Genomic DNA, 72,089 nt, shown 5'->3' on the forward strand with positions numbered 1-72,089 from the left:
TGAAGTCTCTCCTGATATGTTTCATCCCTTAGACCTTTCACCATTTTGTTGTCCATCTCTGGATTCATTCTAGGGCAGGTTGGGTAATATGCGGCCGGTTGGGTGGTATAGGGCAGGTTGGGGTGGTATAGGGCAGGCTGCAGTGGTATAAGACAGTTTGAGGAGGTATAGGGCAGGTTGGGGTGATATAGGGCAGGTTGGGGAGGTGAAGGAGATATTAAAGATCCCCGAGGGTTAGCTTCACTAACTGGGGAGTGTTATAGGCAGCCTCCCTCGCACGGCTACATTTCCCGCTCCAATCGCTCCGCTGCAGCTCTGCAAGTGCATACAATATAGTGCACTGTGTAGCAGCGGCCCCGGTGTCACCTTTCTGGCAGGTGTCACCCAGTGCGGGCCGCACCCCACCTTGCCCCCCCATAGCGATGCCACTGCTCCCATTATCACTAGACACGAGCCGGGGAATTCCGAATACAACCAATTCACCCGCAGGAATCTATATAAAGATGGAAATTATTTTGTTACAAATCTCATATATAACACATTTGTGTTTTGATGCCTTCTGTCACATTCTCCATAACATAAAATAAATTAAAAATGGTGCCGGGATGGTGGGAAGTTGGGAACCCTTTATAATGGGGACAGCAAGTGTGTAAAATCGGGAGATACAAGACCCTGTCAGGGCAATTAATTCACCAGCATTAGACAAATACTGAAATGTCACTTTTGGGTGGATTGACCCTTTAAGAACTAGACTATACAGTTGATATATACATTTTTCAGACTATTTTACTAGTTCTAATCTTGATACCCATGTGGACAATTACAACACTGATGCCAAATTTCAGTAAAACAAAAATTCAAATTTATTTCAATTGACTATAATCAGACAAGATACAAAATGATTGTCATATATACATGTGATCCAATTCCAATGCCTTTGGACTGTATGTCATATTTGGTGCCACCTCCGCTGGGCCACATGCCGAGTTGAGTGCCAACCAGTGTTAATTTTGGCAGCAAATGTCAGTTTAGTTTTAATCTTTGTCTTTTGACTAAAATGCCATTTCAGTTTTAGTCGTATTTTAGCCATCTGAATTGTTTTAGTCAACTAAAATAGTGTTATTTTAGTCGACTAAATTACCACTGGTGCCAGTGTCATCAGGTAAGCATTCAAGTGCAGCTAGTCCTTGGGACAAAAGTGAATGGCCCAAAACCAGCCTTGTCTCAGCATCTGGCCAATCAGTAACCGTTGGGTCCGTACCCTTGGTACACCCCGACCTGGGATATATGTTGCCCATATGCGCCACCCTGAGATAAATGTTGCCCATATGCGCCACCCTGAGTTAAATGCTGCCCGTAAGCACCACCCTGAGATAAATGCTGCCCGTAAGCACCACCCTGAGATAAATGCTGCCCGTAAGCACCACCACCCTGAGATAATTGCTGCCCGTAAGCACCACCCTGAGATAAATGCTGCCCGTAAGCATCACCTTGAGATAAATGCTGCCCGTAAGCACCACCCTGAGATAAATGCTGCCCGTAAGCACCACCTTGAGATAATTGCTGCCCATACATGTTTTGAGGTGACATGTAGCTCCCGTGTGGGGGATATATGGGGACGTCAAAGATTCTTGTATTGGGAGGGAAATCTGACAGGGAATTCCTGGCCTCAGAGGGTCTAGGCTGGGTGGACATTTGAAGTCTCACATTGGGAGGGTAGATATCCCTCCGCTCCACACAGGTGGAGCCTGAGTAAGGGGAAGGCATGTAATTACACAGAGATAGTGAGAAGTTGGGGTAAAGCAGCAGAGGGTGTATGCTGGGAGGGGCCACCACATTTGTGTATGATGTTGGAAGGTTCCATAAGATCTCTGGGAAAGTTGAGGCGGGATGGACACTAGGGGGCTGGGTTGGTACTGGGGACTGAGCCTCTGCTTCTGCTCTGGCCGCAGTATTTTCTATTGGAGGATGATGGTTATGAAAAGTGGAAGGTCTGTAGGGCCGTCCATGCAGGATATAAGGAGCCAGGTCATGAGGGTAGGCTTGCTGGCGGGTGACCGATGTGTTCTGCAGCTTCATGGCTTCGGCGGGAATCTGGCTCACATTCACCGTCCAGTAGTTGCCTTTAGCCTTCGGCTTCAGTGGATCTTTCAGGATCTGCAAAAGAGGGAGAAGACATTAGAGGCGTAAGCCAGCACAGCAGATTCACACAAATCTATTACAGGTCAGGGTAACAAAACCCTGTGACCTATTTATAATGATCAGAAAAGTCATTTCTCAGAATCTGCACCTATTTTTGAAAATGTTTTTTTTTTTTCTTGGCTGCAGTATGTAGAGAGCCTTAAGAGCCCATCACTGCCATCACATCTTAGGAGCAACAAGTCCTTACCTTTCGGAAGCAATCCTTGGAGGAGAGGTTATGTCGAATTGAGTCCTTCCAGCCCTGATAATCCCCCTTGAAGAAAGGGAAGAGGATGCTGATCTCATGGAGGATCTGCCAATAAAAAAAAAGTTTAGTTGTAAGTGAATGAACATGACCGTAAACCAAGATACATAATACCTCTTACATTATATAAGTATAACCAGGAGACCTGTACTGAGATACTTAGGAGGACATCACTGTAGACCTCCTGTCCATTTGCGGTATAAGGCTTCCTAAATTAAGCATGTAGAAAGTGATGTTAGGGTATAGACAGAACACTTTGTGCATGCTTGTATTGAATTGGGGAGGCAGCTAGCACTTTCTGAAGTCTAGTGTTGGGAGCCAAATGTATGTATCTATGGGAGAAAGGGACATCAATGTCCTGGGGGGCATTTTAGGGTTACCATTGAGATCCCAGCACAAAACTTGGAAGGCAAAGATGACCTGAAGGCAAAACTTTTTTTTGGACATTGTGGATGGAGTGGAGATTTTTTAATTTTTTATTTTTTGTGTCCCCATTGAGGAAATTTCTCTTTTCCCTTTCCTTCAAGTAAGATGAAACCTCCCCGAAGGGAGGCAAATCCCAAGTTAGACATTTGCCACAGGAACAATTGTCTTCATTGGAAGGCTTCCCCTGTTTTGTTGACAGCCCAATATTTTGGCTTTTCCAATAACTTTCATAATTTGGGGAGGTCTCAGAGTAAATCTCCCCAGCTGGGACACAGACAGCAATAAAGACTAAAATAAAATGCAAAAGCACCCCTCTCTATAAAATCATTTACTATTACAAAACACGGGTTAAGCCCAATAAGAGCAATAATAATGAAGGCCTTAGCTGCACTGTCCTTACATATATTATTCACATATGTTCAATTTATTATATCAATTGTATCAACTGTATTCTCAAAACACAATATGAAAAAAGCAAAAAAAAAAAAAAGGAAGAAAAAAATAAAGTAGAAATATTAAAAAAACACAAATTTGAAAAAAAAAGCACACACAAATGAAATTACATGAACAAAAAATACAAACAATACAAATTTAAAATTTAAATTTATTACAATCCTATGTTTTTTTCTGAATGTTTATGTGATTCTATTATTTTTTTCTTTATATTTTCTTTCCGTATTTTGGAAAAAAGTTGGTATAATTGAACAGCTGTAAATGATATACGTAAGGACAGCATAAGGCTTATTGCTCCATAAAAAAACAACAAAAATCGGTCCCACTTCATCAAAAAAAAAAAAAGTTTGGGCTTTAGATCATTTTTTATTTATATATAAAATTTGAGGAGGAAAATAAAACAATTTTTTTTTCTGTAATTCAGCCTGTAGTCATAAGAGTTTTATATGCTGCAAATATAACAGGCAGCCAGGGGCCTACATTAAAAATAAAAAGATAACTAAAAAAATAAAACATTGACAATTCACCCAACTTCTTGAACTTCTATTTTTGATAAACATTGGTATAATTTTTTCAGCCTTCATAGGCCTAACAGAAACGAATAATTTTGCGATGAAAATAAAGAATATCCCTCTGACAAATCCTTTATCTGAGCTAGTCTCAGTGTCACCCCCTCCCTCAGCCCTTAGCTGCCCTAAAGCCCCAAGAAGCCCCATAATGGAAGGTTGGTTACCTGGGACAATTTCAGCATCCTCTTGGGGGAAGTCTGGATGACCAGGGCGATCATGGCCAAGTAGGAGAAGGGTGGTTTGGCGTAGCGTTGATAATTCTTCTTCTTGCTCTTTCTGCTCTTCTTGCTGAGCTCGTCAGTGGTGTCGGGCTTTTTGGGGCCTCCGTTGGCCTCCCCAGGACAGCTCTCTACGTTGGCCAGGATCCTGTCTATGCTGTGTGGCTCAGGGACTTGCTTGTAGAGGGGGTCCCAGGAATATTGTGGGCAATCCATGGCTTGTCAGGCGTGTTGTGAGTATGGGGGCAGCCAGGTATACATAGTGCTGGGATCCCCACCCTGGGCTTTATAATGTAAATGCACCTGTAACCATAAGAGGCGACACCTCCCTTACTGCAGAGGGCCCCTCACCATCCATTCAATTAAGTTTCTAGGAAGTTTCCGGGCTGAGATGTTGGGGGGGGGCATTGTTATGTATATGTTGTGTTGACTATAAACTGATGGAGCATATATCATATGCTTATGGGGTGAATATTACATTCATATACTAAGATTATCTCTTGTATACACAGTTTTTTTTTTTTTTACCTATGGATATAGATTTATTTTTATATATTTTTATGTCACATGTATAATTTAGATTTTTTGTACTAATTCAAAAATATATTTATTTTATCTTTTAATTTTCCTACATTTTGCATAAAATTTTAGACACGTTTACCAATCTCAGAATGGCTTTTGTTAGGGTACATCGGGCATCAATAGCTTAATACTGCTTTTTATCCATCAGAACCACTCAAAGTGTCCAAACTTGAATTTGATGGTTTTATTATTCTAAATATTCTTACGACTTACTTTTGGCTGTCAAAATAGTTTTATTTTATGTCTGATTTTTTTTTTAATAACTTTATCCAGTTAACATTTACGAGTACATTGAATTTTAGAAGTTATTTTTATTTATTACACAGAAAGATGTATTTGCTGAGGGATCTTATCTAAGGAGCACATACTGTGTTAAATTACTACTGATTTTTTTTTTAGCTTAAATTTACATTTTTTTTTCTGTTTGTTTATTTCTTAATTGAAATCAGCGTTTTAAATTTGCTGCACGTTGGTGTCCCTGTTATTCCAGATGGTTTTCAGCATTTTTTCCTTAAAGCGGTAGTAAACCCGCTGAATTTTTTTTTTCTTTCCCTACACCTGTAAGGGTAAAGGCATAATGAGCTAGTATGCACCACATACTAGCTCATTATGAGATACTTACCTTAGAACGAGGCGCCGGCATCTCACCCGGTCCACGCCGAGGGAGCTGACAATTCCCATCGGCGTGTCTTCCGGGTATCGCGGCTCCGGCGCTGTGAGTGGCCGGAGCCGCGATGTCGTCACTCCCGCGCGCATGCTTCTTTCCAGAAAGGTCTGGAGTTTGCCGGGCTTTCAGCCAAGAATCCCCTGTGCGCATGTGCCGCTGCAGTCAGCGGCTCATTGCGAGGGGAATATCTCCTAAACCGTACAGGTTTAGAAGATTTTTTTTTTACCTACAGGTAAGCCTTATTATAGGCCTACCTGTAGGTAAAAGTTTTAAAAATAGGTATACAACCGCTTTAATAGTGGCCATTTTCTAGGCATTCGCTCTGTTTAAGAAACTTGTAGAAGCAAATTGAAGGGGATTATATTTAATATAAATAATATAAATACCTATATGATATTATGTCATATTATATCTATATAAGTAGAAGAATTTCGTTATGTTAAGATGATAGATCTGAGCAATTTGCAGGAAAAAATGTTTTTGATAAAAAAACACACTCAGTAGGACTCCACATAACATGGGAGGTCTATAACTGATAATAGATTTTCAAACATGCATCTCAAAAATGCTTGGGGCAAAAAAATCTATACTAAAAAAAAATAAAAATATAGATATACTGTAAATATAAATGAAAAAAGTGGTGCCGACTTGATGGAGCACTTGGTCTTTTTTTTTTTTCTGTCCTCACTCTATGTGTCTGTGTGTCTAGATGTAATATTAAATGGGTAAAAACTATGAATACATATGAATTGATTATTTATTAATAATCAATTAATAATGATGAGTTAATGACTTATTAAATGTTGGTGGGGGTTGATGGGGTCAGTATTGAGGCTTCTTTATTGCTCTTGCTGTTTGCAGAACTTTTTTTTTTTAACCACTTGCCGACCGCCTAACGCACATATACGGCGGCAGAATGGCACGGGCAGGCAGAATCACGTACCTGTACGTGATCTGCCTCCCGCGGGCGGGGGGTCCAATCGGACCCCCCCCCGGTGCCAGCGGCGGTCGGCATTTGACTGGGAGCGTCGGGAGGCGAGGGGGAGACCATCCGATCGTGGCCCCCCCCTCGCGATCGCTCCCAGCCAATCGGAATCCTCCCCTGCCTGTGTGTAGTTTCACACAGGCAGAGGATGTGATGTCATCTCTCCTCGGCTTGGCAGTTTCCGTCCCAGCGCCGAGGAGAGAAGACATGTAAGTGCACAACACACACACACACACAGTAGAACATGCCAGGCATACTTTACACCCCCGATCCCCCCCCGATCGCCCCCCGATCCCCCCCCAATCACCCCCCCCCCCCTGTCACAAACTGACAGCAAGCAGTATTTTTTTTTTTTTTTCTGATTACTGCATGGTGTCAGTTTGTGACAGTTACAGTGGTAGGGCAGTTAGTATTACCCCCCTTTAGGTCTAGGATATCCCCCTAACCCCCCCCTAATAAAGTTTTAACCCCTTGATCACCCCCTGTCACCAGTGTCGCTAAGCGATCATTTTTCTGATCGCTGTATTAGTGTCGCTGGTGACGCTAGTTAGGGACCTAAATATTTAGGTTCGCCGTCAGCGTTTTATAGCGACAGGGACCCCCATATACTACCTAATAAATGTTTTAACCCCTTGATGGCCCCCTAGTTAACCCTTTCACCACTGATCACCGTATAACCGTTACGGGTGACGCTGGTTAGTTCGTTTATTTTTTATAGTGTCAGGGCACCCGCCGTTTATTACCGAATAAAGGTTTAGCCCCCTGATCGCCCGGCGGTGATATGCGTCGCCCCAGGCAGCGTCAGATTAGCGCCAGTACCGCTAACACCCACGCACGCAGCATACGCCTCCCTTAGTGGTATAGTATCTGATCGGATCAATATCTGATCCGATCAGATCTATACTAGCGTCCCCAGCAGTTTAGGGTTCCCAAAAACGCAGTGTTAGCGGGATCAGCCCAGATACCTGCTAGCACCTGCGTTTTGCCCCTCCGCCCGGCCCAGCCCACCCAAGTGCAGTATCGATCGATCACTGTCACTTACAAAACACTAAACGCATAACTGCAGCGTTCGCAGAGTCAGGCCTGATCCCTGCGATCGCTAACAGTTTTTTTGGTAGCGTTTTGGTGAACTGGCAAGCACCAGCCCCAGGCAGCGTCAGGTTAGCGCCAGCACCGCTAACACCCACGCACGCACCGTACAGCTCCCTTAGTGGTATAGTATCTGAACAGATCAATATCTGATCCGATCAGATCTATACTAGCGTCCCCAGCAGTTTAGGGTTCCCAAAAACGCAGTGTTAGCGGGATCAGCCCAGATACCTGCTAGCACCTGCGTTTTGCCCCTCCGCCCGGCCCAGCCCAGCTCACCCAAGTGCAGTATCGATCGATCACTGTCACTTACAAAACACTAAACGCATAACCGCAGCGTTCGCAGAGTCAGGCCTGATCCCTGCGATCGCTAACAGTTTTTTTTGTAGCGTTTTGGTGAACTGGCAAGCACCAGCGGCCTAGTACACCCCGGTCGTAGTCAAACCAGCACTGCAGTAACACTTGGTGACGTGGCGAGTCCCATAAGTGCAGTTCAAGCTGGTGAGGTGGCAAGCACAAGTAGTGTCCCGCTGCCACCAAAAAGACAAACACAGGCCCGTCGTGCCCATAGTGCCCTTCCTGCTGCATTCGCCAATCCTAATTGGGAACCCACCGCTTCTGCAGCGCCCGTACTTCCCCCATTCACATCCCCAACCAAATGCAGTCGGCTGCATGAGAGGCATTTTTATGTCCTCCCGAGTACCCCTACCCAACGAACCCCCCCAAAAAAGATGTCGTGTCTGCAGCAAGCGCGGATATAGGCGTGACACCCGCTATTATTGTCCCTCCTGTCCTGACAATCCTGGTCTTTGCATTGGTGAATGTTTTGAACGCTACCATGCACTAGTTGAGTATTAGCGTAGGGTACAGCATTGCACAGACTAGGCACACTTTCACAGGGTCTCCCAAGATGCCATCGCATTTTGAGAGACCCGAACCTGGAACCGGTTACAGTTATAAAAGTTAGTTACAAAAAAAAGTGTAAAAAAAAAAAAAAAAAACACATACAAAAATATAAAATAAAAAAAAAATAGTTGTCGTTTTATTGTTCTCTCTCTCTCTATTCTCTCTCTATTGTTCTGCTCTTTTTTACTGTATTCTATTCTGCAATGTTTTATTGTTATTATGTTTTATCATGTTTGCTTTTCAGATATGCAATTTTTTATACCTTACCGTTTACTGTGCTTTATTGTTAATCATTTTTTTGTCTTCAGGTACGCCATTCACGACTTTGAGTAGTTATACCAGAATGATGCCTGCAGGTTTAGGTATCATCTTGGTATCATTCTTTTCAGCCAGCGATCGGCTTTCATGTAAAAGCAATCCTAGCAGCTAATTAGCCTCTAGACTGCTTTTACAAGCCGTGGGAGGGAATCCCCCCCCCAACGTCTTCCGTGTTTTTCTCTGGCTCTCCTGTCTCGACAGGGAACCTGAGAATGCAGCCGGTGATTCAGCCAGCTGACCATAGAGCTGATCAGAGACCAGAGTGGCTCCAAACATCTCTATGGCCTAAGAAACCGGAAGCTATGAGCATTTTATGACTTAGATTTCGCCGGATGTAAACAGCGCCATTGGGAAATTGGGAAAGCATTTTATCACACCGATCTTGGTGTGGTCAGATGCTTTGAGGGCAGAGGAGAAATCTAGGGTCTAATAGACCCCAATTTTTTCAAAAAAGAGTACCTGTCACTACCTATTGCTATGATAGGGGATATTTACATTCCCTGAGATAACAATAAAAATGATTTAAAAAAAAAAATGAAAGGAACAGTTTAAAAATAAGATAAAAAATAATAATAATAAAGAAAAAAAAAAAAAAAAAAGCACCCCTGTCCCCCCTGCTCTCGCGCTAAGGCGAACGCAAGCGTCGGTCTGGCGTCAAATGTAAACAGCAATTGCACCATGCATGTGAGGTATCACCGCGAACGTCAGATCGAGTGCAGTAATTTTAGCAGTAGACCTCCTCTGTAAATCTAAAGTGGTAACCTGAAAAAGGCTTTTAAAGGCTTTTAAAAATGTATTTAGTTTGTCGCCACTGCACGTTTGTGCGCAATTTTAAAGCATGTCATGTTTGGTATCCATGTACTCGGCCTAAGATCATCTTTTTTATTTCATCAAACATTTGGGCAATATAGTGTGTTTTAGTGCATTAAAATTTAAAAAAGTGTGTTTTTTCCCCAAAAAATGCATTTGAAAAATCGCTGCACAAATACTGTGTGAAAAAAAAAAATGAAACACCCACCATTTTAATCTGTAGGGCATTTGCTTTAAAAAAAATATATAATGTTTGGGGGTTCAAAGTAATTTTCTTGCAAAAAAAAATAATTTTTTTATGTAATCAAAAAGTGTCAGAAAGGGCTTTGTCTTCAAGTGGTTAGAAGAGTGGGTGATGTGTGACATAAGCTTCTAAATGTTGTGCATAAAATGCCAGGACAGTTCAAACCCCCCCAAATGACCCCATTTTGGAAAGTAGACACCCCAAGCTATTTGCTGAGAGGCATGTCGAGTCCATGGAATATTTTATATTGTGACACAAGTTGCGGGAAAGAGACAATTTTTTATTTTTTTTATTTTTTTTTGCGCAAAGTTGTCACTAAATGATATATTGCTCAAACATGCCATGGGAATATGTGAAATTACACCCCAAAATACATTCTGTTGCTTCTCCTGAGTACGGGGATACCACATGTGTGGGACTTTTTGGGAGCCTAGCCGCGTACGGGACCCCGAAATCCAAGCACCGCCTTCAGGCTTTCTAAGGCCGTAAATTTTTGATTTCACTCTTCACTGCCTATCACAGTTTCGGAGGCCATGGAATGCCCAGGTGGCAAAAAAAAACCCCAAATGACCCCATTTTGGAAAGTAGACACCCCAAGCTATTTGCTGAGAGGTATAGTGAGTATTTTGCAGACCTCACTTTTTGTCACAAAGTTTTGAAAATTGAAAAAAGAAAAAAAAAAATTTTTTTTTCTCGTCTTTCTTTATTTTCAAAAACAAATGAGAGCTGCAAAATACTCACCATGCCTCTCAGCAAATAGCTTGGGGTGTCTACTTTCCAAAATGGGGTCATTTGGGGGGGGTTTGTGCCACCTGGGCATTCCATGGCCTCCGAAACTGTGATAGGTAGTGAGGAGTAAAATCAAAAATGTACGCCCTTAGAAATCCTGAAGGCAGTGATTGGTTTTCGGGGCCCCGTACGCGGCTAGGCTCCCAAAAAGTCCCACACATGTGGTATCCCTGTACTCAGGAGAAGCAGCTAAATGTATTTTGGGGTGCAATTCCACATATGCCCATGGCCTGTGTGAGCAATATATCATTTAGTGACAACTTTGTGCAAAAAAAAAAAAAAAAAAATTTGTCACTTTCCCGCAACTTGTGTCAAAATATAAAACATTCCATGGACTCAACATGCCTCAACGCAAATAGCTTGGGGTGTCTACTTTCCAAAATGGGGTCATTTGGGGGGGTTTTATGCCATCTGGGAATTTTATGGCCTTCAAAACTGTGATAGGCAGTGAGGAGTAAAATCAAAAATGTACGCCCTTAGAAATCCTGAAGGCAGTGATTGGTTTTCGGGGCCCCGTACGCGGCTAGGCTCCCAAAAAGTCCCACACATGTGGTATCCCCATACTCAGGAGAAGCAGCTAAATGTATTTTGGGGTGCAATTCCACATATGCCCATGGCCTGTGTGAGCAATATATCATTTAGTGACAACTTTTTGTAATTTTTTTTTTTTTTTTGTCATTATTCAATCACTTGGGACAAAAAAAATGAATATTCAATGGGCTCAACATGCCTCTCAGCAAATTCCTTGGGGTGTCTACTTTCCAAAATGGGGTCATTTGTGGGGGTTTTGTACTGCCCTGCCATTTTAGCACCTCAAGAAACGACATAGGCAGTCATAAATTAAAGGCTGTGTAAATTCCAGAAAATGTACCCTAGTTTGTAGGCGCTATAACTTTTGCGCAAACCAATAAATATACACTTATTGACATTTTTTCTACCAAAGACATGTGGCCGAATACATTTTGGCCTAAATGTATGACTAAAATTGAGTTTATTGGATTTTTTTTAGAACAAAAAGTAGAAAATATCATTTTTTTTCAAAATTTTCGGTCTTTTTCCGTGTATAGCGCAAAAAATAAAAACGGCAGAGGTGATCAAATACCATCAAAAGAAAGCTCTATTTGTGGGAAGAAAAGGACGCAAATTTAGTTTAGGTACAGCATTGCATGACCGCGCAATTAGCAGTTAAAGCGACGCAGTGCCGAATTGTAAAAAGTGCTCTGGTCAGGAAGGGGGTAAAACCTTCCGGGGCTGAAGTGGTTAACTAGATTGACACCCCAACAACGAAACGGCTATTCTAAATCTATGTTAGACATGCTTTGAAATAGATTTTTTTATACTGATGAAAATATGGTGGAAAAACGATATGGTGCAGGGATGCAAATCTGGAGAATTATATACCCAGTAATGTTAAACACATTAGGGGAGATTTAGGCTGGGTTCACATATATGCGAATTGGATGCGTTTTACACCGCATCCAATTTGCACGAGTCGGCGTCGCACTGATTTGAACAAAGTGATCGTTGGCAATAGGATGTGACTTGTCATGCGATTTGACCTGTCAAATCGCATGACAAGTCGCTCTAATGTGAACAGGGGCTGACTGTTGACTGACTCACTACCTCTTCTGAAAGTCTGTTCCAAGTCTTTAAGATTAGTGTAGAACTTTCTTTCATCTGGTTTGAGACCATGTCCCCGTGTTCTTAAACTTGGCTTCATATTGAAAATCCGGCCCCCCTGAACCTTATTCGCCCCCTTTTATAAGTTTAAAGGCTGTCATATCCATCCTTTCCCTTCTTTCTTCCAGACTGTAAGTTCCTGAAGTCTCTCCTGATATGTTTCATCCCTTAGACCTTTCACCATTTTGTTGTCCATCTCTGGATTCATTCTAGGGCAGGTTGGGTAATATGCGGCCGGTTGGGTGGTATAGGGCAGGTTGGGGTGGTATAGGGCAGGTTGGGGTGGTATAGGGCAGGCTGTAGTGGTATAAGACAGTTTGAGGAGGTATAGGGCAGGTTGGGGTGATATAGGGCAGGTTGGGGAGGTATAGGGCAGGTTGGGGAGGTGAAGGAGATATTAAAGATCCCCGAGGGTTAGCTTCACTGACTGGGGAGTGTTATAGGCAGCCTCCCTCGCACGGCTACATTTCCCGCTCCCATCGCTCCGCTGCAGCTCTGCAAGTGCATACAATATAGTGCACTGTGTAGCAGCGGCCCCGGTGTCACCTTTCTGGCAGTTGTCACCCAGTGTGGGCCGCACCCCACCTTGCCCCCCCTTGAGCGATGCCACTGCTCCCATTATCACTAGACACGAGCCGGGGAATTCCGAATACAACCAATTCACCCGCAGGAATCTATATAAAGATGGAAATTATTTTGTTACAAATCTCATATATAAAACATTTGTGTTTTGATGCCTTCTGTCACATTCTCCATAACATAAAATAAATTAAAAATGGTGCCGGGATGGTAATGGGGACAGCAAGTGTGTAAAATCGGGAGATACACGACCCTGTCAGGGCAATTAATTCACCAGCATTAGACAAATACTGAAATGTCACTTTTGGGTGGACTGACCCTTTAAGAACTAGACTATACAGTTGATATATACATTTTTCAGACTATTTTACTAGTTCTAATCGTGATACCCATGTGGACAATTACAACATTGATGCCAAATTTCAGTAAAACAAAAATTCAAATTTATTTCAAGTGAATATAATCAGACAAGATACAAAATGATTGTCATATATACATGTGATCCAATTCCAATGCCTTTGGACTGTATGTCATGTTTGGTGCCACCTCCGCTGGGCCACATGCCGAGTTGAGTGCCAACCAGTGTTAATTTTGGCAGCAAATGTCAGTTTAGTTTTAATCTTTGTCTTTTGACTAAAATGCCATTTCAGTTTTAGTCGTATTTTAGCCATCTGAATTGTTTTAGTCAACTAAAATAGTGTTATTTTAGTCGACTAAATTACCACTGGTGCCAATGTCATCAGGTAAGCCTTCAAGTGCGGCTAGTCCTTGGGACAAAAGTGAACGGCCCAAAACCAGCCTTGTCTCAGCATCTGGCCAATCAGTAACCGTTGGGTCCGTACCCTTGGTACACCCCGACCTGGGATATATGTTGCCCATATGCGCCACCCTGAGATAAATGTTGCCCATATGCGCCACCCTGAGATAAATGTTGCCCATATGCGCCACCCTGAGTTAAATGCTGCCCGTAAGCACCACCCTGAGATAAATGCTGCCCGTAAGCACCACCTTGAGATAATTGCTGCCCATACATGTTTTGAGGTGACATGTAGCTCCCGTGTGGGGGATATATGGGGACGTCAAAGATTCTTGTATTGGGAGGGAAATCTGACAGGGAATTCCTGGCCTCAGAGGGTCTAGGCTGGGTAGACATTTGAAGTCTCACATTGGGAGGGTAGATATCCCTCCGATCCGCACAGGTGGAGCCTGAGTATGGGGAAGGCATGTAATTACACAGAGAGAGTGAGAAGTTGGGGTAAAGCAGCAGAGGTTGTATGCTGGGAGGGGCCACCACATTGGGGGCCACGCATTTTGTGTATGATGTTGGAAGGTTCCATAAGATCTCTGGGAAAGTTGAGGCGGGATGGACACTAGGGGGCTGGGTTGGTACTGGGGACTGAGCCTCTGCTTCTGCTCTGGCCGCAGTATTTTCTATTGGAGGATGATGGTTATGAAAAGTGGAAGGTCTGTAGGGCCGTCCATGCAGGATATAAGGAGCCAGGTCATGAGGGTAGGCTTGCTGGCGGGTGACCGCTGTGTTCTGCAGCTTCATGGCTTCGGCGGGAATCTGGCTCACATTCACCGTCCAGTAGTTGCCTTTAGCCTTCGGCTTCAGTGGATCTTTCAGGATCTGCAAAAGAGGGAGAAGACATTAGAGGCGTAAGCCAGCACAGCAGATTCACACAAATCTATTACAGGTCAGGGTAACAAAACCCTGTGACCTATTTATAATGATCAGAAAAGTCATTTCTCAGAATCTGCACCTGTTTTTGAAAATGTTTTCTTTTTTTTACTTGGCTGCAGTATGTAGAGAGCCTTAAGAGCCCATCACTGCCATCACATCTTAGGAGCAACAAGTCCTTACCTTTCGGAAGCAATCATTGGAGGAGAGGTTATGTCGAATAGAGTCCTTCCAGCCCTGATAATCCCCCTTGAAGAAAGGGAAGAGGATGCTGATCTCATGGAGGATCTGCCAATAAAAAAAAAGTTTAGTTGTAAGTGAATGAACATGACCGTAAACCAAGATACATAATACCTCTTACATTATATAAGTATAACGAGGAGACCTGTACTGAGATACTTAGGAGGACATCACTGTAGACCTCCTGTCCATTTGTGGTATAAGGCTTCCTAAATTAAGCATGTAGAAAGTGATGTTAGGGTATAGACAGAACACTTTGTGCATGCTTGTATTGAATTGGGGAGGCAGCTAGCACTTTCTGAAGTCTGGTGTTGGGAGCCAAATGTATGTATCTATGGTAGAAAGGGACATCAATGTCCTGGGGGGATTTTTGGGTTACCATTGAGATCCCAGCACAAAACTTGGAAGGCAAAGATGACCTGAAGGCAAAACTTTTTTTTGGACATTGTGGATGGAGTGGAGATTTTTTAATTCTTTATTTTTTGTGTCCCCATTGAGGAAATTTCTCTTTTCCCTTTCCTTCAAGTAAGCTGAAAGCAGGAACAATTGTCTTCATTGGAAGGCTTCCCCTGTTTTGTTGACAGCCCAATATTTTGGCTTTTCCAATAACTTTCATAATTTGGGGAGGTCTCAGAGTAAATCTCCCCAGCTGGGACACAGACAGCAATAAAGACTAAAATAAAATGCAAAAGCACCCCTCTCTATAAAATCATTTACTATTACAAAACACGGGTTAAGCCCAATAAGAGCAATAATAATGAAGGCCTTAGCTGCACTGTCCTTACATATATTATTCACATATGTTCAATTTATTATATCAATTGTATCAACTGTATTCTCAAAACACAATATGAAAAAAGCAACAAAAAAAAAAAAAAAGGAAGAAAAAAATAAAGTAGAAATATTAAAAAAACACAAATTTGAAAAAAAAAGCACACACAAATGAAATTACATGAACAAAAAATACAAACAATACAAATTTAAATATTACAATCCTATGTTTTTTTCTGAATGTTTATGTGATTCTATAATTTTTTTCTTTATATTTTCTTTCCGTATTTTGGAAAAAAAGTTGGTATAATTGAACTGCTGTAAATGATATACGTAAGGACAGCATAAGGCTTATTGCTCCATAAAAAAACAACAAAAATCGGTCCCACTTCATCAAAAAAAAAAAAAGTTTGGGCTTTAGATCATTTTTTATTTATATAAAAAATTTGAGGAGGAAAATAAAACAATTTTTTTTTCTGTAATTCAGCCTGTAGTCATAAGAGTTTTATATGCTGCAAATATAACAGGCAGCCAGGGGCCTACATTAAAAATAAAAAGATAACTAAAAAAATAAAACATTGACAATTCACCCAACTTCTTGAACTTCTATTTTTGATAAATACTGGTATAATTTTTTCAGCCTTCATAGGCCTAACAGAAACGAATAATTTTGCGATGAAAATAAAGAATATCCCTCTGACAAATCCTTTATCTGAGCTAGTCTCATTGTCACCCCCTCCCTCTGCCCTTAGCTGCCCTAAAGCCCCAAGAAGCCCCATAATGGAAGGTTGGTTACCTGGGACAATTTCAGCATCCTCTTGGGGGAAGTCTGGAAGACCAGGGCGATCATGGCCAAGTAGGAGTAGGGTGGTTTGGCGTAGCGTTGATAATTCTTCTTCTTGCTCTTTCTGCTCTTCTTGCTGAGCTCGTCAGTGGTGTCGGGCTTTTTGGGGCCTCCGTTGGCCTCCTCAGGACAGCTCTCTACGTTGGCCAGGATCCTGTCTATGCTGTGTGGCTCAGGGACTTGCTTGTAGAGGGGGTCCCAGGAATATTGTGGGCAATCCATGGCTTGTCAGGCGTGTTGTGAGTATGGGGGCAGCCAGGTATACATAGTGCTGGGATCCCCACCCTGGGCTTTATAATGTAAATGCACCTGTAACCATAAGAGGCGACACCTCCCTTACTGCAGAGGGCCCCTCACCATCCATTCAATTAAGTTTCTAGGAAGTTTCCGGGCTGAGATGTTGGGGGGGGGCATTGTTATGTATATGTTGTGTTGACTATAAACTGATGGAGCATATATCATATGCTTATGGGGTGAATATTACATTCATATACTAAGATTATCTCTTGTATACACAGTTTTTTTTTTTTTACCTGTGGATATAGATTTATTTTTATATATTTTTATGTCACATGTATAATTTAGATTTTTTGTACTAATTCAAAAATATATTTATTTTATCTTTTAATTTTCCTACATGTTGCATAAAATTTTAGACACGTTTACCAATCTCAGAATGGCTTTTGTTAGGGTACATCGGACATCAATAGCTTAATACTGCTTTTTATCCATCAGAACCACTCAAAGTGTCCAAACTTGAATTTGATGGTTTTATTATTCTAAATATTCTTACGACTTACTTTTGGCTGTCAAAATAGTTTTATTTTATGTCTGATTTTTTTTTAAATAACTTTATCCAGTTAACATTTATGAGTACATTGAATTTTAGAAGTTATTTTTATTTATTACACAGAAAGATGTATTTGCTGAGGGATCTTATCTAAGGAGCACATACTGTGTTACAACTGATTTTTTTTTCAGCTTAAATTTACATTTTTTTTTTCTGTTTGTTTATTTCTTAATTGAAATCAGCATTTTAAATTTGCTGCACGTTGGTGTCCCTGTTATTCCAGATGGTTTTCAGCATTTTTTCCTTAAAGCGGTAGTAAACCCACTGAATTTTTTTTTCTTTCCCTACACCTGTAAGGGAAAAGGCATAATGAGCTAGTATGCACCACACACTAGCTCATTATGAGATACTTACCTTAGAACGAGGCGCCGGCATCTCACCCGGTCCACGCCGAGGGAGCTAACACTTCCCCTTGGCGTGTCTTCCGGGTATCGCGGCTCCGGCGCTGTGAGTGGGCGCATGCTCCTTTCCGGAAAGGTCCGGAGTTTGCCGGGCTTTCAGCCGAGAATCCCCTGTGCGCATGTGCCGCTCATTGCGAGGGGAATATCTCCTAAACCGTACAGGTTTAGAAGATTTTTTTTTACCTACAGGTAAGCCTTATTATAGGCTTACCTATAGGTAAAAGTTTTAAAAATAGGTATACAACCGCTTTAATAGTGGCCATTTTCTAGGCATTCGCTCTGTTTAAGAAACTTGTAGAAGCAAATTGAAGGGGATTATATTTAATATAAAAAATATAAATACCTATATGATATTATGTCATATTATATCTATATAAGTAGAACAATTTCGTTATGTTAAGATGATAGATCTGAGCAATTTGCAGGGAAAAAATGTTTTTGATAAAAAAACTCAGTAGGAGGTCTATAACTGATAATAGATTTTCAAACATGCATCTCAAAAATGCTTGGGGCAAACAAATCTATACTAAAAAAAATTAAAAATATAGATATACTGTAGATATAAATGAAAAAAGTGGTGCCGACTCGATGGAGCACTTTTTTTTTTTCTGTCCTCACTCTATGTGTCTGTGTGTCTAGATGTAATATTAAATGGGTAAAAACTATGAATACATTTTAATTGATTATTATTAATAATCAATTAATAATGATGAGTAAATGACTTATTAAATGTTGGTGGGGTTGATGGGGTCAGTATTGAAGCTTCCTTATTGCTCTTGCTGTTTGCAGAACTTTTTTTTTTAACTAGTTTGACACCCCAACAACGAAACGGCTATTCTAAATCTATGTTAGACATGCTTTGAAATAGATTTTTTTATACTGATGAAAATATGGTGGAAAAACGATATGGTGCAGGGGTGCAAATCTGGAGAATTATATACCCAGTAATGTTAAACACATTAGGGGAGATTTAGGCTGGGTTCACATATATGCAAATTGGATGCGTTTTCCACCGCATCCAATTTGCACGAGTCGGCGTCGCACTGATTTGAACAAAGTGATTGCTGGCAATAGGATATAACTTGTCATGTGATTTGACCTGCCAAATCGCATGACAAGTCGCTCTAATGTGAACAGGGGCTGGCTGTTGACTGACCCACTACCTCTTCTGAAAGTCTGTTCCGAGTCTTTCTAAGATTAGTGTAGAACTTTCTTTCATCTGGTTTGAGGTCATGTCCCCGTGTTCTTAAACTTGGCTTCATATTGAAAATTCTGCCCTCCTGAACCTTATTCACCCCCTTTATGAGTTTGAAGGCTGTCATATCCATCCTTTCCCTTCTTTCCTCCAGACTGTAAGTTCCAGAAGTCTCTCCTGAAATGTTTCATCCCTCAGACCTTTCACCATTTTGTTGTCCATCTCTGGATTCGTTCAACCTTATCAATATCTTCTTGCAAGTTTGACTTACCCCTCAGACCTTTCACCATTTTGTTGCCAATCTCTGGACTGAGTTTGACTTACTAAAAAAAAAAAAAAAGACCAAGTCGCCCATTGGGTCTGCCAATTTTTTTTGATTTACTAAAACTAGTGCACACAGAATCTGGTGCAGCTGTGCATGGTAACAAACATGTCGTACTTGCCTCCACTGTGCAGCTCGTTTTGCACATAATGAGATATGGCTCATATATTTCATATCTTCACAGCGTGACCCCCGAATATCCTCTTCTGGGGTCCCCCCGGCGGCTCCTCCCCACATCAGATAACCCTTTAGGAGAAGCAGTTTCCTGAGGGGGTTACCTTGCGGGTGCGCTCCCGAGTCCAGCATTTGCGTCCACAGACACGAATGTCATACTCGGCCCCGCCCCCCGGCGCCCGCGTCATTGGATCTGATTGACAGCAGTGGGAGCCAATGGCTGCGCTGCTATCAATCTATCCAATCAAGAGCCAGGATCCCATGGAGGGAGGGACAGCGCGTCCCTGCCGAACAGATGAAGGGGCTCAGGTAAGTAAAATAGGGGGGCTGGGGGGGGGGGGGGGGGCGGTGACTGCCAGGTGTTTTTTCACCTTAATGCATAGGATGCATTAAGGTGAAAAAACACGAAGCTTTACAAACCCTTTAATTGAACAAACTGAATGTTTTTTATCCCTCAGACCTTTCACCATTTTGTTGTCCATCTCTGGACTTGTTCTATCACATCAATATCTTCTTGAATGTGAGGTCTCCAGAACTGGACACACCGAGTTTGACTTATTGAAGGCAAACCGGTTATCACTTTGCAAGGGTTTTTTCCCTTAACTTAGTGAATGTGGTGAAATGCGCTTTACAAAAGGAAACCCAACCAGGCAATGAAAATTAAAAAAAAACACAGCATTGTCTTCTTGCATATGATTGAATGTTGGAAGGCTGCAGAGCTTCACCTCATTTACTAAGCTAAGGTTAAATTCCCTTGCAAAGTGATCGGCCTATTTGGCTTTAGTAAACCAAACCCAGTAACTCTAACCAAAATGGCTTTTTAGTGAAAGGGGGGAAAAAAATGTGCTCAAGCTGAAATAAAACCAGAGTATCAAAACTGTGTTTAATTTTTGGATGGAGCGGAAACGGGTTAGAACCAATGTCCGCATTTGTTTCCGTCAGTAATAGCAGATTTTCCAAAAACGTAAGCATAAAAAGACAAAACTTTTTAAAACATTTTTGGATACTGTAGGAAATGGTTAAAATGTCTGCCATTTTTAGATTTCTATTCGCTTCCTATACTATAGACAAAATAGGAAATGAGAGGAAATTTCTTCAGAGAAATGGAAATCTACTCTTGAACATGGAAGACCTCCCACGGAACTTTAGGCTGGGTTCACACCATTGCGAATTGGATGCGGGTCCCCCCAATAATGGAGCACAACTCCTTCCATTAACACTAATGATGGGGCACATTTCCTTTCATTAACACCAACGTTGGGGCACAATTACTCCCATTGACACCAATGATGGGGAACAATTCCTTTCTTTAACACCAATGATGGGGTACAATTCTTTCCATTGACACCAAAGAGAGCGTTGTTTACTCCCACTGGACACCAGAACATTTTCTATTCCCAATGGCCCTATTCCAACCCCCTTCTGTCTGAAGGACAGTAAACTGGCCCTTTTTTTTGGAAAGTTTGGAGACCCCCTGTACTAGAGTGGTTGGAGACCGAAGTCATGCTATAGGAGACCATCAGAGACTAGGCAAATGTTGCAAGAGACCACTGGACTTTACTACAGTTATGGAACCCTTTACAAATCAGTGCTCCCTGTACTGACTGCCGGGGCTAAGGGCTTCACTTCATCGGAGGGCCACAGGTTGAACACCAGGGAGTTAGAAGAATTTTATAAAAAATGATATATAGAATGAATGTCCAACACAGATCTGCCCCTACTCAGCATTGCAACAATGTAAATGTCATCAAGTCAATGTACGTGTATGGGGAGCAATGTTGGTTCCAAATATATAGTTTTTTTTACTCAAAATTACAATATCAGCTGGGAAATACCAATGTCCAATATAGAATAATAAAAAAAAAGGTTCTTATATATGCAAGTCCATTCTGTGCTGGATAAATATGGCCTTTAGATTCACTTCTTCTGGTTGGATTAGTAATTTGACAACGAAGATAAACTACCAAAGTGAATATTGACCATGAATCTTATAAGACAGTCATGGGTTCGTGTCCCCATAACATCTGACCGTATCATCTTTGTAATATCAACTTTACAGAAAAAAGAAGCAATGTAATATGAGGACCTACCTAATCTATCCAATGGATTTGTATCCAATCAGGCAGGCCCTTACACTACATCATGGGTGCTCAACCGGTGGCCCTCCAGCTGTTGCGGAAGTCCCATGAGGCACTGCAATCTGATGCCTACAAGCATGACTCCCAAAGGAAGAGGCATGATGGGCATTATAGTTTAGCATCAGCTGGAGGGCCACAGGTTGAGTATCCATGCACTACATAGTTGTTGGTAGATCTAAAGGAGATTTTACAATCAGTTTCCCACACGTGGTCAGCTTTAGGGTCACCAAACATGCTACAATTTGACCATACAAACTTTGCCCAATCAACTTTAGATTTACCAGAACTATATAAGAACCTACCTAATCTACCCAATAAATTTGTATCCAATCAGGCCGGCCCTTACACTAGATAATTGTTGGTGGTAGGGGGTGGCTTTTGGGGCTATAGCCCCGAATCTGGGACCCATAGCCCCGAGTCTCTGCAGGGGTCCCCAAGGGGGGGGGGAGCTCTCTGGGGACCTTGATGTAAGTGGGGGGCTCTCAGGGGACCCTGATTTAAGGGGGAGGCTCTCTGGGGACCCTAATGTAAGGGGGGGCTCTCTGGAAAACCTGATGCAAGTGGGGGGCTCTCTGGGGACCCTGATGCAAGGGGGAGGCTCTCTGGGGACTCTGATGTAAGGAGGAAGCTCTCTGGGGACCCTGATTTAAGGGGGAGGCTCTCTGGGGACCCTAATGTAAGGGGGAGGCTCTCTGGAAAACCTGATGCAAGTGGGGGGCTCTCTGGGGACCCTGATGCAAGGGGAAGGCTCTCTGGGGACCCTGATGTAAGGAGGAGGCTCTCTGGGGACCCTGATGTTAGGGAGGCTCTGTGGGGACTCTCATGTAAGGAGGGGCTCTCTGGAGACCCTGATATAACTGGGGGGCTCTCTGGGGATATATACACACACGTATATTACTGTATATACATGTGTATGCCCGCCCAAGCGTATGACTTTCTTTACTACGCTGCTATGGGCTCTAGCCACAGATCTTTTGTAGAGCTAGCAACGCCCCTGGTTGGTGGATCTAAAAGACATTGCAGATTGTAACAAATGTGTTGATTCTTAATGTGAGTATTCTCAGTTCACCATCACACAAGAACAAGAAATAATGATGGCTAATGTGACAATCCTGACACTATTAGGTTCCATGCACACTGGACATAAAAAAAAACGTTGATTCTACAGGCGTTTGGCGTTTTTGTTCACCTGCCTCTAGAAGCACTTCTATTGTGTTCTATGTGTCTTTGCACATTATGACTACTACAGGCGTTTTCTGTCAGGGACGTTCGGAGGCAGGAAAAAAAAAAACCTTCTCTATCGCATTTACTGGATAAGTTTAGGAGCTGTAAAAACGTCAGTCTCCCCTAAACTTCTCTTATCTCTTCTGTATGGAAGAGCCCTGGGGCCATCATAAAAAAAAAAAAAAAAAACTGAATTCTGACTTTGAAACTCAGAATTCTGAGATTGAAATTCAGAAATGTAAGTTAAAAAAAAAAAATTCTACAGAATTCTGAGATTCAAAGTCAGAATTCTGAGATTAAAAGTCAGAATTCTGAGATTCAAAGTCAGAATTCTGAGTTTCAAAGTCAGAATTCTGAGATTAAAAGTCAGAATTCTGAGATTCAAAGTCAGAATTCTGAGTTTCAAAGTCAGAATTCTGACTTTGAATCTCAGAATTCTGACTTTCAAACTCAGAATTCTGTAAAAAAAAAAAATTTTTTTTTTTTAAAAACTCAGAATTCTGTATTTTTTTTAATGATGGCCCCAGGGCTCTTCCATAATTTCCTGGCTTTTGCAGAGGGGCGTGTAGTGCAAAAAAACGCCTATAAACAAAATGCTCTTAAACTCTCATAGACTCGCCTAAACTTTGTACAATATGCTTTCAATTTGCGTCTTTTAGGGTTATCAGTCCCATGACACATATGACTCACTTCTGAATCTGAACCCTGTTTACAGTGATTAGCACATGATAGAAGCCTTAAGTAACACATCAGGCCCACATTGTTCTCCTGATATGTCTCATCAACCCTTCATCCCCCCCGTGTGACTCCAACCTTCATCTACATCTCAACAGCCCCAACAATGGTGAGCGATCTCAGTGTACATCACACCCTTCCAAACATCACAACCTCCCATTGTCAGGAGACACGAGCCCAGGAATTCCGACTACAAGGATTACACCTTGCAGGAATCTTTCTAAAGATGGAAATTGTTATTTCGTTACAAATCTCACACATTAAAAAAAAAATGTGCATTTCTCTTGTTATAACCTATAAATTGTCAGCAATAATATATATTCTATGTGTGAAGAAAACTCAATAGCTGCTAGACATGTGCACAGCCAAAATATGTGTTCATTTTTGTTTTCGTTTCATTAGTTTAATATTTTTTTCGTTTTTCGGGTCATTCATTATGATCGCGATTCGTAAATTCGTTCATTCGTAAATTCGAACATTCGCTCATTCGTACATTCGTAAATTCGAACATTCGCTCATTCGTACATTTTTACATTTGTACATTCGTAAATTCGCAATTCGTAAAATCGTACATTTGTAAATTAGAGAATTCGGAAATTTGTAAATTGGAAGTTTGAAAATCCAAAAACCCAAAAATTCACAAATCTGAAATAGTAACTAACTATTAAATTATAGGTATTGTAATTTCCTTTCAAATTTGACTGTCAGTGAACGTAACAAATACGAATTTATCCGAAGTTACGAATTATCCAAAACGAATGCTGCATCTAAACAGATGGAACGGAACAAATTAATAATAAATAATAATAATAAAACGTTGTTATTATTATTATTATTGTTATTTATTATTATCAATTCATTACGTTCCATTCCGTTTTTTCGGATCATTCATAACTTCGGATAAATTTGTATGTGTTACGTTCACTAACAGCCAAATTTGAAAGGAAATTACAATACCTATAATTTAAAAGTTACTAGTAATAATTACTAATAGTTAAGTTATTATTATTTAACTATTATTTCAGATTTCAGAATTTTTGAATTTACAAATTTACGAATTCACTAATTTACTAATGTACGAATGTACGAATGCCCGAATTTACGAATGTCCAATTTTATTGAATTTACGAATAATTGGAAAAAATTCCTTAAACGGGTTTTCGTTAATTCGGATATTCCCGAATTAACGAATTTGTCGAAATTACGTTAAAAAACGAATTCGGAACGAAACGAATTGCACATGCCTAATAGCTGCCCTCATGTTGTAAAGCGCTGCACAAACTGTTGGCGCTATATAAATCCTGTATAATAATAATAATAATAATAATAATAATAAAAATAATAGGTGTTATTAAACAAATACAATATAGAGAAGAACATTAGTGGAGCTCACCGCTAATCATCTGAATGAAATTAAATCACTAATAAGCTATCAATCTCCCAATCATATACAGGGGTCTCCGAACTTTTCAGTACAAGAGACGATATCCACGGCCACCAAAAAATGTATTATATCTAATAAACATAAGTTCTAGGCTGTGTTTACATATATGCAAAGTGAATGTGTTTTAAACCGCGTCCAATTCGCTCTCGATGGAGCCGGTGCACACATTTCTGGGGCTGCCGAGGTGGTGTTTCAAAAAGGGTCCTGTGCATTTCTGGGTCTGGTTCAGGTGCAAATTCAGCAGTGAAGGGCAGGCACTGATGTTGGACGAGAAGGCCTGGCTTGCAGTCTCCACCCTAATGCCGCGTACACACGAGCGGACTTTACGGCAGACTTTGCCCGGCGGACTTTTCGACGGACTTTCCGACGGACTTTCTGAATGAATGGACTTGCCTACACACAATCCACCAAAGTCCGTTGAATTCGTACGTGATGATGTACGACCGGACTAAAACAAGGAAGTTCATAGCCAGTAGCCAATAGCTGCCCTAGCGTGGCTTTTTGTCCGTCGAACTAGCATACAGACGAGCGGACTTTTCGACCAGACTTGAGTTCAACAGATAGATTTAAAACATGTTTCAAATCTAAGTCCATCCAACTTTTGAGAAAACAAAGTCCGCTGGAGCCCACACATGATCGATCGACGAAATCCCGTCTGCCGGGCAAAGTCTGCCGTAAAGTCCGCTCGTGTGTACGCGGCATAATTGATCCCAAAGGTGTTCTATCGGGTTGAGGTCAGGACTCTGTGCAGGCCAGTCAAGTTCCTCCACCCCAAACTCGCTCATCCATGTCTTTGTGGACCTTGCTTTGAGCACTGGTCCAAATCATTTGGTGGAGGGGGGGTTAAGGTGTGGGATTGTTTTTCAGGGGTTGGGTTTGGCCCCTTAGTTCCAGTGAAGGGAACTCTTAAGGCATCAGCATACCAAGACATTTTGGACAATTTCATTCTCCCAACTTTGTGGGAACAGTTTGGGGATGGCCCCTTCCTGTTCCCACATGACTGCGCACCGGTGCACCATGCAAGGTCCATAAAGACATGGATGAGCGAATTTGGGGTGGAGGAACTTGACTGGCCTGCACAGAGTCCTGACCTCAACCTGATAGAACACCTTTGGGATGAATTGGAGCGGAGACTGCGAGCCAGGCCTTCTCGTCCAACATCAGAGTCTGACCTCACAAATGCGCTCCTGGAAGAATGGCCAAACATTCCCATAGACACACTCCTAAACCTTGTGGACAGCCTTCCCAGAAGAGTTGAAGCTGTTATAGCTGCAAAGGGTGGGCCAACTCAATATTGAACCCTACGGACTTATGCCCCATACACGCGGTCGGATTTTCCGACGGAAAATGTGTGATAGGACCTTGTTGTCGGAAATTCCGACCGTGTGTAGGCTCCATCACACATTTTCCATCGGATTTTCCGACACACAAAGTTTGAGAGCAGGCTATAAAATTTTCCGACAAAAAAATCCGTTGTCGGAATTTCCGATCGTGTGTACACAAATCCGACGCACAAAGTGCCACGCATGCTCAGAATAAATAAAGAGATGAAAGCTATTGGCTACTGCCCCGTTTATAGTCCCGACGTACGTTTGAGGCAACATCCGTCGGAAAAAATCCTAGGATTTTGTTGTCGGAATGTCCGATCAATGTCCAACCATGTGTACGGGGCATAAGACTGGGATGCCATTAAAGTTCATGTGTGTGTAAAGACAGGCGTCCCAATACTTTTGCTAATATAGTGTATTTGTGGCTGCAGATTGCAGTCCGGTGTCCTGTGCATTTCGTTTCACCGGTTCAGGTGTGATCCAAGTGCAAATTTTTCCCTGAATTCGCACCTGAACCGGACCCAAAAATGCACAAGACCCTTTTCAGAACCGCACTGAAGCCACCACTGGACATGTGTGTACCGGCTCCATTGAAAGCTGGTCACACTCACATGTTATGCGAATTGGATACGGTTAAAAACGCATCCAATTGGCATATATGTGAACCCAGCCTTAGAGTATATACACTTACTCCCATGATTTACTCCACCCGAATCCACCCATAATTTGACATTCTCAAAGCAGATAGATTGAAAGGGTCACTTTTCCTAAAGTAGCGATTTTGTTTTTCGACACTTTTTAACCATTCTAGCCTTTTTTGACCATTTTTCTTGCTTTCTTTCACTGTTCTAGCTCTTTGCAGCGTTGTCACCACCGCACCTTTGGACTGCTCGTCACTGTTGATAACCCTCCTCCTCACTGGCCATCAGCGCAGGACACGTATCTAATGGGGCACCCTGTGCCTGGAAGAAAGGATTGAGCTTGGATCTTTTCCTCGTGCAGGTTGACAAAGCTATTCTTTTAAAGTGATTCTTCATGCAGCGTTGTCCTGACAGGAGCCACTGTAACCACTTGGACTGCTTGTCACTGCTGATAACCCTCCGGACAAGTATCCAATGTGGTGCCAGTGTCTGGAAGAAGGGATCTAGCCTGGATCCTTCCTCCTGCAAGTTGACAATGCTGTTGGGTCTAAAGTGATGCTTGTGCAGCGTTGTCACCACAGGAGCCACTGTAACCTCTTGGACTGCTTGTCACCCTTGTCCTCATTGCCCATCAGTTCAGAACAAGTTTCCTATGGGGCTCCTATGTCTGGAAGAAGGGATCTAGCTTAGATCCTTTAGATCCAGCTTAGATCCTTAAATCCACCGTTGAAACCACTTGGACTGCTTGTCACCCTTGTCCTCATTGCCCATCAGTTCAGAACAAGTTTCCTATGGGGCGTCTATGTCTGGAGGAAGGGATCTACCTTAGATCCTTTAGATCCAGTTTAGGTCCTTAAATCCAGCGTTGTCACCACAGGAGCCACTGTAACCCAGTGCCATCTTAATAGCATCATGGGCCCCTGGGCAAAGTAATGCATTGAGGCCCCAACAATGAAGATGGTGACCTGAGGCGTGCTACGCGTGCCGTGGCAAACAGTGGGCGTGGCTAAATTATGCTACATATTGGGCAAGGCTTTTTAGGCTTATTAGAACTTTTAGTTAGATTTTGACCTATTTTTTTAAACCATTTTTAAAAAAAATAATTGCTTACATTTTTTTCATAACGCTGTTGTCTTTGGTGAGATATCAGGGGTGTAAACAGACCTCGGAAGTCTCACTTTTGATACAATGAAAGGGACTGAGGAAACTAATTTCCCAGTTGGGAATGACTTGGTGCATGGAACTAAAGGGGTCTAGGGGGGCTCTGAGGGAGGAAAAGGGATTGAAAAGGCTCTAAGGCAGGGGTAGGCAACCTTAGACAGATGGAGATCTACTTGAACAACACTGATGAAGTCAAAGATCACCGGGCACAGTGTCCTGTTAGGGCCGGTTCACACCAGAACGTGGTGCCAGTGCATGCACTGCTTTTTGTACAGTCTGATGCGATTTGTAGGCAGGGCTGGATTTACATTTTAGGAGCCTATAGGCAGGGAATTCTGAAGCACCCCACCAAACAAAAATAAAAAGACAGTGAGCAGGGTTAAGGAGTGCATGATGCTCAGAATGCAGGGTTAAGGCGTGCTCTGCGTTCAGAATGCAGGGTTAAGCAGTGCGTTATGCTCAAAATGCAGTGTCAAGGATTGCATTGCGCTCAGAATGCAGGGTTAAGTAGTGCATTGCGCTGAGAATGCAGGATTAAGGAGGGCGTTGCTCTCAGAATACAGGGATCGGGAATGTGATATGCTCAGAATGCAGAGATCAGGAGTGTGTTTTGCTCAGAATACAGGGATCGGGAGTGTGTTTTGCTCAGAATGCAGGGATTGGGAGTGTGTTTTGCTCAGAATACAGGGATCGGGAGTGTGTTTTGCTCAGAATGCAGGGATCGGGAGTGTGTTTTGCTCAGAATGCAGGGATCAGGAGTGTGTTTTGCTCAGAATGCAGGGATCAGAAGTGTGTTATGCTCAGAATACAGGGATCGGGAGTGTGTTTTGCTCAGAATGCAGGGATCGGGAGTGTGTTTTGCTCAGAATGCAGGGATAAGGAGTGTGTTATGCTCAGAATACAGGGATCGGGAGTGTGTTTTGCTCAGAATGCAGGGATAAGGAGTGTGTTATGCTCAGAATACAGGGATCGGGAGTGTGTTTTGCTCAGAATGCAGGGATCGGGAGTGTGTTATGCTCAGAATACAAGGCTCACAAGTGTGTTACGCTATGAGCAGTTTAAATAGCTGCAGAAAACGTGTTAGGCTGCAGGACAGTTGGAAGAGATAAAAAGTGAGCAGGCATAGAAAGGGTGCAAGACAGTCCACACGTTCATCTGTCAATGCTGGGATCAGGAGTGCTTTCTCTCAGAATGCAGGGATCAAGATTGCGTTGCTCTCAGAATGCAGGGATCAGGAGTGTGTTATGCTCAGAATGCAGGGCTCAGGAGTGCTTGCTCTCAGAATGCAGGGATCGGGAGTGTGTTATGCTCAGAATGCAGGGCTCAGGAGTATGTTATGCTCAGAATGCAGGGCTCAGGAGTGCTTGCTCTCAGAATGCAGGGATCGGGAGTGTGTTATGCTCAGAATGCAGGGCTCAGGAGTGTGTTATGCTCAGAATGCAGGGCTCGGGAGTGCTTGCTCTCAGAATACAGGGATCAGGAGTGTGTTATGCTCAGAATGCAGGGATCAGGAGTGTGTTATGCTCAGAATGCAGGGATCGGGAGTGTGTTTTGCTCAGAATGCAAGGATCACGAGTGTGTTATGCTCAGAATACAGGGATCGGGAGTGTGTTATGCTCAGAATGCAGAGATCAGGAGTGTGTTTTGCTCAGAATGCAGGGATTGGGAGTGTGTTATGCTCAGAATGCAGGGCTCAGGAGTGCTTGCTCTCAGAATGCAGGGATCGGGAGTGTGTTATGCTCAGAATGCAGGGCTCAGGAGTGCTTGCTCTCAGAATGCAGGGATCGGGAGTGTGTTATGCTCAGAATGCAGGGCTCAGGAGTATGTTATGCTCAGAATGCAGGGCTCAGGAGTGCTTGCTCTCAGAATGCAGGGATCGGGAGTGTGTTATGCTCAGAATGCAGGGCTCAGGAGTGTGTTATGCTCAGAATGCCGGTGCTCGGGAGTGCTTGCTCTCAGAATACAGGGATCAGGAGTGTGTTATGCTCAGAATGCAGGGATCAGGAGTGTGTTATGCTCAGAATGCAGGGATCGGGAGTGTGTTTTGCTCAGAATGCAAGGATCACGAGTGTGTTATGCTCAGAATACAGGGATCGGGAGTGTGTTATGCTCAGAATGCAGGGATCAGGAGTGTGTTTTGCTCAGAATGCAGGGATTGGGAGTGTGTTATGCTCAGAATGCAGGGATCAGGAGTGTGTTTTGCTCAGAATGCAGGGATCACGAGTGTGTTATGCTCAGAATACAGGGATCGGGAGTGTGTTATGCTCAGAATGCAGGGATCACAAGTGTGTTTTGCTCAGAATGCAGGGATCGGGAGTGTGTTATGCTCAGAATGCAGGGATCGGGAGTGTGTTTTGCTCAGAATGCAAGGATCACGAGTGTGTTATGCTCAGAATACAGGGATCGGGAGTGTGTTATGCTCAGAATGCAGGGATCACAAGTGTGTTTTGCTCAGAATGCAGGGATCGGGAGTGTGTTATGCTCAGAATGCAGGGATCAGGAGTGTGTTTTGCTCAGAATGCAAGGATCACGAGTGTGTTATGCTCAGAATACAGGGATCGGGAGTGTGTTATGCTCAGAATGCAGGGATCAGGAGTGTGTTTTGCTCAGAATGCAGGGATTGGGAGTGTGTTATGCTCAGAATGCAGGGATCAGGAGTGTGTTTTGCTCAGAATGCAGGGATCACGAGTGTGTTATGCTCAGAATACAGGGATCGGGAGTGTGTTATGCTCAGAATGCAGGGATCACAAGTGTGTTTTGCTCAGAATGCAGGGATCGGGAGTGTGTTACGCTATGGGCAGTTTAAATAGCTGCAGAAAACGTGTTAGGCTGCAGGACAGTTGGAAGAGATAAAAAGAGCAGGCATAGAAAGGGTGCAAGACAGTCCACACGTTCATCTGTCTTGCACAGTGGCAGTGCGTCCATAAGGGCGCACGGGCGCCGCCCCCTCTCTCCAGCCACCCCCTCTATGACCAATGGATAGATTCATGCATTTCATGAATCTATCTATGGCCGCTGCTGTCACCCCCAAATCAGGCGCCCAGCCCCTTTTTGGGCGCCTGAATTACAGCGGCGGGGGGTGTTTTTGAAGCACCTGATTAGAGCCATGGGCTCTAATAGGCGTCAAAAAAGGTGACCTGTGAGCGCCATGGCCCAGGTGTGTTAGAACAGCAAATGAATATTCGCTGCCCTAACACTGAACCGCCTCTCCGCCCATCAGGTGCTTGGGTCTTTTACTTGTCACCTGATTGGCTGATGGCACAGGGGCATCGTTCGATGGGCACAGTGGCAGCGTTCGATGGGCACAGTGGCGGCGTTCGATGGGCACAGTGGCGGCGTTCGATGGGCACAGTGGCGGCATTCGATGGGCACAGTGGTGGTAATTGATGGGCACAGTGGCAGCAATTGATGGGCACAGTGGCGGCATTTGATTGGCACAGTGGCTGCAATTGATGTTTTTTTCAGAATTTTTCAGTTTGTTTGCGCCCCCCCAAAAAAGTTTGAGCACCAGCTGCCACTGGTCTTGCACCCTTTCTATATTTTCCAAATGCCCAGAGCTGAGACCGGAGGCTCCAGTGTTGTTTATAGTGCAGATTTATGGACAGGAGAGGACATAGAGTTAAGAGGGGAGAGGGGAGGAGGATCGGATTGTGTGAAAGTGTTAAACTTATGGCAAAATGAAAGTGTAGATAGAGGGAGAAGCAAAGGGTGAGCCGTTTGTAGCAGAAATAATTGAAAGAAACTCATCTGGAAAGAAGGTGGAGTGAGCCGTGGAAGGAGAGCGAGTGAAGAGGAGGGGGATTAATGTGTTGCAATCAGTAGGAGAGATAAGGCAAAGCTGGAGGAGTATTTGCGCCCCAGTGCCAGCAGCATTTCTCTAGTTCTGGGCCCACCCTGATGGGGCCCCAGGTGCACCTGGGGCCCCTGGGCAGTGCCCCGGTGTGCCCACTGGATAAGACGGCCCTGCACCCACCCTATTTACTGACTCACAGGAACCGCGATCTGTCTCCTCCTCCAGTCAGTCCCATCCCCCCCACAGTTAGAAACACACATCAGGGAACACATTTAACCCCTTGATCGCCCCCGAGTGTTAACCCCTTCCCCCTGCCAGTGATATTCACACAGTAATCAGTGCATTTTTTTTTTAGCACTGATCAGTGTAATAGTGTCAATGGTCCCAAAAAAGTGTCCAAAATGTCCGATCTGTCCACCGCAATGTCGCAGTCATCACCGCCATTACTAGTAAAAAAAAAATAATAATAATAAAAATGCCATAAATGTATCCCTTATTTTGTAGACACTATAACTTCTGCGCGAACCAATCAATATATGCTTATTGCAATTTATTTTTTTACCAAAAATATGTAGAAGAATACATATTGGCCTAAACTGATGAAGAAATTTCTATTTTTACATTTTTTTTTGGGGATATTTATTATAGCAAAAAGTAAAAAATAATGTTTTTTTTTTTTTCAAAATTTTCGCTCTTTTTTGTTTATAGCGCAAAAAAAACAAAAAAACAAAACAGAGGTGATCAAATACCACCAAAAGGAAGCTCTATTTGTGGGAAAAAAGGTCGTCAATTTTGCTCGGGTACAGCGTCGCACGACCGCGCAATTGTCAGTTAAAGCGACGCAGCGCCGTATGGCAAAAAAAAAATGGCCCGGTCGTTAAGGGGGGAAAATCTTCCAGTCTGTAAGTGGCTAAATAATGACAAAGCTATTGCTGAATAAACAGGCCCATAGCAAAAAAATTTAAAAATTGCTCTGGTCTATAGGGGGGGGGGTCAATATAGTTGTGAGAGCTGAACTGGTTAAAACAGTTATAATCGTTCCCGGTCCAGTGATTGGCTTTCCCTGGAGTTGCTCCTCAAGTTGCGCACATGCGGTCCCTTTAAATTGAGATTACATAACTTCATGAAAGGCCCGCAGCCAGTTGCCCTGCGGATCAGGACAACAAGTAAAGGTCAGTCCATGGGACTAGCGTGATGCATGAATTACCCGTGCTACATCTGGAATGAGACTTCCTCCTACAAATTGGAATTAGTACGGGGATAACAAATCACCCAGCAGGCAAGCAACGGACAGATTGGAGATTAGTTGGGATTTATACTCTCTGCTTATTACAAAGCATTTATCACTTGTTTGGTATGTGCCTGACAGCTTTCTCTTTAAAGAGCTCACACAGTGTAAAATAAACTTTCTCAACCATTTACCCTGGAGGGACCCTCACAATCATTTTCAAACGGGGGGGGGGGGGGGACCCCTTGCTACAAATGGTTATATACAGCTCACCATACATTAATATGATGGGTAAGTTGTAGAAGGTTTGACACTCAGGGCCAGGCCTGGATCTAGGGGGGTTCTGGGGGAGGGCTGCGCCCCCCCCCCCCAAGTCTATAAACAGTGCATCCACTAATCCATGAGGAAGTCGGAAGGGGACAAGTGATGTAAGGAACACTCTGATGGGGACAGTTAATGTAAGGGGGTACTCAAATAGGGAGAATTGAGAAAAGGGGATACTACTTTCATAGGGACACCTGATGAAAGGGTCACTCTAATGGGGACACCTGATGTAAGGGTCACTCTAATGGGGACACCTGATTAAGGGGGCCAGTTTGATGGAGACATCTTATGAAGAGGGTACTCTGAAGGGGACACCTGATGTAAGAGGACATTCTGATGGGAACAGTTGATACAAAGGGACACTATGGTAAGGACTAATAATGCAAAAGGGACACTCTAAAGGAGGCGCCTGATGTAAGGGGGCACTCTGATGGGGACACTTGATGTAAGGGGATACTCTGATGGGGACACCTAATGTAAGGGGGTCACTCTGATGGGGACACTTGATGTAAGGGGATACTTCGATGGGGACACCTGATGTAAGGGGGGCACTCTGATGGGGACACTAGATGTAAAGGGCACTCTGATGAGGACACAGAGTGTAAGGGGGAACTCTGATGGCGACCCCTGATGTAAGTGGGCACTCTGATGGGGATACCTGATGTAAGAGGGTACTTTGATGGGGATACCTGATGTAAGAGGGTACTTTGATGGGGACACTTGATGAAAGTGGGCACTGTGATGGGGACACCTGAGGAAGGGGGTACTCTGATGGGGAAACCGGATGTAAGGGGGAACATTGATAGGGACACTTGATGTAAGGGGACATTCAGATGGGAACACCTGATGTAAGGGGCACTTTGATAGGAACATTTGATAAAAGGGGACACCATGATAGGGACAGTTAATGCAAAGGTACACTCTGATAGGGACACCCGATGTAAGGGAGCACTCTGATGGGAACACCTGATGTAAGGGGGCACTCTGATGGGGACACCCGATGTAAGGGGGCACTTTGATGGGGACACCTGACATAAGGGGGCACTCTGATGTGGACACCTGACATAAGGGGGCACTCTGATGTGGACACCTGACATAAGAGGGCACTCTGATGTGGACACCTGACATAAGGGGGCACTCTGATGGGGACACCTGATGTAAAGGGGCACTCTGATAGAGACACCTGTTATAAGAGGACACTCTAATGTGGACACCTGATGTAAGGGAAGACTCTGGTGGGGAAGCTGATGTAAGGGGGGACTTTGATAAGAATTCCTGATGTAAGGAGTGACGCTGATGGGAACAGGTGATATAAGGGGGCACAGGTTTTATTTATTAATCCTAATCTATTGACAGCCTAATACATAATAGCGTTCCCTGTTCATTCCTTTACTGCCTCTGCACTTGCAGGTTGTAACCCGTGTCTCTGTCATACTGTTGACATTATGCCCCCTGACTTTTTCTACTGCACCCCCAGATCAGATAGGTTAGATTCAACACTCCCCTTATCTCTGCAACAAACAATATTAATCAAGAAACTAATCATAACAGCCAGAACCATATATTGAAGGTGGTAGATCAACTCACCACTGTTCAATGTTCAATGCTTGAGGAAAAGCTATCAATCTCAAGAGGAACCCTAGTGTTATATGTAACCCATCTTAAAAAAGAGGCCAGTTTAAATCTTTCCAAGCACAACCCTGTCATACAAGAGTCAGGACAATTAGCACTGGAAGGGAGGGTGTCTGCCTGTTCTCCGATTCCGATGATGGACACCACTTTGCCTTGTGTGACAGGAGATTATTTTTTTGGAAAGTAGGAAGAATGTAGGAAGAATACTGTATTTGCTAAGGGTCAGCTGGCCGGTTAATCTCTCGTAGCCAATGATGGAATGCCTATCTGATCTTTATATATCAATTTTGGGTGGAATGACCCTTTGTAGTAACTTGGTAGTGAAAAAAAAGATCAAGTATTGCCTTAAAAGGACATGCTTTGACATGCTACAAAGAATTTTCAGGACAAGGATTCCAGTGATTAAAAAAAAAAAAAAATACTTGCTTAAACCCCCAGTGCTCCTTCCCTTCCTCTGTATATACTTTTTCAGCCCAAACCCAAAGGAAACATGATAGCAGACTTTTATTGGAACATAAATTTGGATAGGGATAGCGAGCATGGGATACCCCGGTGAACTGCCACTGAACAATCTGAGGACTCCTAACTTCTGGCTGCCCTCCATACACTGAATGTACCACAGGATTCCGAATGCTGCTGGTGACTTGTACTCCATTAGGAGGTTAAAAACTACACACAGTCACTACCTTTCAACTCTGGGGGTCATTTACTCACAGGATCATGTGTTACCCCCTTCTGATATCCACCAGGCTTCTTCTAGTGAGGGAGACTCACACCACCGTTTTCCCACCAACTTCCTCCTGCCTTTACCCAGTAAGCCTAAGCCTAGATGGGACCTCTGTGTCTTTACAAGAGCTTCTTTAGCACTCCTGTCCCAGGGGCAGAGTCACTGCACAGTGGCCCCATCCTGCACGACTGGACCCAGGAACACTGCAATGACTGCCTAGGCCTCAGACTACTTATGGGCTTGCCCTCCACTTTCTGGGCACACTTCCCCGGGGATTGGCTGGAGTCCCATAAATATTTAGTCTGCCTGTTCTGATCTCCCTTTCACTATAGTTCTAAAGGCAGTGGCGGATGGTGTTTTTTTTGGGGGGGGGGTCAAACAACCAGCACCCCCCCCCCCCATGGTAGCGCGACACTGACAGCATCCAGGAACCCCTGACAGCGGGAGGTCTGGCAGTCCGGCACTTACCCGGCTGTGGTGGTGTCTCCTGTGTGCGGGGCTGCGAGCAGTCTCCTCCTGTGTGCGGGGCTGCGGGCAGTCTCCTTGTGTGTGTGGGGCTGCAGGCAGTCTCCTCCTGTGTGTGGGGCTGCAGGCAGTCTCCTCCTGTGTGTGGGGCTGCGGGCAGTCTCCTCCTGTGTGTGGGGCTGCAGGCAGTCTCCTCCTGTGTGTGGGGCTGCGGGCAGTCTCCTCCTGTGTGTGGGGCTGCGGGCAGTCTCCTCCTGTGTGTGGAGCTGCGGGCAGTCTCCTCCTGTGTGTGGGGCTGCGGGAAGCTGTGTGCGGGGCTGCGGGCAGTCTCCTCCGAGACCTGTGTCTCGTGTGTGGGCAGCTGTGGCGGCGGCAGAGGTTTCTCTCCAGCGCATGTCTCTCCAGTGCATGGCTTGTCCTCCTAAGCGCCAGGCATCCAATGGGATCACCTGGCACTTTGGCCAATCTCACCGACCTGCCTCCTGATTGGACTAAAGGAACTTTAGTGTGAAAATAGCCAAAATTCATTCGCTATAGTCAAACAGTTGGGTGGGATCAGAGCGCACTCTCTGCACCCCGAGCCCACCCTATTTTGAAGCCTATTAGAGTCTCTGGCTCTAATCAGATGCTTAAAAAAAAAAAAAAACACCCCTGCCATAGGAATCCATGCAGCCAGCTTGCTAAAGGGGCCGGGCGCATGGATAGCGGGCGGCGGCAGGGATGGGGGGGGGGGGCGGCACCGTGCACCCACAATGCACGGGCCGCCACTGTCTAAAGGCCTCCAGAAGACAGGGAGAAGTAACACAACACCCTGTGAAACACCGAGCAGGCCTAAGCCATCAATCCCTGCTCCACTAATTACCGAGGAGCTAAACTAAATTTGCCTAGCAGCCTACTCTTTACCAAGAGGGTACTACACTGTATATTATTAACTTCAGCTGGGGGGGTCTTCTTTAATTTTTCTTTAATTTGTCAAATGTTTGTCTTCAAAGTGGACTTAATATCATACATATTTTATTGCTAAAGTTCTGTCAGTATAAGGGCACTTTCCCACTGCTTTGCAGCAAAACCGTATGAAAAATGCATATGCATTATTGTCACGTTTTTGCCACGTTTTTGGTGCGTTATGTTCACCACAACGCATGGTGCGTTTTTGATGCATGTGGGTTGCGTTTTATCTCCCCCTTTACATCACAAAGACCTTCCCACAGGCCCTTTGTGTTTTTAATGCGTTTTTGATCCAGTTTTCATTTATTTCATTAGGGAGGTGCGTTTTTGATCTGATCCTGCCCGTAAAAACCCAATGGATGGTGGTCCTATTTTCCATCCGTCTGCTGGATCGGATTGGATGGAGACAGACAGGCGGTCTGTTTCCATCTGATTTCCCCATAGAGGAGAGCAGAACAGGGAGTCCCGGAGTCAAAAGAATAAAAGGAATAGGTGGAGGAACGGCATGACAGGGCTGGACAAAGGACAGTCAGGGTGTTGTGCAGTTAGTTGTCTCCTTTAAGGATAAGGGGTGTGGTCTAGAGCCGGAAGGCTTTCTGAAGGAATAGGTGGAGGGGAAGGAGGAAGTGACGTCAGTCGAGAGCGGAGGGGAAGAAGATTCCCACCCACCCTCCCGATGTTTGGTCTATATTTCAGGGAGGCTGTCAGGACAGCCTGGCAGTGGTGGGTCTTTGGAGGAAGAGAAGATGGCTGGTATATATATATAACTGTTCTTGTGGTATGGGGTTCTCATGTACCTTCTGGTTAATGAGGGGTTAACCAGGAAGGGGTAAAAGGTAGGTCACTGCGAATTTTGAGTACCGTCTCTGAGTCGGTGGCTTGCGACTGGAGGCCTAAAGTTTAAAAGAAGTTGGTCGCAGTGACCAAGTTGTGTGTCATTTCCCTCGAATAGGGATAAGCCCGATGTTACTTACGTTCGACTCGAACATTGGGTGTTCGCCTATTCGCTGAATAGCGAACAATTTGGGGTGTTCGTGGCAAATTCGAAAGCCGCGGAACACACTTAAAAAGTCTATGGGAGAAATCAAAAGTGCTAATTTTAAAGGCTTATATGCTTGGTATTGTCATAAAACGGAAAATTGTATACTCACCTTTCCGTAATTTTCCTTTCCTGTCGTATCTTCATGGCAGCATACACTTTGGGTTGTGACTCCGCCCCCACAACCTGATAGGACTACATAGCTATAAATTGTAGAGATGGCCCCTGCCCAGTATTCTCCGTATATATATCACCTTAGACGGGTGGGAGATTGTATGCTGCCATGAAGATACGACAGGAAAGGAAAATTACGGAAAGGTGAGTATACAATTTTCCGTTTTCCTGTCACATCATGGCAGCATACACTTTGGGGAGTAACTCGCAAAGACTGGGTGGGAATTCAAACTAAGTTTATTAATCAAATAATAGAGGAATTGGCCTGGATAACGGATCTTCCGAAATCCACCGTGGATAAGCAGGCGGAATCCACCTTGTAATGAGACATGAAGGTGTTCCTAGAGGACCATGTAGCCGCTCTGCAAATCGTCTCTGCCGAGACTCTACAGTATGCCGCCCAGGAGGTTGCCACTGCCCTGGTGGAGTGTGCCCTTAAGCCCTCAGGTACTTGATGGTTACCCAGTGAGTAAGATCTCTTGATGGTCTTTACTAGCCATGAAGCAATGGTACGTGAGGATGCCGCTTGACCTCTCCTAAAACCATGTGGGATAATTAGGAGGCTCTCCGACTTTCTGATGGATTTTGTTGCCGAGAGATACTCCATGACGGTACCTTTAACATCTAGTGGATGAGGATCTCCCTGATCCGTGCTGAGTGCTGGAAGATTAATCTCCTGGTTAAAATGGAAAGATGAGGATACCTTGGGGATGAATCGATCCGAAGGTCTTAGGACTAGCCTGTCTGGAAGAACAACCAAATATGGTTCGCTAACCATTAGAGCTTGCATCTCTGACACTCGCTTCGCCGATGTTATGGCTATCAAAAATGAAACTTTCAGCGTTAGATCCCAGAGGGATATGCTCTGCGTTGGAAAAAAGGGTTCCTTGGATAATGCCTCCAGAACAATTGAGAGATCCCAGACCGGGAATGACGGTTTCCTGGGGGGCCTCAGCTTCAGACAGGCCCTCTGAAACTGAATCACCAGAGGCTCTTGCGCCCATTTAACTCCTGTCAAGGCGGACAGGGCCGATACCTGGACCTTCAGGGTGCTTGACCTAAGGCCTTTTTCTAGGCCTAATTGAAGGAATTCCAAGATCTGAGACACCGACGGGGAGGACGAGTCCCAACCTTGCTGTTGGGAGAAGGAGACAAATTTTTCCCAAACTCTTCTGTACGTGATGTTGGTAGTAGGCCTTCTGGCCTGGAGTAAGGTATCCACCACCCTCTGGGAACAGCCCTGCCCTAGGTACCTAGCCCTCTCAGTCTCCAGGCCATCAGGTGTAGCTTCCCCGGGTCCGGGTGAAGAAGATGCCCCTGGGAGAGTAGGTCTGTCGTCAATGGGAGAGGCAGAGGCTCTGCCGTGTTCAGCTGCATGAGGGTAGTAAACCATGGCCTCCTCGGCCAGAAAGGGATCACTGCTACCACCAAAGCTGTTGACTTCTTGAGCCTCAGGAGGAATCTCGCTATGAGAGGTGTCGGGGGGAAAATGTACCCCAAGTGAAAGTTCCAGGGGTGTTGGAGGCAGTCCGTCCCCTCTGCCGAAGGAAACGGTATCCTTGATAGGAATCTCTGGCATTTTGTGTTCTCCGGAGTTGCTGCTAGGTCTATCTCTGGGGAGCCCCAGGTTCGAGATATGAGAGCATAGGCTTGTGGACTCAGAGACCATTCGTTGTTGGAGGGAAAATTTCTGCTCAGCGAGTCGGCTAAGGTGTTCTGGACTCCCAGAACATAAACCGCCCTTAGGTCCAGTAGATTCAGCTGTGCCCATTCCAGAACAGGACGGACCTCCTGCAACATGGACCTGCTTCTGGTGCCCCCCTGCCTGTTGATGTAGGCAACAGCCACCTTGTTGTCCATCCTTAGGAGAACGTGCTTCCCCCTCAAGTGAAAACTGAAGGCCAGGAGAGCCTGGAACGCTGCTCTCATCTCCAGAATATTCGACACTGTATCCTGTGCCCTGAAAGGCCAACGACCCTGAGCCGCAAGGTCCTGATAGTGAGCTCCCCATCCCTGTAGACTGGCATCTGAGGTCACGATTTCTTGATAGGGAGTGATTATGTGCCTGCATCTTCCCAAGTTGTGTGGTCGTACCCACCACTTCAATGATTGCTTTACCTCCTGGGAGATGAAGATTGGTTGGGACATTGATGTGCCCTTCCACTGACGCAGGAAGGAGATCTGGAGAGGCCTCGAGTTCCATTGTGCCCATTGGACCATGGGAATGGTGGAAGCTAGAGAGCCCAGGATACTGAGACATGTCCTGGCCGGGAGCATTGTAGCAGAGATTGCCCTTTTCACCTTTTGAATTAGAGGAGGGATTTTTTCCTCCGGAAGTTCCACTGTGTTCTCCCTTGTGTCCAGTTCGGCTCCCAGAAAGACCATTCTCTGTGTGGGATGGATGTTGCTCTTCTTCCAATTTATCAGCCACCCTAGGGACTGTAACGTGGAGACCAGGATTTCCCTGTGAAGGACGAGAGAGTCCTGGCTGTCTGAGAGAAGTAGGATGTCGTCCAGATAATGGTGGACCCTCAGCCCGCCTTCTCTCAGGTGGGCTATTACAGGTAATAGGACCTTTGTAAACGTCCTGGGTGCGGTAGAGATCCCGAACGGGAGGCTTCGGAATTGGAAGTGCCGATGGTCTAGGGTAAACCGGAGAAACTTTTGGAACTCGGAATGGATAGGGATATGCAAGTACGCGTCCTGGAGGTCGATTGACAGCATCCAATCTCCCAAGTTTATTGCTTGGAGGATTGATTGAAGGCTTTCCATCTTGAATGTTTCTATCTGTATCGACCGGTTGAGGTTTTTTAGATCCAAGACTGGACGAAGGTCCCCTGATTTCTTTTTCACTAAAAAAAGTGGGGAATAGAAGCCTTTGCCTCTTTGAGAAAGCGGTACCTCCACTATTGCTTGTTTTTGGAGCAACTCCTGGATATACTGGACTAGGGATAGTCTTTTTTCCTTTGACAAGGAGGGAGTCTGGTTGAGCAGAATTGGTCTCTTGGAGGACGACCTCTGAATGCCCACCTGTGTCCGAAAAGAATGGTGGACACCGTCCATGGGTCCTTTATCATTCCCGCCCAGACCAACTTGAACTTTGTGAGTCTGGCACCCACTACCGCTGGTTGGGCGGGCGAACCTTCAAAAGGACTTCTGGTCATTGGAGGCAGGGGTCTTGGGTTTCTGGAATTTGAGGAAGGACGTCTGGGGGTTCTTCCAGCTCCTTCTATATTCCTTCCCGGGTCTATAGGATTTTGCATCCCTGTATCTCTCCGGGAGATTACGTTTAAAGGGAGGTGGCCTTTGTTGTTTCGGCCTTCTGTCCGATGGTATGAGACCCGACTTCCCGCCTGTCACCTTAGAGATTGCGGTATCCAGCTTCGCCCCAAAGAGGTTCGCCCCGTCATACGGAATCCTGCACCAGTTTGATTTCGAGGCGGGGTCAGCCGACCAAGGTTTGAGCCATAGCGCCCTTCTGGCCATTACAGAGGCTAACATGGACCTTGATGTGGATCTGATAGTATCTACGGAAGCTTCTGCCACGAAATCTCCCGCAAGGCTAAGTTCTTGTAAGGCCTTGGTGATCTGCTCTTGATCTGCGCCCTCAGTGACGAGTCTCGCTGTAGCTGATGACCAGCTGGAGATAGCTTTTCCAACCGCCGCTAATGCCACCGCCGCCATGGCCGCCGAGGTCACGACCCGCTCGCGCATGCGCAGTAGCGGCGCGAGACGCCCGGCGCCATCTTGGAAGCTGGCAAAATCAAAAGGACGCCCTGATGGTGCGCACTGCACATGCGCGGAAGCGCCGAGACGCTCAGGAAGCCTGTAGGGAGGCACAGAGGGACCACAGAGCCCAGCAAGGGAGGAGAAAAAACACCAGTGAAGCAAAGTAGCATGGAGACCGCTGCACAACAACTAAGCCTGTTTAAGGCTTATAATGTAGCCGCAACATACCCCCGAGATCACCAGAGCGGGGCTCCTTCCATCTAGCTCGTTTAGAGGCTGTACAGGTAAGGACTTCCACCCAGGAGAGGCTAGAACCTGGCTGGGGCGAATTCGGTAAGGGGGTGCTTCTGATATGTTCAGTCCTTCAGGTGAGGAAAAATAAGAGAATACTGGGCAGGGGCCATCTCTACAATTTATAGCTATGTAGTCCTATCAGGTTGTGGGGGCGGAGTCACAACCCAAAGTGTATGCTGCCATGATGCGACAGGAAAAAGTGTTTGGGGACCTTCCCTGTGGTGTCAGAGGGAGGCGGGGCCACCCAGGTACGTAAACGGGCCATTGGGAAGTCTCCATGTGTCAAAGGGGGGCGGGTCACCCTGGTATGTCACTGTGTGGCCCCGCCCTCAGTTATAAAAGAACCATCACCTGAGAGGACGGTCATTACGGCGGGTGCCTCCCATGGAGGCGAATCGGTGGCGGCGTGCGGGGTTTTTTTTTCGGTCTGTCGGCGGAGAGAGAGAAGAAGAAGAATGGACTTCGTGGGACATTTTTATTTTTTAATAAAGGACTTGTCTTGTGGGTTTTTAACATTTTGACACTTTTTCTGTGAAATGGTAGGGGTACAATGTACCTGTTACCAATTCAAACGGGGGGGCTGAGATCTGGGGGTCCCCTTGTTAAAGGAGGCTTCCAGATTCCGATAAGCCCCCCGCCCGCAGACCCCTACAACCACCGGGGGTGTGTTTAGGATGAGGCCCTTGTCCCCATCAACATGGGGACAAGGTGCTTTGGAGGGCTACCCCAAAGCACCCTCCCCATGTTGGAGGCATGTGGCCTGGTACGGTTCAGGAGGGGGGGCGCTCTGTCATCCCCCCTCTTTTCCTACGGCCTGCCAGGTTGCGTGCTCGGATAAGTGTCTGGTATGGATTTTTAGGGGGACCCCCACGCCATTTTTTAAAAAATTTGGCGCAGGGTTCCCCTTAATATCTATTCCAGACCTGAAGGGCCTGGTATGGAATTTGGGGGGACCCCCACGCAATTTTTTTTACATTTTGGTTCGGGGTTCCCCTTAATATTCATACTAGATCCAAAGGGCCTGGTATGGATTTCTTGGGGGACCCCCATGCCGTTTTTTTTCAATGACTTTTATCTGTATTGCCGAGACCCGACAATTCATTATAGCTGTGAGTACTTTTAAATTACTTTTTTTCCTTTAGAAATGTAATTTTGTGCAGGGACTGTTCTAAACACGGGAAAAATGCGCCACTTTACAGGCATACTATAGAAACCCCCCAGGTACGAAATTTAAAGGAATATTTCACTTTTATTGTTTCACTTTAAGCATTATTAAAATCACTGCTCCCGAAAAAACGTCCGTTTTTAAAACTTTTTTTTGCATTGATACATGTCCCCTGGGGCAGGACCCAAGTCCCCAAACACTTTTTATGAAAATAACTTGCATATTAACCCTTAAAATGAGCACTTTTGATTTTTCACGTTCGTGTCCCATAGACTTTAACGGTGTTCGCGTGTACGTCCAAATTTTTTGCCTGTTCACATGTTCTGCTGCGAACCGAACCAGGGGGGGTAATCGGCTCATCCCTACCCTCGAAGCCCCCCAAAGTATATATAGAGAAGTTTGGTTTATGGTTATTTAAAAATGTTATTTATTTAAATTACGTTAATTGTTAATAAAAGGCCGTAAGGCCATTTTACTCCAAAAAACTTGTCACGTCATTTTTGGGTAAGGGGAGGGGCTTTGGAGATTATGTTATAATAGGTGGAAAAGAGAACTGGAGGTTATGTCCTTCATATGTCATGTGTCCGTGTGCGGACCTGTCATCTGCCTGCTCAGCGGGGATCAGCGGAATCCGCTACATGGAGGCGCCCACGTGAAAGTGGCTTAGGACTGCTAGATATTTATTAAATCTCACAGGGATCACAGATCAGCCCCTGCTGCAGGTCACAATGTTGCAGTCTGATCACTGGGGGCGAGACTGAGCAAATGCTTCCTGCTACTTGCAAAAAACTGATGACATCATCTCATCCTAGGCAGAGTCACTGAACGGGATCCCAAAGACTGCTCATTAAAAAAAATAAATTAAAAGTCAGCAGCTACAAACACTGTAGCTGCTGACTTTAAATAAGTACACTTACCTGTCCTGGGTGCCCGCGATGTCGGCCGCCCGAGGCCGACCCGTCCCTCGGCTCTCAGGTCCCGGCACCGCCATTCCTAAGTAAGGGAAACAGGCAGTGGAGCCTTGCGGCTTCACTGCCAGTTTCCTACTGCGCACGTGCGAGCGGATCGGCGCTCTGTGAATGGACCCGTGGTGTCCTGGGAACACACACAGTTCCCAGAAGGCAACGGGGCCGCTCACCGAGGAGCAGAACACGCCGCGGAATAGGAAGAGGCAGATTAGGGAGACTACCTAGCAACAAGGGTTTAGGTAAGTTTAAAATGTTTTTTTTTTTTTTCAAATGTTTTTTTTTTTAATCTTTTTAAGATTTTTTATGCAATTTTTTTTTTTTATGGTGGCCCTCCACTTTAATGATAATTTTTTTTTTAATGGTACAATTGCTGTATATTGCGCCATGTCAGAATTCCATTCAAACTTAATGACAGGTCCACTTTAAGGAGTTCTTTTGGCCTCTCTGTGGAATACTTTTGCTTGGAACAGCACGATATAAAAATGGGGAAACATTACCCTACTTCTTAAGAATACCATCGAATTTCAGCCCCATCTCCTCCCTGTACAGTAGCCCAAGCTCGCAATTTGTGTTTTAGCTGTGTGTAGTTAATTTGGAAATTACAGCAAAACATTACTTTGTGTCAGTCCGGGAACATGATCTTTTCTCCATAACTGTGCAGAGCGCCACCGCAAATGATAGGCTGCGCAACGAGGGGGGGGGGGACTCAGAAATACCCATAAGTCAGAATGGCTGGGGGCAAACCTAAAGATTTGCTGTATGTGGAAAGAATGGGAAAAAACTTGAAAAAGTTGAATTGTCTGAGATAGAAATCTGCATTTGTATCCTTTTCTTGCAGCAACTGGGGCCTAGAAATGAATGTTAGAAAATGAAGTATTACCTGGAAATTGTATAGTCTTTTGGTGTTCTTGAGGAGCTCCACGGATGCCAAACGTCCTGGATTTGCTGGGACAGTCCCACATTTTGGACCTCTGTCCCGTGGATGCTGTGTCTCGGTTTTAAGCAGGTGCAGTCTATTTTCTCCACTGTAGGTGGCGCTCAACTGCAGTGGCAGTGCAGAAGGAGAGGAAGTCAAGAGGAACATGGTTCCTCTATGGTTTTCTTGGGTTACTGGGGTAGCAAACAGGTTGGATTCTGACAGCCCATGTGACTCTGGCAGCCATCTTGTGTCAGGCAGAGTCGATTTAAGATACAGGGTAAAAAAATTTGCCTGAATGATTGATGATCAAAAAAATATTAATTAAACAATAGTCCATATGGTGCATGAATGATTGAGTGAATGGTGACGAGCAAACAAAAGAAAATCCCTGAAGTAGTATCCAAAGAAAGTGATTGTTTGGATGAATATCCACCGAGTGCACCTCCACCGTGACATCGTAGGTTGTATGCTTACCAGATCTCTAGACTCCACGTTATAGGAGACTAGACAAGCATTCGATTATGACCCGGCACTTAGAATGAATCTCTCAGTGGTTGGACTGGAAAGGATGGTAAGTACTATATGCATAGCTCCCAACTGTCCCTGATTTGGAGGGACTGTCCCTGATTTGGAACAAAGTCCCTCTGTCCCTCTTTCCTATATAGTTGTATATAAAATGCACTTTTTATCTTTCAAAAAGTGTTTCCCAGAGCTAAACCTTTCATCCCATTTCATCCAATTTCTAAACTGCTGCATTTGTAAATTTCGAAAGGAATAGTAGTGGTAAAAAAAAGCACTTGTGGGTCAACTAATCATTTTTTTTAATAATTATTATTATTATTATTATTATTATTATTATTATTATTATTATCATTTCAGGTACTTATATAGCGCTGTCAATTTACGCAGCGCTTTACATATACATTGTACATTCACATCAGTCCCTACCCTCAAGGAGCTTACACTCTAAGGTCCCTAACTCACATTCATGAATACTAAGGACAATTTACACAGGATCCAAATTAACCTACCAGCATGTCTTTGGAGTGTGGGAGGAAATGCTGCCACCTCCTATTCAGGCGCCCGGACCCTTTTCGGGTGCAGGGCGCCTGAATTACAGCGGCAGGGTTTTTTTTTAAGTACCTGATTAGAGCCATAGGCTCTAATAGGCGTCAAAAAAGGTGACCTGCGAGCGCTCACGGGTCACTCAGCTGTGTTAGAAAAGCGAATGAATATTCGCTTTTCTAACACTAAATGGCCTCTCTGCCAATCAGGTGCTCGGATCTGTTACTCGTCACCTGATTGACTGAAACGACAGGCGCTGTGATTGGACGCCTATCAGGCGTCCAATCATAGCAGAGGATGGGAAGAGAGGACGGGAGAAGACATCGAGGAGCTGTCCCACCGCCACCGAGACAGGATAAGTACAGATGGTGGGCGGGGGGGGGCACACTGGCAGCATTTGATATGGCATAGTGAGGCTGCATTTGATGGGCACAGTACCTGTATTTAATGGGGCACAGTGGCAGCATTTGATGGCACAGTGGAAGCATTTGATATGGCACAGTGGCTGCGTTTGATGGGCACAGTGAGGCTGCATTTGATGGGCACAGTGGCTGCATATGATGTCACAGTGGCTGCATATGATGGGCACAGTGGCTGCATTTGATGAGCACAGTGGCTGTATATGATGGGCAAAGTGGCTGCATAAGATGGGCACAGTAGCTGTATTTGATGGGGCACAGTGGCAGCATTTGATGGCACAGTGGCAGCATTTGATATGGCTACTAATGAGCTGGGGGCTTGCTGAGTGGGGGTACTAATGAGCTATGAGCTATGGTTCTACGGGGCCTCTTTAAAACAAAAAGAAAGTCAACACACACAGGGCATTTGCCAACCTACATTAAGGCTGGGTTCACACCATTGCGAAGATGGGTTTCTCTGCATCCAATCGCATGTCAGGACATTGTGACTGGCTCTCTATGGATCCGGTTCACACATCTCCGGAGCGGCTCCGGTGCGAATTGCACAGGGGAGTCCTGTGCATCTTCTGGTGGGTTTCAGGTCTGAATTCAGCCACAAATTCAGGCTGAAGTTGGACCTGAAACGGTGAACAGGGACGCACCGGACCCCCTGCTGTGAGCCGCTGCGTGCTGCGGTGTGAACCCAGTCTGAAGCTTCAAAAAAGCATCACCGAAGCATCAAAAACACATAAAAAAAAAGCACGTTGTAGCGGTAGGCGCTTTAACCGCTTGCCGACCAGCCGCCGCAGTTGTACTGCGGCAAATATGGCTCGGCTGCACGAATCGCCGTTATCTTACGTCACTTCCTTTTTTGGCCACTAGGCCCCCGAAGCCGATGCGAGTGCCCTGCGGTCGCGATGACCACCGGGCTCCCGCGAACGCTCGTGACACGTCGAGAACCAGGATCTCTGTGTGTAAACACAGAGATCCTGGTTCTCTGAGGGGAGAAGAGACTGATCGTGTGTTCATACAAAGTATAAACACTGATCTCTCTCTTCCCCTAGCAAGTCCCCTCCCCCCTTCAGTTAGAACACACACCAGGGAACACAGTTAACCCCTTGATCGCCCCCTAGTGTGAACCCCTTTACTGCCAGTGACATTTTTACAGTAATCATCTGCATTTTTATAGCACTGATCGCTGTATAAATGACAATGGTCCCAAAAATGTGTCACAATTGTCCGATGTGTCCGCCGTCGCAGTCACAACAGATCGCCGCCATTACTAGTAATAAAAAAAATAATAATAATAATAAAAATGCTATAAATCTATCCCCTATTTTGTAGACGCTATAACTTTTGCGCAAACCAATCAATATACGCTTATTGAGATTTTTATTATCAAAAATTGGTAGAAGAATACATATCAGCCTAAACTGAGAAAAAAATTTCCTTTTTAAAAAAAAAAAATGGGGATATTTATTATAGCAAAAAGTACAAAATATTGTGTTTTTTCAAAATTGACGCTCTTTTTTTGTTTATAGCGCAAAAAAGAAAAACCGCAGAGGCGATCAAATACCACCAAAAGAAAGCTCTGTTTGTGGGAAAAATAAGACGTCAATTTTGTTTGGGTATAGCGTCGCACGACCGTGCAATTTTCAGTTAAAGTGACGCAGTGCAGAATCGCAAACAATGGCCCGGTCATTCAGCAGCCAAATCTTCCGGGGCTGAAGTGGTTAATGTGTGTTAAAGTTGAAGCAAGTGTAAATGAGCCCTAAGTGCTACTGAACATCAGCAGAGGAAAATCAGGTCTCCTGCACTGCCATATAGGGCTGTGCTGAGTGGCAGAGCTGTGTAAATCTCATGATTGGATGGACGGGTATGCAAATCCTTTTTGGCAGGTTAAACAGCTCACTTACATGCATTTTATCTGTGCATTTGGTGGTTTGCCTGGAGTTCGGCTTTAAGACACGATTCGGTGGTAATGTGCATAAGAAAAAAGATGGTGTAGTTGGAACTTCAAAAGATGTTGGGCTGGAAGGAGCGTAATGCAATGAAGAAATTACAGGCCAGAGACGGATTCATTGCGGCTGAGAGATGGAGTTCCCGGAACTATTTTTGTCAGTAAAATGATGGGAATGGTCAGGCTGTGACTTAATTAGGGTCAGTAGGGACAATTCTAACGTAACACAGTTGTCCCCAAACACAAGCCATTGCGGGTGGCTGGCGGGAGGCGCGGGGGCCCTGGCCAGGCATCTCTTACGTCAGGGCTGTTTTCTATAGCAAGGACCCGAGTGTCACTGCGGCCGTATTCAATGTACACTCCGGTCACACACGCCAATGTCACGTTTTCAGGGACCCCTTTGGTTTATATGTTTTTGCTTTAAATGTTTCTAGTTGTGGATGAAGTGCAGAGGGATTTGACAAAATGTCAGGTTTTCATTGCTCAAACCATAGAACTATAGAAAGGAACATCAGACCAATACCGATGGAAAAGTCCAAGATCATTTTTATCAAAAAAGTTATATACAAAAATCCAATGTGTTTGGGGGGGGGGGGGGGGCAACACCACCATCAGGGCTCAATACAAAATAAAACTTGGCTGAACTTGGAGAAAACAGGGACTTCACAGACCTATATGAGAATTTATCCTGTGTTGCGTCTCGATGAAGGTGGTGTTGCCCCCGAAACACGTTGTCTGTTTCTAAACCAACAACTAAAAGGATCTTAAACTCTTTCATCTGGTTTTGGTCATATGCTTCTTTCTGCATTATTTATGATATGAGCTACTGTTGGGTGCTCCACGTTTTATCCTGTGTTGAGCCTCGATGAAGGTGGTGTTGCCCCTGAAAAAAATTTGGTATTCTTATATGACTCTTTTACCAGAAATTAAAATGATCTTAGACTCTTTCATTCGGTCATTTATTGTGCTCTTTTTTGTAATTCTGTGGTTTGAGCTACTTTTGGGTCTCCAAGTTGAGCCCTGAGGAAGGTGGTGTTGCCCCTAAAACACGTTGGCTGTTTTTAAATGACTTTTTTTAACCGACAGTTAAAATGATCTTTGACTCTTTCACTTGGTTTTGGTATGGAGCTCCTTTCTGTAATTCTGTAGTTTGAGCTACTTTTGGTTGTCCAAGTATATTCCCATGTTCAGCCCCAATAAAGGTGGTGTTGCCCCTGAAACACATTGTATTTTATATGACTTTTTTTTTTTTTTACCAGCAATTAAAATTATTTTGGACTCTTTCATCTGGCTTTGGTCTGGCACTCCTTTCTCTATTTCTCTGGTTTGAGGAAATTTTGGGTGCCCCAAACTTTATCCTGTGTGGAGCCCTGCTGAAGGAGGTGTTGTCCCCAAAATGTGCTGGGTATTTTTATATGCCTTTTTTTTTTTCACCAGCGCTTAAAATTATCCTGAACTTTTTCTTCTGGTTTTGGTCTGGCTTACCTTTCTGTAAATCTATGGTATGAGCTTGTGTTGGGTGCCCTAAGTTTTATCCTGTATTGCGCACTGATGAAGATGGTGTTGCACCTGAAACCTATAGGCTGTTTTAATATTACTTTTTTTACAAACAAAGTTATCTTTGGCGCTATAATCTGTTTTTGGTCTGGTGCTCATTTCTGTATTTCTATGGTTTGAGTTAATGCTGAGTTTTCAAGTTTAATCCCATGTTAAGTCCTGATGAAGGCGTTCTTGTCCCTGAAACACGTTGGCTATTTATGGATATATTACTGTTTTAACTGATGTAGCATCCTCCTAGTGTGGAGCAGACTGCTAGATAAATTTAGTTGTCTCTCCTGTAATTAGTGGAGTAGGGGTTAATTATTTCGGGCTGCTCAATGTTTCACAGACTGCTGTTCTCTTACTTCCCCCTGTCTTCTAGAAGGTTCTAGGAGTATAGAGGGAAGGAGGAGAGAGCCAGCTGCCTGAATATTAATGGGACTCCAGCTAATCCCTGGGGAGGTGTGCCCAGAAGGTGGCGGGGGCGCCCATAAATAGTCTGGAGCCTGAGCAGCAAGTGCAGCGATCATGGGTCCTGTCCTGCAGAAGGAGACCCCTGTGAGGGGGCACTGCCCCTGGTGTAGGATCCTAGAGGAAGCCGTGAGGAAGACACCAAGGTCCCAGCCAAGGGGTCTATTCGCAGCTGAGGCCCTTCTTCTATAGTAGTTGGCCCTGATCTCTAATCTCATGCAGTATGTCCCAAGTCTATAACTATCTCCCACAGTGTGCCCCCAGTCTCCGGCCATCTGTTGTAGTGCATCCCCAGTTTCTAATGACTGTCTGTAGCATTATTAAGGAATTTTATGCGTGGCCCCCCTGGAGATCAGGGGCCCCAGTTGAGACCAACTATCTGCAGTAAGTTTCTCCCACTGATTTACAGTCTTATTTCTTATAAAGATTAATATTCGGTGCATTGACAAAACAAAAAAACAAAACTGGATGTATGTTTAGGGTCGTTGTCCTGCTGGAAGGTGAACCTTCGCCCCAGTCTCAAGTCTTTTACAGACTTTAACAGGTTTTCTTCTAAGATTGTCCTGTATTTGGCTTCATCCATCTTCCCATCAACTCTGACCAGCTTCCCTGTCCCTGCTGAAGAAAATCATCCCCACAACATGATGCTGCCACCACCATGTTTCACGGTGGGGATGGTGTGTTCAGGGGGATGTGCAGTGTTATGCCCTGTACACACGGTCGGACTTTCCGACCGAATACGTGCGATTGGAGCTTGTTGTTGGAAATTCCGATCGCGTGTGGGCTCCATCAGATTTTTTCCATCGGAATTTCTGACACACAAAGTTTGAGAGCAGGCTATAAAACTTTCCGACAACAAAATCAGTTTGCGTAAATTCCGACCGTGTGTGGACAATTCCAACGCACAAAGTGCCACGCATGCTCAGAATAAATTAAGAGACGAAAGCTATTGGCTACTGCCCCGTTTATAGTCCCGACGTACGTGTTTTACGTCACCGCGTTCAGAACGATCGGATTTTCCGACAACTTTGTGCGACCCTGTGTATGCAAAACAAGCTTGAGCCAACATCCGTCGGAATAAATCCATGGATTTTGTTGTCGGAATGTCCGATCAATGTCCGACCATGTGTACGGGGCATTAGTTTTCCCCCACACATAGCATTTTGCTTTTAGGCCAAAAAGTTCAATTTTGGTCTCATCTGACCAGAGCACCTTCTTCCACATGTTTGCTGTGTCCTCCACATGGCTTCTCACAAACTGCAAACAGGACTTCTTATGACTTTCTTTCACCAATGTCTCTCTTCTTGTCACTCTTCCATAAAGGTCAGATTTGTGGAGAACACGACTAATAGTTGTCCTGTGGACAGATTCTCCCACCTGAGCTGTGGATCTCTGCAGCTCCTCCAGAGTTACCATGGACCTCTTGGCTCTTCTCTGATGAATGTTCTCCTTGCCCGGCCGGTCAGTTTAGGTGGACGGCCATGTCTTGGTAGGTTTGCAGTATATACAAAAAACACTCCGCGCCAGTGCAAAGTAAAGTAAAAAAGTGAATATAAATGATAGGCTGCTCCCCTAAAAAGTGAAAAACACTCCTAGATATCAAATACGTGCAAAGAGGGGGCGCTCGTTTAGTACATTTGAATGTAATATATAAATACTGTGAAAACAATGTGCAAGAACTGAATCACACACTCAAAAAAACGAAGCAAAACATTCCTAGCAAAACCCTTATATTAGGGTCTTAACAATAATAAACAGCAAATATTAAGAACGACAGTCCAAATAAAATGTGATTTTCCAAACAAAACGGATTAGTGCTTGATAGTGGGTACTCCTTCACCATATCATTAGCAGAACACCCAACGTGAGCAGATAAAAAAAACTGCTTACCAGATGTATTTGACTTCTTTGATTAAAAAGAAAGTCAAGTAAAGCTTTAGCAGGATAATGCCTGCTCGCATGTGTATGGAGCTCGGAGATGTGCAGGAGACCTCTTCCTCAGAGTTTTAAGGCAAGACATGCAAAAACAATCAAGAAACTTCCCATAACATAATACTGTTTATTAAAAACAGAAAAGGCAAATGGCTCCTTACATTAAAAAGTGCCTACCCGGCACTGGGGCTGCTGGCTTGTCTCGTAAGAAAGGTTGGATAAACTGGACCTGTACCGCGTACCGCGTCTACCTCTGAGAAGGGCGTGCGTTCCACCATCCACAGCCAACAACCAGAGACCCGGAAGTGTCGTAGGATGTAACGTGACCAGGTACCGCCTCGACGTATGTTTCGTGATTTCGTGATGTGTTCAGGATGATGTGCAGTGTTAGTTTTCCGCCACACATAGCGTTTTGCTTTTAGGCCAAAAAGTTCCATTTTGGTCTCATCTGACCAGAGCACCTTCTTCCACATGTTTGCTGTGTCCTCCACATGGCTTCTCACAAACTGCAAACAGGACTTCTTATGGTTTTCTTTCACCAATGTCTTTCTTCTTGTCACTCTTTCATAAAGGGCAGATTTGTGGAGAACACGACTAATAGTTGTCCTGTGGACAGATTCTCCCACCTGAGCTGTGGATCTCTGCAGCTCCTCCAGAGTTACCATGGACCTCTTGGCTCTTCTCTGATGAATGTTCTCCTTGCCCGGCCGGTCAATTTAGGTGGACGGCCATGTCTTGGTAGGTTTGCAGTTGTGCCATACTCTTTCCATTTTCGGATGATGGATTGAACAGAGCTCTGTGAGATGTTCAAAACTTGGGATATTTTTTTTATAACCGAACCCTGCTTTACACTTCTCCACAACTTTATCCCTGACCTGTCTGGTGTGTTCCTTGGCCTTCATGATGCTGTTTGTTCACTAAGGTTCTCTAACAAACCTCTGAGGGCTTCACAGAACAGCTGTATTTATACTGAGATAAAATTACACACAGGTGGACGCTATTTACTAATTATGTGATTTATGAAGGCAATTGGTTCCACTAGTTTTTAGTTAGGGGTATCAGAGTAAAGGGGGCTGAATACAAATGTACCCCACACTTTTCACATATTTATTTGTAAAAAATGTTGAAAACCATTTATAATTTTCCTTCCTCTTCACAATTATGTGCCACTTTGTGTTGGTCTATCACATAAACATCCCCAAAAAATACATTTACGTTTTTGGTTGTAACATGACAAAATGGGGAAAATTTCAAGGGGTATGAATACTTTTTCAAGGCACTATATGTTCTTTTTTATTCTGTATGAGTGGAGTTGCCCTTTAAGTCCACATACACACACACACTGGACCCCCTAACTCCTGGCTGATCCATCTGGACGCAGCTCATGTTCTGTCTCCTTCCAGCCCGTAATCGGTGGTCCATCTCGTTTGCAGTGTCAGCGGGAATGATGAATTAAGTTATAAGGATGAACTTCATCGCTCTCTTCTTCCTGATAGACGCCAGATGTGCTGTGCTGACTTGTTGCTACACATGTGATTTTTTCCTCCTTCTTCTGCTGTCACAAGTCATGGGCACCCTATTCTACAAGACCCTCCTTGTCATCCCATTGCAGCACTGGTGGGCACTGATAGGTGGCATCGATGGGACTAAAGCTGGGCACACACGGGCCGAATGTCGGGAGACAATAGGCGGTGAAAAAAAAAAAAAAAAAAACAACTGACATTGGTGCACAAAAAAAAAAAACTGTTAGACCCCTTCCCTTTCACACTGGGGCCGCGTGCGCGTTAGCGATAAAGCGCCGATCATTTTACTGGCGCTTTACCGACGTTTAAGGGGGCAGTTTTCGGCCGCTAGCGGGGCGCTTTTAACCCCCAAGAAGGGGTCAAGAAGGGGTTAAAAAGAAGGGGCCCAAGTTGCCGCACTTCCAAATTGCTTTTCAGGTGCTTCAGAAGTGACGCCAATGCATTCCAATGGGCAGGGGGCGGTGTGGGAGCTCTGTATACAGCGCTCCCACACCGCCCCACAGATGCTGCTTGCAGGACTTTTGCTGACGTCCTGCAAACACACCGCCCCGGTGTGAAAGCATTCGGGCTTTTTTTTTTTACACATGGGAGGCAGGTTTCAGGTGCTATTTCTAACGCTAAAACTCCTGGAAAATGCCTTAGTGTGAAAAGGGGTCTTAAGCCTCGTACACGCGGTCAGACTTTCCGACAACAAAACCGTGGAATTTTGTCCGAAGGGCGTTGGCCCCAAACCTGTCTTGCATACACACGGCCGCACAATTGTTGACCAACAATTCTGAATGTAATGACGTACTACGTGGTTTTTCAGCTCTTTAGCGCCACCCTTTGGGCTCCTTCTGCTAATTTCCTGTTAGTAGAAGTTCGGTCAGTGTTGATTCGTGCTTTTCTTTTCGCGTTTTTCACTTATCGCTTTTCAGTTCGTTTCTGAACGGCCGTTCGTCAACCAGCCATGTTGCGGAATCGGAGGCGATAACGTGTTATTTATTATTGGCCTTGGAGTTATTGCTTTGACATTTTTTTGGTTGAATAATAATGATTTGATTTGGTAAATTTTCTATAATTTTGGATGCATAGAATGCACTTTTTGGTTAAGTTCTATTGGCAGATAGCATGTCTAATTTTGTTTTCTTTTTTTAATGCACAATAAAACAATTGTGTAGAATAATACTTGGCTATGTGTTTTACTTCAAATGACAGTTTGGGAGTCGGCAGTTACATTTTATAAAATACAATGTAAAATTAACAAGGGACACCAACATAGTTGTATCTTTGATCTTAAAAACTACGGGATAATGGTGTTGTGGTAACTTGCCCAAAAAAAAAAACCCAAAACATAATAATATTATTCTTGATATCACTAGAAAAAAAAAGCCTTTGAAAATTTGTTTGCAATAAACTCCATCAGTATCACCAGCAAATCAGCTTCATTATTATCCCATTAAAGAAGAAGAGAATTGTGCGCTGCATTTCCAGATTTCATAATTTGCCGCGTCACAAATGTTAATTCTCCATTACAAACGCCAGTTTACAAGACCGACCGCTTCCGGCTCGTTCCTTGCTTCCGAGCATGCATGTTTGTACTTTGGACTTTTGTCCGATGGACTTGTGTACACACGATCGGACAATCTGACAACAGACATTTGTTCGCGGAAAATTTGAGAACCTGCCATTCAACATTTGTCCACGGAAAGTCCAACAACAATTGTCCGATGGAGCACACACACGGTCGGATTGTCCGTCAACAACCTCACCTCCAATATTTCCCGTCGGAGAGTCCGATCGTGCGTACGAGGCTTAATAGATGGCACTGATAGGCACTGTTAAGGCCCATACACACGATCTGACTTTTTATCAACAGACATGCAAATTACCTGTTTTAAGGAAAAATCCGACCGTGTGTACGCTCCATCGGACAAACTGTTTCGGTTTTCATTGGACAAATGTTGGCTGTGCAAACAGACAAACTTTCCGGCAACAAAAGTCCTATGGTGCAAAATCCTATCGTGTGTACACAAGTCCATCGGACTTTAGTCCAAAGTACAAACACGCAATGCTCAAAACCAATGCAAAAGATCAGACAACAATACAGAAGTTGACCAAAGGGTGGCGGTAAAGAGCTGAAAAACCACGTGATTTGGTGAAAGTTGGCTGAAAAAGTCCTGCCGTGTGTATGCATACCAAGTTCACGGCCAACGCCCTTTGGACAGAAATCCACGGAAAAGTTTGTTTGAAGTCCGATTGTGTGTATGAGGCTATAGACGGCACTAATGAGGAGGCACTGATGGGCACTGATTGGCAGCACTGGTGGGCACTGATGGGACTGTACAGGTAATCAGGACACTGATTGTCAGTGCAGATGTCCCTGCTGAGGAATGCCGCTTACTGGCTCTCCTTTCCTTACATGCTGTCAGCGTGAGGAGAGGAATGCCGATAACCAGCATTTCCTGTTTGCACCATGATTGGCCACAGCTGATCACATGGTAAACAGCCTACATCATAGGCTCTTTACCGTGATGGGTAATGCATGGTGTCCCAGTGACACCGCTCACCACCGATCGCCGCGCTGCACACCCCACCCCGGGGCGCGCATGCATGGCCAGAATGGGAGGGCGTCATATGACATCCTCCCAGAACAAGAGTGCTTCTGCCTGCCTTTTTTTTGACGACCGTCACATCGAATAAATAGAATATTGCTCCTTGTCAAACGACAATTTTTCCATTTTTTTCAATCAAACTTTTTCGTTCACAATATCGATATCGGGTATTACTTGTTGGGCATCAACGAGTAGAAAATCGGCCGATCGTTCGCAGAACGGAAATTTTTCGGCCGATATTCTTATCGTGTATTCCTGCTATCAGGCAAGGCCATACACGGGTCGAATTTTGAAAGAATTTTCTTTTTCAAAAATCTTATCTAAGAATTTTCGTTCGTATTTCGCACCATTGGTGGGGCTGCAGCAACAGCCGATTTTCGTGTGGCCGTCGAATTTGAGTAATTGGACATGTTGGAAATTTTTTTGAAAGACGAACGATTTTCTAATCAATGATGGGAGAATCGTGCGAGGAATGTAATCAAAAAAGAAATGCGCGTGTGCAAGAAAAGAAAATTCCCGGAAAGAAAATAAGATTCCCGGCCACGAAAATTCTTTTCTGTAGCAACATGGAGGTGAAATTGAAGGCTTGGTTGATTGATTTCGAAATGAATGGTGGCGCCATCGGATCGCAAAACGCACAGATTTTCTGATTTTCAAAAGAAAATTCTTTGGAAATTCAACCATGTATGGCCATCCTAAGTCTGGCTGCATCCATTTTAACTGTGAGCAGCTGAAGCTGCTGCCTGTTCACTTCCCGGATTCACTCTGCAGCTCTCATTGGCACTCTTATGACTCATCCCCCCTCCCTTCCTGGCAAACTCTCAGAAGAGTGAGAGAGAGAGATGTGCATGATGTCATAAGCCTAGACTAATGACCAGACAAGAATCAGGAAGTGGGCTGTATAAGGGATCTACTGGCAGAAAAAAAAATGTTTTAATATCCAAAGTTAACCGCTTCAGCCCCGGAAGACTTTACGCCCTTCCCGACCAGAGCACTTTTTGCGATTTGGCACTACGTCGCTTTAACTGACAATTGCGCAGTCGTGCGATGCTGCACCCAAACAAAATTGACGTCCTTTTTTCCCCACAAATAGAGCTTTCTTTTGGTGGTATTTGATCACCTCTGCGGTTTTTATTTTTTGCGCTATAAACAAAAAAATAGCGACAATTTTGAAAAAAAAACGCATTATTTTTTACTTTTTTGCTATAATAAATATCCCCCAAAAATATATTAAATTTTTTTTTTTCCTCAGTTTAGGCCGATACGTATTCTTCTACATATTTTTGGTTAAAAAAAAATCGTAATAAGCGTTTATTGATTGGTTTGCGCAAAAGTTATAGCGTCTACAAAATAGGGGATAGATTTATGGCATTTTTATGAATAACTTTTATTTTTTTTTCACCCTGGATCACTGCACAGATCTGGAAGAAATACACAGAGCTCACCGAGATCCATTGAGAATACACACGTTGGATGGATTTAGACACAATTTGCTTGTCCCGGAGTTCTGCTTTAAGAGAACTCTTCTACGCAATATTTGTTCTTCACATAACTACAAAATGTGACAGAAAAAAATGTCCTTTTGTATGTTGAGGTCGGATCTGGAGCGAAGATCTGACAGATTCCATAAAAAAAAAAAAAAAAAATCAAATAACTTTAATAACGCTTCAGGCACTGGAGACATTTTCTGGACCCCATTCCGGGGCTCTGATCTCCAGATGTCGCCTGGTTGGACGCGATGGCGGCCTCTTCGCGCACACAATACCATCTCGTTTTAAAATAAAAAAACGCCGCTCGTTTAATAACATTGTGGCACGAGTGCTGACTGCAGCACCAACCTCAAATTATAAATGTGGACACAGTGAAATAGCACATCGTCAGACCACACGGTGCCAGGCCCGGGAGCCAAGGAGAGGATCAGAGCCGGTGAACCGTGACAACCCCCCCCCCCAAAAAAAAATAAAAGCCTTTGGAGTTTGCTCAGCCTCACACCACCCCACATTCCAGTCCTCCATTCTTGAAGGATTTTAAAGGCGCACGCTGGCGGAATAGGAAACACGTGATCTTTTTTTTTTTTCGAGACCTGGCTGGAAATTTTTTTTTTTTTTTTTTAACCACTTCAGCCCCGGAAGATTTGGCTGCTGAATGACCGGGCCTTTTTTTTTTTTTTTTTTGCGATTCGACACCGCGACGCATTAACTGACAATTGCGTGGTCGTGCGACGTTGCACCCGAACAAAATTGATGTCTTTCCCCCCCCCCCGCCCCACAAACAGAGCTTTCTTTTGGTGGTATTTGATCGCCTCTGCGGTTTTTATTTTTTGCGCTATAAACAAAAAAAGAGCGACAATTTTGAAAAAAAACACAATATTTTGTACTTTTTTGCTATAATAAATATCCTGGTTAAATATAAAAAACCCAGGAGGGTAAAAGCTGCGCTCAGAAAACAAAAAGCAAAGAAATGTGACAAAAGGAAATCGCAAGCTGCCAGCACTCAAAAAAAGTCCAGTATCTGACTCAAAAGTGTATAGTAAACAGAAAAGTGCAGCGCTAAATATATATACAGCATATAGGATCTTGGCAAGAGTGGGATCCTACTATGTGACTTTAACATAAATTGATGAACAAAAAAGTCAAATATAAAAAATCAAATGATAAACAAACAGCATATGTTGCAAATACATGTGAAAAAAGTCCAAAGCTGGGATATTCAATCCATAGGTAGATATAAAGCACCCATCCAAGAGAAATGTGACTGTATACAGTCTAAAATAAAATAAACTGTAAAAAAAAAAAAAAAAACCCGAAACGCAAAAACGCCGCAAAAACGCTGTAAAAACGCTGCTCAAAAACGTGGCAAGCATCACAAAAAAAACTCCAGAAACATCAGCAAACCTGACCATGTGACCATGCGGTCATGTGACCTTCCCCACAGCTTCTGGGCAGTTTTAAAGCGGTATTACCGCGGTTTTACAGCATTTCCCATTCATTTCAATTGGGATAGACGTTTTTACAGCGCTATTTTATGCGCCCCAAAGATGCTCCAAAAAAGCTGTTTGCAGGATTTTTTCCAACGCACAGCCAGCACAACGCCTCAGTGTGAAAGGTTACACTGAGATACATGGGGGGCGTTTTTCATGCGGTATTTAGGCGGTAATTTTAGTGCTAAAACGCCTGAAAAACGCCTCAGTGTGAAAGGGGCCTAAGGGCGATGTGGAAATCTCTTCCACAAGCAGTGGATTCAACAGGGAGCATCAATAATTTCAAAAAAACTATTGGATGGGTACCTTAATGACCACAACATACAGGGATATACAATGTACTATTAAAGTGTCTGTAAATCCTTACAATCCACTTTTTGCTACAGGTAAGCCTATAATTAGGCTTACCTGTAGCTACCCCGGATATCTCCTAAACCTGCACAGTTTAGGAGATAACTCCTGTATTTGTATGTGCCGATGTCAACTGAAGCAATGGCACATACATGAGTGACGTCATCGTGGCTCCAGCCAATCACAGCGCCGGAGCCATGATACCGGAAGTAACTCTGGGAGTGATGTCGCCGGCCGGTGCTGTGTACAAAGGCTTCGATCTCAGGTGAGTATTACGTAAGCTCATTATGCCTTTGTCTTGCAGGTGTTAGTTTTTTTTTTAATCAAATATACAGTATATTCAATAAATGAGACAGTACCTGCTCTGTTGCAGTGGATTTGCACAGAGCAGCCCAAATCCTCCTCTTCTCGGGGTCCCTCTTCTGCGCTCCTGGCCCCTCCCTCCTGTTGAGTGCCCCCCACAGCTAGCAGCTTGCTATGGGGGCACCTGAGCCGAGTCACAGCTCCCTGTGTCCATTCAGACACGAAGGCCCCACCCCCTTTCGCTTCTCACTGGCTAACTGACTTTGATTGACAGCAGCGGGCGGCAATGGCGCTGCACTGCTGTCTCAGCCAATAAGGAAGGGAGTCTCGGGCAGTCGAGACAATCCTACAACATCGCAGGATCTAGATGGGGCTCAGGTAAGTATTAGGGATGCTGAGGGTGGCTGCTGCACACGGAAGGCTTTTTATCTTAATGCATAGAATGCGTTATGATAAAACACCTTCTGACTTTACAACCAACTGACTGCTAATTATAGTAAATTAAGGGTTAATAAGGGGTTAACACAGAGGAACATTTAAAAAAAAAAGAGTTGCTTTAAAATGAATTCAAAGGGATGAACTTCAATCTGTAGATGAAGAAACAGAAATATACAAAAAGAAACAAGGTTTCTTTTTATCTTTCTGTTTAAACGGCTGAGCAATGTTGTTGATAAACATTGCCCGGCTGCTTTTTCTTTTTTTTTTTTGACGGCTCCAATTGCTGGGACTTTGTTTACACTTCAGCTGTCAACAGGGGAGCCCCACTGACAGCTGAATGAGTCATCGGTTGTTAACGACGCCCAGCTCCATAACAACCAATAATTGCCGGATTTATTATTACATTTCTGCTGTCAGTGGGGGAATCCCTGTGACAGCTGAAAGAACCGAGCCTGAAAGTATCGGTTTCAGGTATCAGAGCATTTGCACGAGTACCGATAATCGCGCAAATGCTTAGCGTCAGCACCGATACCCATACCAGTATCGATATCGGCGCAACCCTAATATATAGGTAGCACCCTGGAGTTTAGGCAGGACTGCTCCTCACAAATTTACTTGCCAGGAGTAGTTATCCCGGTTGATTGCTAGAGATCTATTGATTTCTCCCTAAGTTTGGCCTTGTTGCACTTTTCTCTTCTACCACTAGGTGGCCAGGTACTTGGTGGTACTAGATATAAGAAGGACAACCCAGGGTCAGGTGATGGGTATATGGGGTGTCTCAGCCAATAGGCAGGGGTTTTCTTGAATCCCTTGGCCTGCTGGGGGAGCCTATATATTCGGGTGAGGTCAGGTGATCTGGCAGTCTAGGTGGACGTGTGTTGTACTGCCCAAGCTGCTAGGCTGGAGATTGGGCCTATCCCGGGCACATCTGGCTGCTAGGCCTATCTGAGGGCCTATCCAGAAGCAGGAGAGCAGTGTAGGGTTGGGATTGCGTCTTGCAGTTCAACCAGAAGTGAGGGTTCTGCCGCCCGGAGAATCTGTCGTGGTCGGAGGTAGAGGGGAAGCCGTTGCCACTAAGGGACCATCCACCTTATTACCAGGGACCACAGTGAGTAACTGAAGCAAGTACCGGAACAGTATTCTCACCAACCGGGGACGGTGAAGAATTGGGAAACCTCAGTGGAAATCAAGTCAGGGACCCAACCAGCGGAGGTGACGCTTGCAGAGCAGCCTTTGTGTGTCAAGCCAGGGACCGAGCAGGCCAGTGGGGTGAAGCTTGAGAGGTATCTGGAGTACCAAGCTAGGGACCCAGCCGAGAAGTGGGGGTGACGCTTGAGGAAGATACTACCATGAAGATTGGAGGAGCTCAAGGGATTCAGTGACAGTGAATCAGAGAGTCTAGTGAGAGAGACGGGGAGCTTAATGGGCTGAAGAACCACAAGGAGCGATTGTAGTTGAAGTGAAGGAACTTTACACTCTGTGTTTGGAACTTTCCCTGCATGGCTTTCCTCCTATTAAAGTCTAGGAGTCTGCCAATCAATCTTGCAACTACCTACGGGTGTCCTGGCCCTAACCCTCTCTCCCCCAAAATAAGATTGTTAAGAGAAATAAACTTTCTTTTGCATTCAAGAAGTGTCTGGAGCCCAATAACTTCTCTGCACCCACCACACCTCACAACCCACTACATGCAGAAGGATGTCAGCTGTCTCTGGCCCTGGAGGTTCTCATCACACCAAAGGAGGCCTGGGACCTTGCTACATATTAGAGCTGCACGATTAATCATTAAGAATCGTTATCGCAATTTTTTTCCCCGTTGCGATCTTGACAAAGTATTTCCTGATTCTTTCGATGCAGAGAATTCTCTGTGCTCTGCTAAAGACAGCCATCAAAAGAAAGGAAAAAAAAAACAGGCAGTCTGCCAAGAATCACAACATTCTTTAGCAGTGGAACTTAAGTATAAATATTGTAACGATTTGTCCTTTAGATCAAAGGAATAAACTTTGGTGTGTAAAAGGAGGGAAGTTTAACCACTTAAACACTAAACCTTTTTCTGACATTTGTTGGTTTCAAGTTAAAATTTATTTTTTTTTGCTAGAAAATTACTTTAGAACCCCCAAACATTATATATATATATATTTTTAGTAGTAACCCTAGAGAATAAAATGGTGGTTGTTGCAATATTTTATGTCACACTGTATTTGCGCAGCAGTCGTTCAAATGCAATTTTTTGGGAAAAAATTACACTTTAATAAATTTAAAAAAAAAAAAAACGAACCAGGAAAGTTAGCCCAATTTTTTTGTATAATGTGAAAGATTTTACGCCGTGAGAATCATGATCTTTTTATTCTAAGCAAAAAAAATTGTGATTCTCATTTTGGTCAGAATCGTGCAGCTCTACTACATATATAATTGTTTGGGGGTTCCAAGTAATTTGCTAGCAAAAAATACAGATTTTTACTTGTAAACAAAAAGTATCCGAAAAGGCCTGGTCTTCAAGCTGTTAACATTTTTTAAATAATTTTTATTTATTTTATTTTTTAAAACATTTTCACATTTTTATTTATTTATTTTCATTTAACTGTATTACTATCGAGGCTAATAAGCCATTTAAAAAATTTTTTTTTTTTTTTTACTTTAAATGTTTTTTTTCACATTTGTATTTATTTATTTTCATTTAACTGTATTACTATCACAAGGAGGCTAACAAGCCATTTTTAAAAATATTTTTTATTTATTTTATTTAAATGTTGTTTTTTTTTCACATTTTTATTTATTTATTTTCATTTAACTGTATTACTATCACAAGGAGGCTAACAAGCCAATTTTTAAAATATTTTTTATTTATTTTATTTAAATGTTTTTTTTCCACATTTTTATTTATTTATTTTCATTTAACTGTATTACTATCACAAGGAGGCTAACAAGCCATTTTTTAAATATTTTTTATTTATTTTATTTAAAATGGTTTTTTTTTCACATTTGTATTTATTTATTTTCATTTAACTGTATTACTATCACAAGGAGGCTAACAAGCCAGTTTTTAAATATTTTTTATTTATTTTATTTAAATGTTTTTTTTCACATTTTTATTTATTTATTTTCATTTACCTGTATTACTATTACAAGGAGGCTAACAAGCCAATTTTTAAAATATTTTTTATTTATTTTATTTAAATGGGTTTTTTTCACATTTTTATTTATTTATTTCCATTTAACTGTATTACTATCGAGGCTAACAAGCCATTTTTTAAAATATTTTTTATTTATTTTATTTAAATGGGTTTTTTTTCACATTTTTATTTATTTATATTCATTTAACTGTATTACTATCACAAGGAGGCTAACAAGCCATTTTTAAAATATTTTTTATTTATTTTATTTAAATGTTTTTTTTTCACATTTTTATTTATTTATTTTCATTTAACTGTATTACTATCACTAGGGAGGCTAACAAGCCATTTTTTAAATATTTTTTATTTATTTTATTTAAATGTTTTTTTTCACTTTTTTATTTATTTATTTTCATTTGACTGTATTACTATCACAAGGAGGCTAACAAGCCAATTTTTTAAATATTTTTTATTTAAATGTTTTTTTTTCACATTTTTATTTATTTATTTTCATTTAACCGTATTACTATCACAAGGAGGCTAACAAGCCATTTTTAAAAATATTTTTTATTTATTTTATTTAAATGTTTTTCTTCACATTTTTATTTATTTATTTTCATTTAACTGTGTTACTATCACAAGGAGGCTAACAAGCCATTTTTTAAAATATTTTTTATTTATTTTATTAAAATGTTTTTTTTTCACATTTTTATTTATTTATTTTCATTTAACTGTATTACTATCACAAGGAGGCTAACAAGCCAGTTTTTAAATATTTTTTATTTATTTTATTTAAATGGGTTTTTTTGCACATGTTTATTTATTTATTTTCATTTAACTGTTTTACTATCACAAGGAGGCTAACAAGCCAAGTTTTAAAATATTTTTTTATTTATTTTATTTAAATGTTTTTTTTTTCACATTTTTATTTATTTATTTTCATTTAACTGTATTACAATCACAAGGAGGCTAACAAGCCAATTTTTTAAATATTTTTTATTTAAATGGTTTTTTTTCACATTTTTATTTATTTATTTTCATTTAACCGTATTACTATCACACGGAGGCTAACAAGCCATTTTTAAAAATATTTTTTATTTATTTTATTTAAATGTTTTTCTTCACATTTTTATTTATTTATTTTCATTTAACTGTGTTACTATCACAAGGAGGCTAACAAGCCATTTTTTAAAATATTTTTTATTTATTTTATTAAAATGTTTTTTTTTCACTTTTTTATTTATTTATTTTCATTTAACTGTATTACTATCACAAGGAGGCTAACAAGCCCATTTTTAAAATCTTTATTTTATTAAAATGTATTTTTTTTTCACATTTTTATTTATTTATTTTCATTTAACTGTATTACTATCACTAGGAGGCTAACAAGCCATTTTTAAAAAATATTTTTTATTTATTTTATTTTAAATGTTTTTTTTTTCACATTTTTATTTATTTATTTTCATTTAACTGTATTACTATCACAAGGAGGCTAACAAGTCATTTTTTAAAATATTTTTCATTTATTTTATTTAAATGTTTTTTTTCTTCACATTTTTATTTATTTATTTTCATTTACCTGTATTACTATCACAAGGAGGCTAACAAGCCAATTTTTAAAATATTTTTTATTTATTTTATTTAAATGGGTTTTTTTCACATTTTTATTTATTTATTTCCATTTAACTGTATTACTATCGAGGCTAACAAGCCATTTTTTAAATATTTTTTATTTATTTTATTTAAATGGGTTTTTTTTCACATTTTTATTTATTTATATTCATTTAACTGTATTACTATCACAAGGAGGCTAACAAGCCATTTTTTAAATTTATTTTATTTAAATTTTTTTTTCACATTTTTATTTATTTATTTTCATTTAACTGTATTACTATCACAAGGAGGCTAACAATCCATTTTTTAAATATTTTTTATTTATTTTATTTAAAATGTTTTGTTTTTTTTCACATTTTTATTTATTTATTTTATTTAAATGGGGTTTTTTTCACATTTTTATTTATTTATATTCATTTAACTGTATTACTATCACAAGGAGGCTAACAAGCCATTTTTTAAATTTATTTTATTTAAATGTTTTTTTTTTTTCACATTTTTATTTATTTACTTTCATTTAACTGTATTACTATCACAAGGAGGCGAACAAGCCATTTTAAAAATATTTTTTATTTATTTTATTTAAATGTTTTTTTTTCCACATTTTTATTTATTTATTTTCATTTAACTGTATTACTATTACAAGGAGGCTGACAAGTCAATTTTTAAAATATTTTTTATTTATTTTATTTAAATGTTTTTTTTTTACATTTTTATTTATTTATTTTCATTTAACTGTATTACTATCACTAGGGAGGCTAACAAGCCATTTTTAAAATATTTTTTATTTATTTTATTTAAATGTTTTTTTTTCACTTTTTTATTTATTTATTTTCATTTAACTGTATTACTATCACAAGGATGCTAACAAGCCAATTTTTAAAATATTTATTTTATTAAAATGTATTTTTTTTCACATTTTTATTTATTTATTTTCATTTAACTGTATAACTATCACAAGGAGGCTAACAAGCCATTTTTTAAAAATATTTTTTATTTATTTTATTTTAAATGTTTTTTTTTCACATTTTTATTTATTTATTTTCATTTAAGTGTATTACTATCACAAGGAGGCTAACAAGCCTTTTTTTTAAATATTTTTTATTTATTTTATTTAAATGGGTTTTTTTTCACATTTTTATTTATTTATATTCATTTAACTGTATTACTATCACAAGGAGGCTAACAAGCCATTTTTAAAAATATTTTTTATTTATTTTATTTAAATGTTTTTTTTTTCACATTTTTATTTATGTATTTTCATTTAACTGTATTACTATCACAAGGAGGCTAACAAGCCATTTTTTAAATATTTTTTATTTATTTTATTTAAATGGGGGTTTTTTCACATTTTTATTTATTTATATTCATTTAACTGTATTACTATCACAAGGAGGCTAACAAGCCAATTTTTAAAATATTTTTTATTTATTTTAACCGCCCACCCTGTAAAGAAGTCCTTATAAACGGTGGAAATCCTTTGGCATGGAGAAGCTGCCAGCCCAGAATCCAGATACCCCATCCAATCGCCACCATATCTCCTACAGCAACAGGATATCATCCTCAGGTCTCCGCGCCACCCTTCCATTTCTTCCGAGCAATAAAAACTTGGCAGAGGTTCTGACCCCACTCCCTTCTATCCAAAACTATTAAAAAACTTTATCTACACTGCCGTAATTTGCTGCCTGAATTCACCCTTTAAATATACGCGGCTAAAATTCCAATCGCGTTTTTTGCCTTACGCGATCCCGTGCACCGGGGGGGGGTTAAACGGCGGCACATTAACGAATCGCGGAACGCGGCGTTGCAAATAAAGTCCGGCTTCTTCACCTCAATTGTCCAGCTGTCAGCAGGCATGATACATGAGTTTGTTTTGCTAGCAGCAGGCGCTCGCCGCTCTCGGGACGACGACTTTGCGGTGGAGTTCTAGAAAATTTCCCGCCAGATTTAATGTAGGATAATTTGTATGTGGTCGGCTCCAGGTCAGCGGCAGGACATGGCAGTTGGTTTCGCCCGCTCTCTGGCCAGCTTAGACATGACACATAATAAAATGCTTAAATGGATACGAAAGTCTTTTATTTTTATTTTTCTAGATGCATGTATGGTGGGGAGCAGTTTAAAGTGAACCTGTGCTTATGGCAAATTCACTTAAATGCTCCCCTCCCCCTTTGCTAATACTTAGTGTGTGGGTAGGTGAAGTCCACTTTCCTCACTATAGGTGGCACTCCAGAGGCAGAGAATGTCCTGGTTCCTCTATGGTTACCTGGATCCCTAGGGCAGCGATCTGGTTGGATACTGCCCGGCCCCCCTGTTGTGACTCTGGCGGCCATCTTGGGTCAGGCAGAGTCTATTTAAGACCCTGGCTCCTAAGTTTGGCATGCATCTAGCGTGTGGGTAGTGTAGGGACAGGTCACCCATCTGTCAGGGACAGTATTAGCGGCAGGGAAAGGTTCCAAAACGAATAGGGAAAGAATAGGGGTCCTCCACTTCTCTTGGAAACCTCCCCACTATCTCCTCCCCCTTTGCTAATAATTAGTGTGTAGGCAGGTGAAGTACACTTTCTCTACTGAAGGGGGCACTCAACTGCAGTGGCATTGTAGTGGCAGAGAATGTAGTTTCCTGGGTCACTGGGGCAACGATCTGGTTGGATGCTGGCCCTCCTTGTGACTCTGGTGGCCATCTTGGGTCAGGCAGAGTCTATTTAAGATCCTGGCTTCTGGATCTGGCATGCATCTATTATGTGGGTAGTGTAGGGACAGGTCAACTATCTGACAGGGACAGTATTAGTGGCAGGGAAATGTTACAGACAAATAGGGAGAGAATAGGGATCCTCCACTTCTCTTGGAAGCCTCCCCACTAGACGCCTCTCCCTTTGCTAATAATTAGTGTGCAGGCAGGTGAAGTACACTTTCTCTACTGAAGGGGGCACTCAACTGCAGTGGCTTTGTAGTGGCAGAGAATGTCATGGTTCCTCTGCGGTTTCCTGGGTCACTGGGGCAGCAATCTGGTTGGATGCTGGCCCTCCTTGTGACTCTGGCGGCCATCTTGGGTCAGGCAGAATCTATTTAAGATCCTGACTTCTGGATCTGGCATGCATCTATCATGTGGGTAGTGTAGGGACAGGTCACCCAGCTGTCAGGGACAAGTATTAGTGGCAGGGAAATGTTCCAGACGTATATGAAGAGACTAGGGATCCTCCACTTCTCTTGGAAACCTCCCCACTATCCCCTCCCCCTTTGCTAATAATTAGTGTGCAGGCAAGTGAAGTCCACTTTCATCATTATAGGTGGCACTATAGGTGGCACGCAAACCGCAGTGGCATTGCAGAGGTAGAGAATGTCATGGTTCCTCTGTGGTTTCCTGGTTCACTGGGGCAGAGATTTGGTTGGTTGCTGGCCCCCCTTGTGACTCTGGCAGCCATCTTGGGTCAGGTAGAGTCTATTTAAGACCCTGGTTCCTGGGTTTGGTGTGCAGCGCATCTAACGTGTGGGTAGTGTAGGGACAGGTCACCCGTCTGCAGGGACAGTATTAGTGGCAGGAAAAGGTTCCAGATGAATAGGGAAACAGTAGGGGTCCTCCACTTCTCTTGGAAACCTCCCCACTATCCCCTCCCCCTATGCTAATACTTAATACTTATGCTAATAGGTGTGCACAGCCTATTACATTAGGGTGCACACCCCAAAGCTTAACCTGCTCAGATCCGGGCCATTGCCAAATGACGGCAACAGCGCGGATCTGAAAAACCGGGACGACGTCCATTGACGTCCTCCCCTTTCCTCATTCCCAGCGCGCTCTCGTGAGCGCGCCTCGGGGAAAATCTGTGTTGGCCGTGTCCCTTGGACACAGCCAATCACAGATCGCTGTAAACGGCCAATCACAGCGGCCGTTTACAGCGCGATCGCCGCCTCCAATGAGAGATGATCTAAAAGGTAAACAATTGAGATCATCTCTCATTGCCGGCTCTCTCTCTCCTCACACAGAGACAGCGTGTGAGGAGAGAGAGATTCTGTGAGTAGTAAAACAGCAAAGTGTGCCCAAAAAGTGCCCAACAGTGCCCACAGTGACACCAATATAGTGCCATATGTGCCCACCTGTGCACATCAGTGCCCACTTGTGCCATCAGTGCATCATCAGTGCCCATCTGTGCCCATCTGTGCCCATCTGTGCCCATCAGTGCCCATCAGTGCCCGTCTGTGCCCATCAGTGCCCGTCTGTGCCCATCAGTGCCCGTCTGTGCCCATCAGTGCCCGTCTGTGCAGTGCGCATCTGTGCAATCAGTGCGCATCTGTGCCAACTCATCAGTGCCCATCTGTGCCAACTCATCAGTGCCCATCTGTGCCATCTCCTCAGTGCCCATCTGTGCCATCTCCTCAGTGCCCATCTGTGCCACCTCATCAGTGCCCATCTGTACCAATCAGTGCCCATCTGTCGCTTCAGTGCACATCTGTGCTGCCTTATCATGCCCATCTGTGCTGCCTTATCAGTGCCCATCTGTGCCGCTTCATCAGTGCCCATCTGTGCCACCTCACCTGTGCCACATCAGTGCATATCTGTGCCCACCTGTGCCGCCTCATTAGTGTAAATCTGTGCACATCTGTGCCGCTTCCTCAGTGCTCATCTTCTGCCTCAGTGCCCATTTGTGCCGCCTCATCAGTGCCCATCAGTGCCCATCTGTGCCGCCTCATCAGTGCCTATCTGTGCGATCAGTGCCCACCTGTGCCGCCTCATCAGTGCACATCTGTGCCATCAATTAGTGCCACCTCATCAGTGCAGGCTTAGCACACAGCTGTGCAATCTCATAAACCACCAGCAGCCATGTCCAAAAAAAGCTTTTCCGCCGAGGAGGCATACCAAATTCTTTCTACGGCCGACGAGAACAACGCGGAGCTCTCTTTTTCAGATTCCCTCTCCAATTCGGATTCTGACGTAAATTACGAGCCAGTCCTCAGTAGTGAAACACTTACAGACTCGGAGGAAGAAACTCGGCCCGCCAAACGAAGGCGTTCTAGTGAGGAGGCAGTGGCATCCACCAGCACCGCAGTGGCATCCGCCAGCACCGCAGTGGCATCCGCCAGCATCGCAGTGGCATCCACTAGCACTGCAGTGCCATCCACTAGCACCGCAGTGCCTCGGCAAGAAAGGCCAAGTACCAGTGGGGTGTCACCCCAGCCCCAAAGGGTTAGGTCCCATGCCAGCCTTCCCTTTGCACTTCAGAACCCCTTGTGGCTTCCTCCCAATTCAGGAGAAGCTAGCGTTCCCCCTTTCACGGCCCAGCCAGGAGTCCAGGTGGATACAGGGAATTTCACCCCAATTAATTTTTTTAATTTAATTTTTACGGAGGACATGTTGGCGTCAATTGTGGCCCAGTCCAACCTGTATGCACAGCAATTTATTTTGCAAAATCCCACATCATATTATGCCCGTCCCTTTGAGTGGAGAGACCTGACAGTGGAGGAGTTCAAGGTTTTTTTGGGCCTCACATTGAATATGGGGCTCACTCAAAAAAACGAATTCCGTTCCTATTGGTCAACCCACCCCCTCGACCACATGCCGCTCTTCTCCGCGGTAATGCCCAGAACCAGGTATCTGATGATAATGAGGTTCCTACATTTCAGCGACAATACCCAGTGCCCTCCCCGAACTGATCCAAATTTTGACAGGCTTTACAAAATTCGCCCAATATTAAATTATTTTTCCGAAGTATTCCCCCAGCTGTTCACCCCGGACCAACAAATATGTGTAGATGAGTCCCTTGTGAAATTTAGCGGCAGGCTTAAAATTAAGCAATATATCCCCAGCAAAAGGGCCCGCTATGGGGTGAAGGTGTACAAACTATGTGACCGAGCCACAGGGTACACATATTCCTTCAGGGTGTACGAAGGGAAGGACACCCAGCTGCAGCCTCCTAATTGCCCGGACTACTTGGGAACCAGCGGGAAAGTTGTTTGGGACCTCATATACCCCCTACTCGACAAAGGATACCACCTGTATGTAGATAACGTCTACACTTCTCTGCCCCTGTTCCACAACCTTCATCGGAAGAAGACGCCAGCATGTGGCACCGTGAAAAAAAATCGGAAGGGCTTTCCTCAAAGTCTTGTTAATAAGAAGTTGAGAAAAGGAGAAACGGCATGTCTGCGTAACAAAGAGATTCTGGCAGTGAAGTGGAGGGACAGAAGGGATGTGTATATGTTGTCTTCCATCCACAACAACACCTATGTGGAAATCCCCAGAAGGAATGGCCCCATCCAGAAACCCACATGCATCCATCAATACAATTTGTTTATGGGGGGAGTCGACTTTAACGATCAAATGTTGGAACCATATCTTGCCTCAAGAAGGACATACCACTGGTACAAAAAAGTAGTGATTTATTTTTTTCAATTGGCCATATACAACTCCTATATCATTTACTGCAAATCCACCCAAAACCCCCAACGCTTCCTTGGCTACCTGGAGGAAATTTACACTGCCCTTATATTCCCGAACGGCCCAC

At 43.4% G+C, this 72,089-nt stretch overlaps 2 protein-coding genes across 2 annotated transcripts; both read right to left on the reverse strand.

Annotated features, from left to right (window-relative positions):
• Window positions 1-479: 479 nt before the first annotated feature.
• LOC141148082 (forkhead activin signal transducer 3-like) lies at window positions 480-5,795 on the reverse strand. Its single transcript, XM_073635235.1, has 4 exons — window positions 4,059-5,795; window positions 2,390-2,494; window positions 1,491-2,157; window positions 480-493 (listed from the first exon to the last, which is right to left on the reverse strand). The coding sequence occupies exons 1-4, from the start codon at window positions 4,326-4,328 to the stop codon at window positions 480-482; spliced, it is 1,056 nt and encodes a 351-aa protein (XP_073491336.1). The 5' UTR covers window positions 4,329-5,795.
• Window positions 5,796-13,581: 7,786 nt separating this feature from the next.
• LOC141148083 (forkhead activin signal transducer 3-like) lies at window positions 13,582-17,730 on the reverse strand. The gene is made up of 3 exons (XM_073635236.1): window positions 16,250-17,730; window positions 14,626-14,730; window positions 13,582-14,391 (listed from the first exon to the last, which is right to left on the reverse strand). The coding sequence occupies exons 1-3, from the start codon at window positions 16,517-16,519 to the stop codon at window positions 13,582-13,584; spliced, it is 1,185 nt and encodes a 394-aa protein (XP_073491337.1). The 5' UTR covers window positions 16,520-17,730.
• Window positions 17,731-72,089: the final 54,359 nt, after the last annotated feature.

The sequence above is a fragment of the Aquarana catesbeiana genome, linkage group LG06, assembly GCF_042186555.1.
Source record: "Aquarana catesbeiana isolate 2022-GZ linkage group LG06, ASM4218655v1, whole genome shotgun sequence".
Classification (NCBI taxonomy): Eukaryota; Metazoa; Chordata; class Amphibia; order Anura; family Ranidae; genus Aquarana; species Aquarana catesbeiana.

Coding starts and splice junctions, on each gene's coding strand:
- LOC141148082 (XM_073635235.1), bottom strand. CDS start 4,328: ATGGATTGCCCACAATATTCCTGGGACCCCCTCTACAAGCAAGTCCCT. Junction 2,495..4,058: donor GGATGCTGAAATTGTCCCAG/GTAACCAACCTT, acceptor TTTTATTGGCAG/ATCCTCCATGAGATCAGCAT. Junction 2,158..2,389: donor CCAAGGATTGCTTCCGAAAG/GTAAGGACTTGT, acceptor CCTCTTTTGCAG/ATCCTGAAAGATCCACTGAA.
- LOC141148083 (XM_073635236.1), bottom strand. CDS start 16,519: ATGGATTGCCCACAATATTCCTGGGACCCCCTCTACAAGCAAGTCCCT. Junction 14,731..16,249: donor GGATGCTGAAATTGTCCCAG/GTAACCAACCTT, acceptor TTTTATTGGCAG/ATCCTCCATGAGATCAGCAT. Junction 14,392..14,625: donor CCAATGATTGCTTCCGAAAG/GTAAGGACTTGT, acceptor CCTCTTTTGCAG/ATCCTGAAAGATCCACTGAA.